Source organism: Hibiscus syriacus, unplaced genomic scaffold (genome assembly GCF_006381635.1).
Source record: "Hibiscus syriacus cultivar Baekdansim isolate YM2019G1 unplaced genomic scaffold, ASM638163v2 tig00110991_pilon, whole genome shotgun sequence".
NCBI lineage: Eukaryota > Viridiplantae > Streptophyta > Magnoliopsida > Malvales > Malvaceae > Hibiscus > Hibiscus syriacus.
This window is the reverse complement of record NW_024062944.1, coordinates 1,971-74,059: the sequence shown is the minus strand read 5'-3', so window position 1 is coordinate 74,059 and position 72,089 is coordinate 1,971. Positions and strand designations below refer to the sequence as shown.

General features: G+C 35.4%; 1 protein-coding gene, 1 long non-coding RNA gene and 1 pseudogene across 2 annotated transcripts; 2 read left to right on the top strand and 1 right to left on the bottom strand.

Annotated features, from left to right (window-relative positions):
- The first annotated feature begins 25,231 nt into the window (after positions 1-25,231).
- LOC120149216 lies at positions 25,232-28,076 on the top strand (annotated as a pseudogene).
- A 19,397-nt stretch (positions 28,077-47,473) lies between these two features.
- Positions 47,474-61,276, top strand: LOC120149218. The gene is made up of 3 exons (XR_005518459.1): positions 47,474-47,628; positions 47,715-48,095; positions 61,093-61,276. It is a non-coding gene; the product is annotated as an uncharacterized LOC120149218 (long non-coding RNA).
- Positions 61,277-62,197: 921 nt separating this feature from the next.
- LOC120149217 (cytokinin dehydrogenase 5-like) lies at positions 62,198-66,110 on the bottom strand. Its single transcript, XM_039162082.1, has 5 exons — positions 65,282-66,110; positions 64,800-64,927; positions 64,296-64,565; positions 63,741-64,006; positions 62,198-62,844 (listed from the first exon to the last, which is right to left on the bottom strand). The coding sequence occupies exons 1-5, from the start codon at positions 65,850-65,852 to the stop codon at positions 62,505-62,507; spliced, it is 1,575 nt and encodes a 524-aa protein (XP_039018013.1). The 5' UTR covers positions 65,853-66,110; the 3' UTR covers positions 62,198-62,504.
- Positions 66,111-72,089: the final 5,979 nt, after the last annotated feature.

Genomic DNA, 72,089 nt, shown 5'->3' with positions numbered 1-72,089 from the left:
GGTGTCATGACGCTCCAATCTCTTCACTTCCTAGTGGTGCTGTGAACAGTTCCTAGTGGTGCTTCGAGAGGGTTCACTAACAAACGATGAGTGTTGTTTTAGATGACGGGAATTTCTTGTTGTGGAAGCAACAAGTGCTGTTAACGGTGAGAAGTCATCGTCTTGAGAAGCTGTATTTGGCTTGATTGCTTCTCACCTGCGACGGTGGTGCTGGATGATGGCACAATTGCTGAGAATGAAGATCATGAGGTCTTTGTGGCCCAAGACATGCCTTGGCCTCGTGGTTGTTATCTACAGTTAGTCATTCCTTACTGCCGTCTTGTAGGGACAGAAACGGCTGCGCAGGTGTGGAGTACAGTAAACAAGATCTTTACGTGCAAATCGGCGACGACGGTAATGAACTTGCACTATCAGCTTAAGACAGTTCGTCAAGGTGACTTAGGGATGCGCCTATATCTCAAATCAAAGAGATATGTGATGCATTAGCCTCGTGTGGTAGCCCGGTGTCCGTTCTTGAGCATATTGCCACGATCTTGAACGGTCTATCAGCAGAATATAGGTCGGTTGTAACCGTGCTATCGACAGTCGTGATGTTTTAACGCTGGAAGGGTAGTCTCGCTGCTCATTGATGCGGAGACCCAGCAAAAGAATTTCAATCGCTTTGACAGTGTAGCCGTTGCTGTTAATGTTGCACAAGTAAAGAATGTTGAAGGAGATAGGTCGATCGATACACTCGACAAGATCAAGGTAAGGCAGACAGACATACAATCTATAATAATCAGGCTGGCTGTGGTCGAGGCCGTGCCAAGGTGCAGTGCCAGCTGTGTGGGAAAACGATCATCTTGTCAATCGGTGCTGGTATAGGTTTGATAAATCTTTTCTGGTGTAGATGAGCCGAATGTGAGAAGCTCGTACAAGGAGCGAGTACCTATAGCTAATGTGTGTCAATACAGCTCCAGTGTTTGTCCATGTACGAGCAAACCGAGTGTAAATGCAGCAAGCTTAGAGAGTCAAGATCGACTCTGATCACTTCCGAGTGTAGCTGCAACAAGCTCTTCTCCTGCTTCGTGGTTTGTAGACTCATGAGCTACTCATCACTTACCTCTGATGATGCTGAAATTACAAGTGGTTCTGACTACACATGCGCTGGTAAGTTGGTTGTAGGGAATGGTACTGGTCTGTCAATAGCTAAGATTGGTCGAACCTCTGTTCATACTGCATCTAGATCTTTAATTCTAAGTGATTTACTGCATGTACCCTCTATAACTAAGAAGTTGATATCGGTTTCCAAGCTTGCTAGGGACAATAAAGTGTTTTAGGAGTTTCATGCTGATCATTGTGTGGTTCGAGATGAAACTTCTGGTGGTGTGCTGCTGCGTGGAAAAAAAGTTGGTGGTCTGTACGAGTTTGGAAATTGGTTGATTGATCATCGAGCTGCTGAAGTGAATTTGGCTCATAAATATAGTAATAGTAGTTATGTACTATGGCATGATCGTTTAGGTCATCCATCCTATAAGGTGTTGCTACAAGTTTGTAAACGTTGTAATGTTTCGTTACCAAATGGTATGAATAAAGAATTGCTTCCTACATGTGTTCCTTGTCATATGGTTAAAAGCCATAGGCTTCCCTTTAGCATGTCTGAAACACAGTATAAATGTCAATTTCAACTAGTCTTTACTGATCTATGGGGACCGAGGCACATTGTTTCGAATGAGTACATATACTACGCATCGTTTATAGACGCGTATTCAAGGCACACATGGGTGTATTTGCTGAAAGGGAAATGGCAGACAGTCCGAGCGTTTGAGTTGTTCCAGCAGCTAGTACGTACACAGTTTGGTAAGGAGGTTCAGGTTGTGCAGAGTGACTGGGGAGGCGAGTTTCGTTCTCTCTAAGCTATTCTTGCTAGATGTGGGATTTAACACGGGTGACATGTCCACATACGTCCCAACAAAATGGCGTTGGGAAAGAAAGCACAGACACGTGTTTGAGATGGCATTGACACTTCTCGCTCGAGCCTCTCTACCATTGAAGTTCTGGTCGTTTGCAGTGGTAACAGTAGCCCATTTAATTAACAGGCTGCCAACCAAGGTCCTTCAAGGGCATACTCCCTTTGAGAAGTTGTTTGGGAAACCCCCGACATATGATCACCTAAGGGTGTTTGGTTGTAAGTGTTTTCCTCACCTACGAGTGTTTCAGCCGTACAAGCTTGCTTATAGGTTACAACCATATATTTTCTTAGGTTATAGTGTAAATCATCGTGGCTATCATTATTTAGCACCTGATGGTCGAATTTATATGTCTCATCATGTAATCTTCGATGAACAGGTGTTTCCGTTTGCTGAACATGTGGATAAGAAAGAAGTGGCAGTTTCGTCAAACTCGGGTACTGGGATGCCATTGATGATGATTCCTGGAGCGCAACGTGTATGTGGTGTTTCTTCGCAGGTGCATACAGGTCGTGATCAGGCTACTCGACGAGAAACTGAGCATGCACCGGTATGTAATGGGGTGGTACCTGAAGATTCTGAGGTTAGAGCTTCCAGCAGCAGTGTAGGTCAGTCAATTGAATGTGTCAGCACTGGTGCAGGAGAGACTATTGAAAATGTCGAGCCAAAACAGGCAGAGCAGTCTGGTGAGTTGCTGGTGGGTGAGCCAGTTTAGGTTGGTCAGTCAGGGCAGTGTGAAGATGATGGCACAACATGTTCATTAGTTAATAACAGGCATCCAATGGTCACCCGCAGTAAACGGGGTATTTTTAAACCAAAAGCGTTTGCTACTCAAATTGGAGACAACGCGCGTGAGCTAGGCACGGTTGATCAGGCTCTTCGAGAACCAAAGTGGAAAGAGGCTGTGCTTCCTGAGTACAATGCGCTGGTTAGGAATGATACGTGGGTGCTCGAACCACTACCAGAAGGACGAGCATCAGTTGGATGCAAGTGGCTATTCAAGGTTAAGTACAATGCTGATGGTTCTGTGCTAAGACACAAAGCTCGGTTGATTGCTCGAGGGTATTTACAGGTGCCGGGTCATGACTTCAATGACACATTCAGCCCGGTGGTGAAGGCTACCACAGTTAATGTTGTGTTATCACTGGCAGTGACTCGGGGATGGAGTTTGAGGCAGGTGGACGTTAATAACGCCTTTCTTAATGGCGAACTTGGTGACGAAGTCTACATAGTACAACCACAAGGCTTTGAACAAGTAGCTAATGATGGCACTCGGTTGGCTTGTAGGCTGAAAAAGGCGTTGTATGAGTTGCGCCAAGCACCACGCATGTGGTATGACAAGCTATGCCAGTTTTTTTTAGAGTTGGGCTTTTATGGCACAGCAACTGATGCGTCGCTGTTTGTGAAATGGGTTGCTGGAATTCACACGCTGGTTATGGTGTATATAGACGATATCATCATTACGGTTAGTTGAGTAGTGCTATTGATGAAGTTATAAGGTTGCTGGTAAGAAGTTCTCTTTGAAGGACTTGGGTGATCTTGGTTATTTCATTGGTATTGAAGTCAGTAGATCGGCTGATCAATTGGTGTTAAGTCAGCGTAAGTTGTTTGTGAATTATTGAAGCAAGTAGATATGTTAATGCTAAGTCAGCACCTACGCCAATGGTGGTTGCACCCAAGTTGACGTGTGATGCGGGGAAGGTACTTCAAGATGCGACATGTATCGGAGCGTTGTTGGCTCCCTGTTGTATCTGAGTCATACAAGGCCAGATATAGCGTTCAGCGTTAATCACGTAGCCCAATATATGCATCGACCTTGTGATGGTCATTGGCTTGCGGTTAAAAGGATTTTGCGATATTTGAGTGGGACGATCGACTATGGCTTGGTGTTTAGATTGACTTATGTATCTGAGGCGTGCTGCTTGACTGCGTTTGCTTATGCTGATTGGGCCAACAACGTTGATGACGTAGGTCGGTCTCTGGCTCATGTGTGTTTCTCGGCTGTAATTTGGTTTCTTGGAGTGCTAGGAGACAGAAAAACTGTGGTTCGCTCGACAACAAAGGCTGAGTATCGTAGCATTGCTGACACAGTGGCCGAAGTAGTCTGGGTTAGATAGTTGTTGTCTGATATGGGTGAAGAGGTTGCTCAGTTCCTTGGTGTGGAGTGACAATACGAGTGTTGTTGTCATGAGTGCTAATCCGGTATTTCATGCTAGATCGAAGATATAAAGCTGGATATACACTTTGAGCGTGAGAAAGTGGCCTGTGGAGCGGTTCAAGTAAACTATGTGCCTGCAGAGCACCAGGCTGCTGATGGGTGACGAAACCCTTGGCAAAGTCTGCACATACAGTTTCGACAGCAAGTGTAGATGACAGAGAAGGAGAGAACTGAGAAGGACGAGGAGAATGTTGAAGTATAAGTGTGTGTTCATGTGCATGGTTAGTAGCTGTGCATGCGTGAGCTATATGAGTTGGTTAGAGGGTTAGTTGTGTCTGTTATAGGTTGGTTATGAGGTTGTTAACTAAGTTGGTTAAGGCTTTATACAAGCTGTTAAAGACTGTTATACAAGTGCTCTTGTATATAAGCGTACTGTACTTCGTTAATGAATGATAAGTCTTAGTACTCTCTTCAACTCTTTGATAAGTTCTTGTGTGAACTTCAACATAAGAAGAAATCAATGAATTTTTTCCTTAACTATAAAGCCTTGGGTAGACGTCAAGAATAGAAATTACCATGAATTGGAAAATATTGGAAAAAAAAGCGGCTTGAAATGGTGCAGTCAAATGTTACTGTTATGTCCGCCTGTTATCGGCTTTCGTCATCGCAATTCTATCTTGTTTTCCTGGGAAAGAAAGGGCCAGGTTTCTGAGTTCTACTTAGGGGGTCGGAATCCGATGAGAAAATTTGCCAAAAGAGAAGTAAAAGTACAGGTTTGCAGAACAAAGTTGTGGCTTGGGCTTCGGCCAGTAGTAAATCAATTCCAGTCCGACATTTGTCAGTGTTGAAAATAGCCCATCATATTGAATTCTATTGATTTGCATTGTATGAATATAATGATGGAAAATTTTGACCGAAAATATTGTGTATGAACGATTAGGATTTTAAAATTGAAAAAAGAATTTGGTTATTAATTTTTTAAATATAAAGATTAAATCTTATTTTTTTATAAAAACATTATTTTATTAAAAAATAATAAATATTCAAAATTATAATGAAAGTTTACGACTATAACCGCAAACTAAACACCTAGTAATAACATTTCATTCTAATCATTAACATAACAAATTAGTCACTTAAGATCACATAATAATTATACAAGGAAAGTATTAAAAATATAATAAAAATTTTAAGAAAATATATACAAAAATATATTTGACAACGTCAGCGAACGAATTATAAAAGAAATTAAGTTATTGAAAGACAATTGAGAAACTGTAAATCAGAGTCGAGTGATATGAGAAAACTATCCAATAACATAAATCATGTATCCAAATCTAATTAGAGGGTCCAAAACAGAGAAAATTAACATGATAACAAATAAATAACATCTTGATCATTTGAGAAGTGGGGGAAAAAATGAAAGATTGAGTAGACAAAGGCAAATGTGTATAAGAAGTACTATTCAAAATAGGAAAAACCTACTCTTGAAATGTGACATCTCGATTAATAAAGAAATAATGAGTCTTAAGATTAAACAACAAATATCTTTTTTTTGTGTAGCAAAATAAAAAAAAAAGTAGATATGACTCGTGAAGCAAGCTCATCTCTATTATTGGACTTGGTTGTATAACACAAGCACCCAAAAACACGTAAATGAGACAGGTTAGGAGATTTATCATACAAAAGCTCAAAAGGAGTCTTCCAATTCAAAACAGTCGTGGGCATTTGATTAATCAGATAATAAGAAGTGGAAACACACTCACCCCATAATTTGACATGGACATCAAAATGAAAATGTACAACACAATCAACCTCAAGAATGTGTCCGTGTTTACGCTCAACCACATCATTTTGTTGTGGGGTATGAACACATGAACTCTGATGAACTATACCCAAAGAAGAAAAGAAAGAAGAACATTGAGTACTTAAAAATTCACCTCTATTATCATTTCTAATAGTTTGGATATTAGTAGAAAACTAAGTTTTGACAAAGGCAAGAAATTGTTTCAAATAAATGATTGTTTCATCCTTATGCTTTAATAAAAAAAATCCAACTCATTCTTGTAAAAACCGTCAACAATGGTAAAAAAATGATGACCACTATGGGTCGAGATTCTATAAGGTCCCCACAAATCAAGATGCAAGATGCAAGATAATCTGCTTGGCAGGAGGAGAAACATGACAAGCACGAACAGTAAAAGAATTAAATGTCAAATCATTCAAATAATCAAGCTTACTTAACTTAGGAAGAGAGACATACCCCAACCTAGCATGCCAAAGAACTTATTATTGACTAAAAAAACACCATAAATATAAGTATTAGAAAAAGTATTAGCAAGCAAAGGCTTCTCCATAGACTCAACTTTAGATACATGCATACATTTGTCATTAAAAAAACGAAAACAAAAAATTGGATGAAGAACCTGTACCAACAGACTGAAAGTAATACAACCCTTAGATTCCCTACCAATCGCCTTCGTTCTCCCAATACAAAGATCCTGAAAAACATAAAAGTCAGGATAAAAAGAAACAGAATAATGTAATTCTCGGGTAATTTTGGAAACCAACATCAAATTATGGTTAAAATGAGGGACAAACAACACATTCTGAAACACGTGTAGAAGACAAACGATATGTACCAAGAAATGAGAACATAATTCTACTGCAAAATTTCACACTCACAAGAAGCAAAAGGCACCAGTGTGTCATACTCATCCCACAACATCTTCAAACGAGTATAATAACCTAAGACAATGGACTCACATAGACTAAGCGTTGCTATTTCTCAATGTAAGGAATAGATTCGTAAATCGTTGACCTTATCAAATCGCTCCCTCAGATCTTTCCACACGACCTGTGTACTAGAAGCAAACACGATGCCCGTCGAAAGCTCTTTACTCATCATGTTCAAGATCCACGAAAGAACCACAACATTACATCTATCCCACTATGAGGAAAATAAAGCATCATAATCTTCGTGAGTGCCAATGCCATTGTAATACACCAAATTTTGGTTAGTGACCAAAATGTAAGTTTTGAAAGTTTAGTGTCCAAAGTATAAAATTGGGAAAAGTCCAGTGACCTAAATGGTAATTTTCCAAAAAATAATTTTTATCCCATGGGTAGATAGTTTAATTTTGATAGTGGGGTTTTATTGAAATCATATTCTTGATCTGGAATTTATGTTGAAAACTAGAAAGTGTTAAAGTCCAGTAAGAAATCGGTAAACCGGATCAAATAGAAATTTCGGGAAAAATTGAAGAGTGATAAATTAGGCTTAAAAATATTATTCCCACATGTTAAAATGATGGAAAATAATATGGACAATTGGATTTGAGAACTTATTTCCATGTTTAATTTAGACCATTGGATCAAAGTGGCAAGATTGCAGTTTTTGGAAAGTTGCTTGGTAAAATTGGAAAAGGGTGAAATAATTTGTTCATCTTTGACTTTTGGAAGATGATAAGGTTGATGTGGCTTGGTTTGATGGTAATTATGAAGTTTCATTAAGGGTAAATTGGTCTTTTCCCAATTAAATGAATATTAAATTCATTATGCTTAAATAAGGATAAATTAACATGAAATTAATCTTAGAAATTTCATGAAACTTAGCCTAAAACCAGCCATCAATCCTTGAGCCTCCTCCTAAAGTAAGAAAAAATTTCTTTTCAATTTTTGAGTAATTTCCTTTGGCTTTTGGATCGTGCCGTGAAATAGAAAGTTATTCTAAACAAAAAATGTTATCATTTGGTACCAATATTGCATGATAATATTTCATGTGTTGAAAGATCTCAACTTTTAGGGTTTGTGTTCACATTAGGGTTTATGAAATTGATGAAGGATTTTGATGATTAAAATCACTTGTACATAGTTATATAAGCTCATGTTGAATTCAACCAAACACTAACTTTAGAGGAAAGAATTGTTTTGATGAAATTTGATTAGGGCTTTGATTTTAGAGGTCTTGAAGCGTCGAATTGAGGTTGATTTCATGTTTGAATCTAGTGAAAATCTTAAAACCCTAAACTACATACCATTCAACCTTGAGGAAATAAGTTGGGGAAAATTGTAAAAAAATTCCCATCGCTTAGAAATGATATTTGGAAGGTTCTACGATCCTTAAATTTTTTTTAGACCAATTTATAATTTTCAAAAGTTGAGGGACTTATTCAGCAATTTTTAAAAGTTATGGTCTGAATGTGTAATTATTCAATAGATGATGTAAATTGCTGGAAATTACTGTTTGAGGGTTGAAATTGAAGTTAGAATGTAAAATTTAGCTATTTTGGAAAGTTGGAAAAGTTTAAGTACAAAATGACAAATATTGGAAAAATCGGTGACTTAAGTGGTAAATATGGCATTGTTGAGGTATTAGGTTGGAAATTAAATGCTAGAAATTTATTGGGTTTATTTGGGTTTGAATTGAAGAATTTATGACAAGGGCCAATTATGAATAAAAAGAAAAAATTAAGATGAATTTTAAAAGAATTCGAAAATAATAATACTTTTGAGTATTATGATTTTGTAAAAATGTTAGAAAGGATACTAACATTATATATTATATTTGTATGTGTGATTATGAATGTTTGTTTAGATCGTGATCAAATTTGTGATACAAGTAAATCAAAGGGCAAGGAAAAAGTTTAAGGATAATCAGACTTTGTTAGTAAGGCACAATAGTGAGACATACCATGTGAGTCCATTTATTATGTACTTATATGATATGAGAACGATTAGAAATGAGTCAACCTCGAATGTTTTTATAAAATCATGTTTTACCATATTTTGAAATATTTTCATAAGGTTTATGAAAACGTTTATGGTGATTTTAGGGAATGAACTGCCCTAAAATAGATGGATGAACTTTTATATTATTTTAATATCTATCGATGTTTCAGAATAAATTTTTATTCTACGAATTTAATTTAAAGGCCTATTGTATGTGCATTGAGAGTCATAGGTGCATTTGACATACTTGGAGTATGAAGGTTATCGATCAATTTTGTTTATGCATATGTTGCATTTTCGTATCAGTACCTTTGAGTACTTTCGACACTATGTGTGCATTCATGGTGTTCATAATGAGTTTGTGAGTTACCATTTCAATATATAGTGTCGATGTTACTATAGTACCTATACCTTCTTTTAGCACTTATATGCAACTCATGTAACTTGCATTCTCATTTGGCATACATGGGGCTATGAATGAGTACTTTTGAATATATTAATTGATAGGTATGTTGGGTATACTAAATATTGTTTCGCAAGTTATTTGACGAAAACTTGGCTTATCAAGTATGTTTTTATGTGTTTATGTATTTTATACGATAAATCATATTTTGATCTTATAATGGTTTACTCATGATTTTAAAATACCTTATTTATATTATTATGCCTCACTAAGTGAATACTTAGCATGTGATGGTTTCACGCGTAGGTAATAGCGTACAAGTGAAGTAAGAAATGCAATTGACATCGTAAATCAAAGGTCGTCTCATCAGTAACTGTATGACATCTTTAGATGTTTACTTTAGATATTACTAGTTGGCATGCATTAGTTATATGATGATCTCTGGTATGTATTTGACATATGAGTTGTAGTATTATATTATGTTCGAACTTAAAGATTATTTTACATACTAGTAACTAATGAATGTTTATAATATTATTATATTAAATTGTTTTATTTAAAGAAACAAAATTTTACAGGTTTCAAGTACGGAAATGTTTTAAAAGTCATGTGTCATCTATGACTCGTGTACGAGGACATATATGGAGAATAGGTGTTACAGCCATCTACCATCTCTAATTTGTTTTTGGATAACAAAACAATCTTCATCGAGCGCTCCAAACGCTATAATTTTCCAATTCAACGAGTTGGTGTGAGACAAGCATTGTCCTCGGAGTATCTGAAGGATGTAGATACAACAGGTGATTGAAATCCAAAGCCTCCATTTCAAAGATTCCAAAAAGAAACTGAGACAAAACAGAGAAAAACAAAGAAGAAAATCCTAGAGGAAAAGTCGATTATGCAAAACAACTCCTAACCACCACTAAAAACGTGAGAACAAGCTAGGGAAAAAAACAATCCTACGGAACACAAAAGACCAAAAAAAAAAAACTACCTAGTTGCTAATACCATGTTGGGTGAAAACATAGAAAGTACACTGAAAGAATTCACTTTATTATATGTGTAAACTATCAATGATAAATCCTTTATATACAAATATAAAATAATGACTACTAAACTAACTTACTAACAACCATAACTAACTCCTAATTGTACATAGATCAACATCCAAATCTAATTAGAGGGTCTAAATCAGAGAAAATCAACAAGATAACAAATAAATGACATATTGATCAGTTATGACGATGTTAAATCTAATCTTAGAAAAAGATAAAAGAATAAGCCAAACAATTGAAAACGTACTAAAAGGTAGACGAAGATATGTCATTAAGACATAATTATTAAAAACTAAAATACAAAAAAATCAAATATATAATATAAAAAATAAAGAAAAATGAAAAAAATATTGATAATGATTATCAACTCCAAAATTAATATTGTTGTCTATCTATTAAAGATAAAAAAATAAACTACGTTTGGGATTTCAAATTAAAAAATTAAACAATCCAAAAAAATAAATCTTAAACTTTTAAACACAATGATTGATAACATAATTTAATTTATTAAAATTTCATAAATGCATAGACCAACTATATATCAACAATATATATTTTTAACTATCATTCTTGTGAACAAATTTGAAGTTATTCATTTTTTTTGACTGTCAAGAAATTGGTTATTTCTTTCAACTAATATCAACAATTGACAAATACTGGTTGACAAGTAAGGTAAAACGATAGCAATAACGATTGCGGTAGCGGATCTATTATTGACGCGTGAGGTACACAACTACTAGAAAAGTAATCAGAAAAAAGAGAAAGAAAGGAAAAAAAAAAAGGAACAAATATACGAGAATTACTAAAACACATAACAATAGAGAAAACGAAGGTTAAAATCTCCTTAGGAGCTAATATGCTATCCATTTTGAAATATGGAGTAGGGATGACAGGCGGGTACAATTTCGTGGATTTCGCACCACATCCGCTTCAATTGAAGCAGAGATGGATAAAAGTTTAATGGGCAATGGTAGTGGGCGGGTGTGGATGTAAAATGTAACACCCTAATCCAATCCAATCCGACCCGATGATCCATGGATTATGATGCTACACAGGACCACCAAAATGGTCAACCCGAAAATTTCTTTTCAAAACATTTATAAACATAAAAATCATTCATCATAATATCAACAGAAATCGAAATACAAGTTTACAAAATATGATACTCTCAAATTACGTACAAAATACATCCATTGAGTTTAAACCAAAATAAAGTTATGACTCGAATAATACAAGGTCCATATAAAATACATGTCCTCTAAATATACTCAATACATAATCTGCAAATTGTCTGGTCTAGAATGTACTGATGTGATAGGCTCCTCAATGATCCCTTATTGACCTGCACACGGAAACACATTCCATACGTTGAGCTCACAAGCTCGGTTCCACGAAAATAACTATCCATTACTACATGCATCCATTACATGAACATGTCGGTGCGTATAGTCATAAACATGCATTGTAAATAGACAAACATGAGATAGGCTCGGTAATGTGGTCGTAAAAATTTACGTGCATCTCAGACAATGTATGGACATATCTAGAATGTGATAGCTTCGGGGTAAGAACCAAAATTTACGTGCATCAGAACTTAGAGCCCTTAGTCTAGCTCGAATACTCGAGAGGTAAGGGTGAGGTCCAAAATTTTACGAGCATCGAAAGCTCATTTCCCAAACCCATTCGAGCATAGGGGTACAATCCATAATTTTACGTGCACTAATTAAAACTTAGGAAGATGAGTTATTAGCTCATTTTGGAACTTAGGAAGATGTTAGAAATGATCCTACAACTCAAAAATCTCCCAAAAATAGATTAAAACCCCAAGTTTCCTAAGCCTCACTTAAACCCATTTTTATGGAGACTAAGCCAAATCTTGCAAGAATGAGTTTGAATGAAAGCTTAAGAGATGTAGATTGTGAATCTTACCTTAGAATTCACAAAGGATGCTTAGATTTTTTTAGAGTTCTCAACTTTTGCTTGTTCTTGAAGAGGAAGGAATGCAAAAAGTAGAGAGGAAAAAGACAAACATTTGGAGACAAAGAGGTGAAATATTTTAGACGTGAGATCATGTTTCATTAATGGTTTTTAGCTTTGATTCAAAAAAATGGGTTAATTACTCACCTAGTCCCTCATCATTTGATTCATGATTAAAATCATCAATTTTTAAGCTTGTTGGCAATCTCAAGCACAAATCAATTCCATTTGGGTGCAAGATTTTATATACTAAGGGAAACTTATTCTAAAGCCCATTCGAATAAACCCGAAACTCCTAACCCGTATTTCATGGCGTTACATAAAAATTTATACCCGTCGTGGGTAGTGGGTAGGTGATTGGTTTAAGATCTTACCCACTCATCATCCGCCTGCCCACTAATTACCCACCATATAAATTTTGGACCATTATGAATCTAGGTATAATTTCAAATACTATTCTATAAATCTTAAGATTTTATAGGACATGACTAATAATTTGACCAAATGTTAGGATATAAACTGAATTAATCATTGGTTTATTTTAGGCTTATATAAAAAATAAACACTTAAAATATATCATCTTTTTCATTTAAGTAAATAAATATTTTTTTAATCAAAATAAGTATTAAAAGTTATCTTTTTTGTCAAAATAGGTACTAAAAGTAATTTTTGGTCAAAATAGCATAAAGTATTCAATTTTTTTCATTCAAGTACCTAAAATATTCTTTAATTAATGCCACGTGTTAACTTTTTTAGAACTTAGATGAAAGCTTTGAATAGTTTAGGTACCTATTTTGACATAAAATACTTTAGTTATCTATTTTGATTAAAAAGATAACTTTAGATATTTATTTTGATCAATAATGCTTTAGGCTCTTAATTAAAAAATAGAGTATATTTTAGAAAAGTCTAAGAAACAATAATCTAATTTAAGATTAAAAAATAGTAAAAATAGACGCAACCGAAAACATGTTAAAAATATAATATTTTAAGTTGGACGCATACTAGAACGTTATATTTTTCTCAAATATTTTATGTTAACATTATAGTTTCAATTGAAAATATTATAAAAGAAATAAAGTTTTAAGTTACATCTAACCTAAAATATTATATTTTTTTATCATATTTTCGATTACTCCTATTTCCGTAATTTTTAACCTTAAGTTATTGTACTGCAAAACTGTCGAAATACTTTATAGTAGTTGAACAAAAAATAATATATAGTAAAAAATATAAATAATTTTCACCTTTTAAAAGTTGAGCCGAAAAATTGAAAGAATCTCATGGTTCATGCTCTTAAATGACACACTAACAATTATTCACCAACCAAATATATTAAATAATATTTGTCAAATATATATAAAGGAAGTTTCTAAAAATATATTTAAAAAAGACTAACAAATATTATATCAAAAGAGTTCGTTAGGCAATTGCCGCCAGCGTATAGGAGAATACGCGTGGTAGTGACGTGTGAGTTTGTCTCTCTAACCAACTGCAAAATACAGCTAACTCTTCACCCAACTCCCCACAACAATTTTAGTCCATCGAATCACATTCTCAATTTGTTTACGTTTTGTTTGTTTTTTAGTTTAATAATGAAAGAACCCGAACCATATAATTCAAAAAATTTGATAGCTTTAAAAGAAGGTTTATGATCAAGGGCGGGTAATAGGTCTACCAACTGGTAGTTAACTTTAGAACTCTCTTAAGCAATGAACACCCCACCTTATCTTTTTCATTTTTTGAACGAAACAACTTTCCAAATTCTTTACAAAATAATAAAAATCCCAGCTTTGCCTTCTGTCCGTTTTCTTCTTTATTACACGTGAGATATTCGGGATTGACAAAATTAGGGAACTGTGTTTTCATAATAGTCTTCTTCCTTATTGTCATCATCATAATCGTTTCTTGGAATAAAATATTGAAGTTGTCATCAATGTTTTTTTATGTTTATTTGTATGAGAAAATCGCCTCAGTGACCAAAAAAAAGTTATAATATACGATTTTAACCAACTTTTTTTGGATTTGCCAAAATGACCAACAAAATCGCAACGCGAAATAAAAATCGCAACGCGATCCCCAGAATCGCAAATCAGTTTCCAGAATCGCAACGCGATTCTTGAAAATCGCGATGCGATAGTACAAATTCGCATTGCGATTTTCCATAATCGCAACGCGAATATGAAAATCGCAACGCGAACACATAAATCGCAACGCGTATCCGTAAATCGCAACGTGTATCCGTAAATCGCAACGCGTATGGGTAAATCGCAATGCGTATCCGTATATCGCAACGCGTATCCGTAAATCGCAACGCGTATCCGTAAACCGCAACGTGTATCCGTAAATCGCAACGCGTATCCGTAAATCGCAATGCGTATCCGTAAATCGCAACGCGTATCCGTAAATCGCAACGATAATCCGTAAATCGCAACGCGTATCCGTAAATCGCAACGATAATCCGTAAATCGCAACGAGAATCTGTAAATCGCAACGATAATCCGTAAATCGCAACGAGAATCTGTAAATCACAACACTGAAATTTTGGGTATATAACACTGAAATCATAAACTAAATCCCTAAATCGCAACTCATTCCATCTCCATCTATCACTCTCTCCGGCGACATCCGTTCCTATATCCAACGACATCCTTCCCCATCCGGCAACAGGTCTTAGTTTCGCATCTCGTTGTTTAGTTACAACCATGAAATCATCTAATGTTGATCATGTTTGGATAGATTTGTGTTTTGGAGGGTCATGGGATAATGTTAATGGTGTTTTACAATATATGCCTTTACCCATAAATCTTCAACTAAAATTGTCTTTACAAAAGTTAACTTATGAAACTCTAATGCTACGTGTTTCAAATAAATTGAATTTAGAGCCCCTAAGTGGATTTAGGCTATCTATCAGAGAAATGGTAAAGTTTATTTGTTAACCGACAATGAAGATGTTGAACGATTCATTGCTTACATTAGTGTTTCACAAGATGATGTTACATTGTATGTTGTTGAACCTAGAAGTAGTATTGTTGGGTCAGTAGCGGGTAGTAATCAACTAAGTTTTTCTCAAAACCCACAACCTTTCTCTAATCCAAATCCCAATCAACTTTCAGCACCAAATTCCGGTTTTCGTATTGACCAGTTAGACGATGATGAGCCAACAGAAAAAAATTGTGAGTACTAGTCAGTATTCGAAATTTGGTCTTGGTCAATATCCGGACTTTGATATTGGTCAATACACGGATTTTGATGATGTTTCAGAAGAAGAAACAGACCATGCGTGTAATGATATTGATATTGGTCAATACCCGAATTTTGATGATGAAACAGCCGTTGCCGAAGAATGTAATGTTGATGATAATGAGGAGGAAGTTACGACTGTGAATGAACATGTTGAACATCCATTCTGTAATTCATATAATCCTGAAGAAGAAAAAGAAGAAGAAAAAGTCCCCGAAGAAAAGAAAATGCCACGGGCGTATAACTGGAATATGCCAGAATTACTTCAGATACCGGAAGAAGAGTTGATAAAGAAAGCAGTTGATTGTTACACAAAAGTTATTCGTATCAAGAAAGATGATTGTTTTGATACAAAGGAAGACTTGAAGATAGCTTTATATACGAAATGTGTGGAAGATGGCTATCAACTAAAAGTTAACAAATCAAGCAAAGATCGTTTCGAAACAAGGTGTATGATTGACAAAAACTGTACGTGGCGTATGATTGCAAAGAGAATAAAAGATTGCAAAATGTTTCAAGTTAGGACTTTTATTGATAAACATACATGTTCAAGAACCCAAGTTTTTCCTCACCATAGACAGGCAAACAAAAAGGTGTTGGGTGGTTTTCTGGCTGAGTTAATGTTTTTGAATGGCAGGGTATATCGGGGACATGAAATTATGACTGACATGAATGCTCGGTTCAAGATTAGTATATCATATTCTCAAGCTTGGAGAGCCAAATGTTATGCCTTGGAATTGTTGAGGGGGTCGCCAGAAGCATCGTTTGCCCAACTGCCGGCTTATTGTCACAATTTAAAGCTGAAAAATCCTGGGTCGGTAACTCATATCAAAACAGATAGAGATGGACGCTTTGAGTTGCTGTTTATCGCCATTGGTGCTACGGTTAGTAAATCAATATAATTTTGTTGACTCATTTTTGTTAGTTACATGCATTTCACATTTAAATGATTATATTTCTTGTGTATTATTTTGTAGATTCGTTCGTTTATTACTTGCATGCGCCCAGTTATTATAGTTGACGGAGCACATTTGAAAGGTCGATACCTTGGAGTAAACTTATTAGCAGTAGCCATGGATGCTAACAATGGGATATTGCCAATAGCTTACGGGGTTGGCAAATCTGAAACCTCTGATTCATGGACATGGTTTATGGGGCATCTTAGGGATTGCATAGGTCCTATTAGCAATCTGACAATCATATCCGATAGGGCAAACTCAATTGACAACGCTGTTAGAAGGTGTTTCCCAGATGCTTTTCATGGACTTTGTGGTGTTCATTTGTATAGAAATCTAAAATCAAGGTCTGCTGGTATAAAAAAGCACAAATGGACATACTGGAAGGCTGTAAAAGCTTATCGGGAAGTGGATTTCAATAAGCATATAAATTGTTTAAGACGTGTTTTGCCTCAGTGTGCTCAAACACTAGAAGATGTCGGGTTTGAAAGATGGTCAAGAGTACATCAACTTGGAGCAAGATATGGTTTCATGACGTCTAATAGTGCAGAATCAATCAACGCTCTAAGTCGTCATTCCCGGAAATTACCCATTACTATGTTAATGGAGTTTTTTCGAGCCTCTATTCAACAGTGGTACTACAAGAAAAGAAACCATGCAGGTATTATTTCTTTGAATTCGTAACTTATCATATTTATATATTTTACTAAGTATTGTTTATTTAAATTTACAGGAACATTGGAACATCGTGTTACACCATGGACTGAAAAAAAGATAACGAAACGTGTTGTGAAGTCAACGTCATGGAGAGTTGAACCATGTTCAAACACTTTGTTTCAAGTACTGGATAATAACTTAAATGGGCTAGTCGATCTAAATGCAAAGACGTGTAGTTGTATGAAATGGCAAACATCTGGTTATCCGTGTGGCCATGTTATAAAAGTTGCTCTTCATTTAAACCAAGATGATTCAAGCGCATACGCTATGGATTGCTACACTACAGAAGTTTATCGACAGACTTATGCCGAGATTGTCTACCCTATTCCACATCCTTCTGAGTGGGACATACCAGATGACTTACAAACAGTTTTGCCACCAGCCATGGACAGAAGGCTACCTGGCCGACCAAAAAGTCACGATCGTATACCGTCTAAGGGTGAAGAGAAGAAGAGATCGACATGTAGTCGGTGCAAGGAAAGTGGTCATACAAGGTTGACATGTGGATCACCAGTGCCATCAAAATCATCTTTTCCTCTACCAAAATATGGATCCTCATCAAAATCCAAAGCTCATATGGTGTGAACTTTGTATTATGTAAACGTTGTTATTCAGTTGTATTATGTAAACGTTTTAACATTTAACATTTTATGTGTATTATGTAAACGTTGCCATCAAAAGCTCATATGCAAACGTTGTATTATGTGGATTTTATGTGTGAACTTTTAACATTTTCAGTTGAATTAATGACTCAGGCCAACCATTTTGACTTAACCAACTCTTGTTATTCAGTTGTTATCACTATTAGGCATGCATTTGACTATCGCAACACGGAAAATACAATCGCAACGCGAAATGAAAATCCCAACATGAAAATCGCAATGCGGAAATGAAAATCGCAACGAGAGAATCGCAATGCGAAATGAAAATCGCAATGCGAAATGAAAATCGCAACGAGAGAATCGCAATGCGAAATGAAAATCGCAATGCGAAATGAAAATCGCAACGAGAGAATCGCAATGCGAAATGAAAATCGCAATGCGAAATTAAAATCGCAATACGAAATGAAAATCGCAATGCGAAATGAAAATCGCAATGCGAAATGAAAATCGCAACGAAAGAATCGCAATGCGAAATGAAAATCGCAATGCGAAATGAAAATCGCAACGAGATAATCGCAATGCGAAATTATAAACGCATTGCGATTTTCATTTCCGCATTGCGATTTTCATTTCGCATTGCGATTCTCTCGTTGCGATTTTCATTTCGCATTGCGATTTTCATTTCGCATTGCGATAGTCATTTTTGCCTTCAACATAATGCAGATTGAAATCAACAAAATCAACCATTACATTTCAATCAATTAAACAAGCACAAATAAGAATTATGTTCGCATCAATTACACAAATCAACTTTTACAAATCATCTTTTACAAATCAATTAAACAATCAAAAATTGAATCAACTTTTACAAATCAATTAAACAATCAAAAAACAATCAATTAAACTATTGAATCAACTTTTGCAGCTCGACATCATTTTCACGCAGTTCACTTCTGAGATTAACCTGCAGAAACCAAACATTTGTTCAAACAACACTTTCTACGCAAATTATTGAATTCTAATTACTTAACCAAACATTTTCATTTATAAGTATATAAACTTACCAATTGTTTATGGACATTTTTATAACGCGGATGCAGGTAGGCAGCGTCTCGTATATATCGATTTAGCCATATAATGCCGAAACCACAAGCCTACTGCAGCTTTATCTCTATCGGTGGGAGGTAGATACTTGATGCTTCCCGTCGTCAAACGCTCCAACGCCAAGCATACGAGAGGACCACAATCTCCTCTGGCTCCGCTCGTTTGTTGTGGCGCGGTCTCGTCTCTAATAACTGTAATATTGAGCTTCTTTGGCTTCTTGTTTCCAGAACGAGTCCAATAATTGATCGCATCCAAGAATTTAGCCAAATGAGAGCTCCATCCCTTAATAACATCTCTTAAATCAGCCAATGATATGTAATTTATCATGCTGTCATACACTATTGTCTTAAGGGATGGGAGCTGAAGCTCGACGAGAATCCAATGTTTACGTTCCAAAACAGGGATAAACACCTGCAATCATAAGTAATAATTCATTCATTTGCGCACTTATTTCATAAAACCTTTAAACTCAATCTAAAATAAATACTAACCTTATCGACCTCCCACCATGCAGGATAAAGTTTAGCTTGTCCATTGCCCAAATCAAATGATTCATCTCGTGCATTCTTCAAGTGAACGGCGTGAAAAGACGTCGGCATTATTGTATATCGTATATTTTTATTTTTCTTAAGTTTTCTTATTATTAGAAGACGTGTCACCCACGCATCGATATGCTGTTTTACAAAAAAAGACATATATTAGTGACTTACATAAATTTAAAAAAAAATTAATCAAATTGAAATATAAGAAAAATATAAGACTTACCCCCCCATCGAAATAGCCATTGTCTTCGACCCCTAATAATACGCCCCACCAAGGCCGTTCAAGCAACAAAAAGATATCATCGGTGAGCTTGCATATGTCAGTGAAACACCCCTTGCTCCGCTCATGTAGATAAAAATCAACTGCGGTCTTAGCCCAAAGGGTGTTATCCAAAATTGTGTCCGGTAGTTGTTCCCTCTCCTCTTCAGATACCGGTATGGTACTGGCCGGTAACTCATACGAGAGCCAACTCTCATCCATCATGTCCGGAACCGGTGGGGGTTTCTCAATACTTCGATATATTACCCCATGTGAATCGGGCTCTGGAATGGTGGGAGGGACCTCTTCAACGATGACAGTTGCCTCTTGAACGGTGGGAGGGGACTCTCGAGGAATGATATGGGGGGCCTCTTCAACGATAGGAGTGGACTCTTGAGGGATGACAGGCGAGTCGGGCTTCTTCTTGCGGTGTCTTCGCACTATTGGGGTGTACGGAGACTTAATAGCACGTGCACGCTGTCTGATGCGTGAACTCCGTCGTGCAAGCATAACCCGACGTAAAGCATCCACTCTATCGGGCCGCTAAATAATTAAATACAAAAATCAGTAAATAAACAGACATGATATTTAAACAGTGAAAACAAAGACAAATATGTTTCAAACTTGCATTGTATTCACCCAAGTCATTATTCTATCATAGTTCACAAAATGCATCAGATAACAAAGAAAAATATGTTTCAAACTAATACCCTGAAGTTAGTATTTGTCTTTGATTTGTCTATTGGTTGAAGTAATGCAATCCATTCAAGTTTCAATTTGCAGAAGAAGAAATAGTTTACTTTCGCAACACGAAACTTAAAATCGCAACGCGAAACCAAAATCGCAACGCGAAATGAAAATCGCAACGACAGAATCGCAATGCGAAATGAAATCGCAACGAAAGAATCGCAACGCGAAATGAAAATCGCAATGCGATTTTGGTTTCGCGTTGCGATCTTATCGTAGCGATTTTGGTTTCGCGTTGCGATTCTGTCGTTGCGATTTTCATTTCGCGTTGCGATTTTGATTTCGCGTTGCGATTTTAAGTTTCGTGTTGCGAAAGTAAACTATTTCTTCTTCTGCAAATTGAAACTTGAATGGATAAATTTACTTTCAACCAAAAGACAAAACAAAGACAAATACTATTTCACAGTGTTAAAGAATACACAGTTTAGCAGAATTGGCAGCAACCGAACAAATTTACTTTCAACCAAAAGACAAAACAAAGACAAATACTATTTCACAGTGTTAAAGAATACACAGTTTAGCAGAATTGGCAGCAACCGAACAAATTTACTTTCAACCAAAAGACAAAACAAAGACAATATATTTCACAGTGTTAAAGAATACACAGTTTAGCAGAATTGGCAGCAACCGAACAAATTTACTTTCAACCAAAAGACAAAACAAAGACAAATACTATTTCACAGTGTTAAAGAATACACAGTTTAGCAGAATTGGCAGCAACCGAATAAATTTACTAAGCAATCTAAGTGAAATGGCTAATCTAAGTGAAATTACGAGTAAATTTATCATTAAGTTAAATATGGAAAATCTTAAACTTACCTCGTTGCGTAGAGTATGAACCTCATTCTGCAACGATACTATCATCTCACGTAGAGCGGCAACCTCACCACGTAAAGTTGACACCTCCACACGCCATGCACCATCGTTATCGCGTAGAGTACCGATCTCCTCACGCAAGGCATTGACCTCATCACGTAACTCCCTTGACTCATCCCGTTGAGGTGGAGGTGGAGAACAGGGAGATAGGAGTCGTGGCATCTTTGCCGGTCGCCTATCATGAGGTGATGGTGGAGAAGAGGCTCGATGATGTGACGGGATAGGTGATGGCTCTCGTTCTAGAGGTGTATAGTCGTCACGATCGGGTGATGGCTCTAGGTGAGGTGATGGCTCTCGAATTGGAGGAAGTGGATGCTGCTCATCATCCGTGCCATCAAAAAAACTCTGACTAGCTTGCCACCAATCAGTGGCAAGCTCTTCCTCCGTGGGTGACAGTCTTTGTAATGGAATGTTGGCCTCCTAAAATATAAAAACTCAAACAAAGTTAAACGTCTACTATTAATAACTTGTTTATATATTATATGAAAGTATTTGTGTTAACTTACATTATTTATTGTGGCATATGGTATTAAGTCTTCCCAATCCAACAGAGTTTTCCTCTTCCAGGAAATAGCCCTGGGAATATCATTTGACGTTTTTATTGCATATGTACGCATGCTGGGGAAAGCCTCGAATATCCAAATCTACAAACAATATAATAACAAAATTAGTAATTGTTAAATAATTAATTATAATTTTAGAAACATTATATAGAAATTCTTACCTTAAAGGCCCAAACAAAGCCTGACAAAGTGTATTTGGACCCATCGCCCCGCAAACTTTTGCGGTCATCAAAGGCAGACGACAACTTAGTCCAGGTAGCTTTCCATATATACGAACCCCACGGAAACAGATTCCATGCATTCAGGTCCTCTACCAATATTATTAGCTCCCGATGAATAGGTTGTCTGGCCTCTCTGCCTAAAAAGCCGGCATACACAAGTAGTAGAAGGCATACTCGGACAACATCGACGTCTTCCATCCGAGTGAAACCAGCTTTCTTATTAATAATTTCTTCAGGTCGTCGACATGTAGGTTCGGCTTCTCCATTGACTCATCCGGAAAAACCCGGGATAACCATGATGGGCGGGCGATATGACGAGTGTACCGGCCTACATCATCGTGTCCGAATCGTAGACCAGTGATTAAGCAGAACTCCTTCCGCCCAAAGCAAGTATACGCTGGTGGAAAATGAAACCATATCTCTTCCTCACCACGTTGTATACTGTCGGGTAGATTTGATGTCATGGTCTGAAGCCACAAATGGGTCAAATTAGCATCTCCACCCGGATGCTGTACTCTCAGCCATGGCCCGAAGCAGGTTTCCTCAAACAATTGTCTTTGAGCAGGTGAAAGCTTCTTTGCAATTGTAGTGGCCAGGCTGACTTTATTTCTCAAGGTCAATTGAGCCGAAAAAAATTTCTACAAAAACAATAAACATACCAAGTTAGATATACCAAAAACTACACTGTGAAGATATACCAAAAACAATAAACATAAAAAGTAGTAGTTTATTCTTGAAACTAAAATTTGCAACACTGTTTTGTCTTTTGGTTGAAATGAAAATCGCAACGAGAGAATCGCAACGCGAGATGACAATCGCAACGAGAGAATCGCAACGCGAAATGAAAATCGCAACGAGAGAATCGCAACGCGAAATGAAAATCGCAATGCGATTTTGGTTTCGCGTTGCGATTCTCTCGTTGCGATTTCCATTTCGCGTTGCGATTCTCTCGTTGCGACAGTCATTCTCTCGTTGCGATTTTCATTTATCTCGTTGCGACTCTTCTGCAAATTGAAACTTGAATGGATTGCATTACTTCAACCAAAAGACAGAACAAAGACAAAGACAAATACTAACTTGAAAATCGCAACGAGAGAATAGCAACGCGAAATGAAAATCGCAACGACAGAATCGTAACGCGAAATGAAATCTAAGTGAAATGGTTAATCTATTATTGAAATGACCAGTAAACTTATCATCAGTTTCAATATGAGAAACCTACAATAATGCAAACATTTCAAAATAAAAATAATTAAAAAAACTAACCCTCGGAGGTTGATTTTCCATTTCTGAATATTGTGAGGGATTTCTGACCGTGAATGGTTGTGAGGGATTTCGCCGGAGATGGGGACGGAAATCTTCGGAGATGGGGACGGATTTCTTCGCCGTAGAGAGTGAGAGATGGAGATGGGACTGAGTTGTGATTTTAGGTTTTAGGTTATGAGTTGCGATTACGGGATTTTGTCTTAATATTCTTTTTGTAATTTGAAAATAAAATACGCGTAGCGATTATAATGGCGCTTTAAATATCGCGTTGCGATTTACGGATACGCGTTGCGATTTTATGTATTATCGTTGCGATTTACGGATACGCGTTGCGATATACGGATACGCATTGCGATTTACCCATACGCGTTGCGATTTACGGATACACGTTGCGATTTACGGATACGCGTTGCGATTTATGTGTTCGCGTTGCGATTTTCATATTCGCGTTGCGATTTTGGAAAATCGCAATGCGAATTTGTACTATCGCATCGCGATTTTCAAGAATCGCGTTGCGATTTTGGAAACTGATTTGCGATTCTGGAAACTGATTTGCGATTCTGGGGATCGCGTTGCGATTTTTATTTCGCGTTGCGATTTTGTTGGTCATTTTGGCAAATCCAAAAAAAGTTGGTTAAAATCGTATATTATAACTTTTTTTTGGTCACTGAGACGATTTTCTCTATTTGTATTGGGTGTGGGGTTGGGGGATTATTTAATAATATTTCTTGGGTTGGTGTCAAATGATAAGGAAGGCTGGTTACGTTTGGGATTATCTCTTGGGATCGTGTTTTGTCTCATTGTTTCCAAGCTTCTTTCTTTTTGCTCCTCCCTTGAGGCACAACTTTTCTGTGGGGGGTTTCCAGGTATTTCACTTTTAACCTTCTTTCTATCTTTTTCTCCATAATTTATTCTTCCCCATTTTCTTCTTCCTTTGCTTTATTCCCTAAGATTTGTAATGGATGAGTTTATAGATGACTGTTGTACGTTGAAAGAAGTTTTTTTATCTTTAGAGTATGATCTTTAGTCCCCTTGGTACATGTTGATGCTGAAAAGGAGGTAACTTCAAAGTTTCTGCTTTAGGGGTTTCTATGGTTCTTCTGGGTATTTAGATTATTTTCTTTATTATGGCTTTTGTTAAGTTTGTTCTTTAGTGTTTGACTGTGATGTTTCTGTTTTGAGTACCAGTGGGTACTGAGTGATGATAGTGATAGACTGATAATTGATGATGGGAAGAGATGGGATAGAGAATGAAATTGAAAAGCCAAAACGAAAAAGTTATAAGGTTATACCTTTTTTGCCCTTTAAAACAAGGATTCACTGCTCTTAAATGATTATGGTTCACCTTTTGTTATCCATGAATATCTGCTTCTTGTTCCTGTGAAGAAATATGAATTTAGCCCTGCTTATGATTTTGCTGTTTCTCTAATGGAATTGATGCAAGAAAATAGTAGTATGCAAAAATAAATTTAATTAGGGGATGGTCTTCTTCTTAAAAAGATTTAAGTATGAAGCTTAAATTTATATGCTGTTTGGTGTACGTCCTTGTTGGTTTTAATGAAGGGTATTTATATTTAACCTCAGTATTTTTCTTAGCTTTTCGTTATGTTTAATCTCTAAAACGCTTTAGAATGCTAGCATTTGACCTTGTTGCTGCATTTCCATGCTATGGAACCTTAACTTCGTTGGCAGAATTTAAATTATCTAAGAACATGTCTTTGGATTTGTTGATGAAATTGGACTTTGAAAGAACTCTGATGCATGTTATTGTGTTATTTGTTTGTTCAGGATCTGTTAGCTGATCACTGTTTTATTAGGAGGTGCCTATTTTTAGCAATCATTTAATTTGTGGAGACCGGTAATGCTTTATCATTCCTTTGTTGCTGAACATAAGGAAGCTAATTAGGGCGACTTATTATCTGAGTTTTAGATATCGAAAGGACAATTTATCAACTACTTGCAGTGGGGACCAAAATCTAATCACTTACCTTGGATCATCTTCCCACCCTCTCAACAACGTATCCAAACTAAGCCTCTTTTATGGGGGAATTCTCGGAGATGCCGTCTGGGACTTCGTTGTTGATACAGAACTGTGTTCAAATTCCTACTATGGATGGTAGAAATGAAATGTCATTCATTCCATCCTCAAGTGATGCATTACGGTCGGTTTATGGGCAGTTAAACGTTACAACGAGCAGTTCAATATGCAACCCTGTTGCAGGGAATCAGAGTACTCAATCTCAGGGACTGTCTCTCAGTCTTATCTCGCAGATGCCATCCGATGTTTATTTACCTTCATTGCCATATCCAGACCAGGCTTGTTCTTCGTTCTTTAGTGGTCATCTTCCAATTTCAGGGAACACGAGAATTTCTTGTGCTGGTGAAGAAAGCAAAACTAGGAAGGGGTTGAAAACTTCTGATGACCTGCAATGCGGCTATCTTGGAGACAACAATGTTGAGTTTGGAACAAATGCTTTTCCTAACCTTCAGGGCTCAATAAATCATAAACAGCTGTATTCTGATATATATCAATTTCAGCCAGGCTTTGGAAGTTCTATTTTGAACTCCAAATATCTCAAGGTGGCTCAAGAGTTGCTTAACGAAGTGGTTAATGTACAACAAGCTTTGAAACATCCTCATTTGGATATGAATGTGAGCTCTCAATCAAAATCATCCAATAGGACGCCATCCAAACCTAGCGGTTCATTTAACACGCCTTCTGAGCTATCACCCGCAGAACGACAAGATTTGCAGAACAAGAAGGCAAAGCTCTTGTCCATGCTGTATAAGGTGAGCACGAGCTTCCACTTTTGTGCTTGTTCGAATTCACTTTCACTTTTCTTGGTGACTGCCGTTGTCACAATTTTGAAACTATCTTATAAGCTTATTAATTGAGTTGTTTTGAAGATAGTTTATAATCATGCTCTTGTTCTTGTTATAGGTTGATAGTAGATACAAGAAATATTACCATCAAATGAAAATTGTAGCGTCTTCTTTTGATGTAGTAGCTTACTGTGGGGCAGCTAAACCATACAATGCACTTGCCCTACAGACGATTTCTCGCCACTTCCGCAATTTGCGTGATGCAATCAGTGGCCAAATTCAATTGACCCAGAAAAACCTTGGAGAGAATGATAATTCATCCAACAATCAAGGAGGAGCAATACTACGTCTACGCTATGTGGATCATCAGCTCAGACAACAAAGGGCACTTCAGCAACTTGATGTGGTGCGAAATGCTTGGAGGGCTCAAAGAGGGCTTCCTGAAGGCTCTGTTTCGCTCCTGCGTGCTTGGCTTTTTGAACATTTTCTCCATCCGTATGTGCTTGGGTCCTTATTTTCATGTACTATTGCTAAAAATTTCAGTTCATTAACCTTTGCTGAATTTGGCTTTGACCAGGTACCCTAAGGATTCGGAGAAAATCATGCTTGCAAAACAGACAGGTCTAACCAGAAACCAGGTACAGAGATGAAAAATGCAACAATCCGACCTGTAAATTATTATTAGTCAAATTTGCTTCTTGTATCGTTAACATATATGGTTAGGTTTGGCATCTACTTTTGGACTAACTTACTGCTAAAAATGAAGAAGTACATATTAGTTAGCAGCTCAATTAGTTGCGGTGTTGAATATTTTGTTCATTTATTCATTTTTTTCTTTCCATTTGTATGGATATATGCTGATGGTTGGTTTGGAGCAGGTCGCAAACTGGTTCATCAATGCGCGGGTGCGACTTTGGAAGCCAATGATTGAGGAGATGTACAAAGAAGAGTTCAGTGAAATGGACTCAAATTTTAGATCTTCCATAGAAAATGCAACCAAAGCAACGGGTGAAAATTCTTCAGCATCCGAGGATAGGGGAGAAGAATTGCAAGAGCATTACATCCAAAGATGCTCATACCAGTAATGTTCAACCAGGACAAGTTCAACACTTGAAACCTGATCATACAACTGATGTAGAGCTGAATATTCCTATATCAAGATCAATGTTCCAAAGTACGGCTATAGGAAATATGGGTCCATCTACCGGGATGAAATTAAAGGTTAACCATGTGAGTAACATGGAGAGTAATAACTTTTATCCAGATACAAAAATCTCACCTGGCCAGCATGGCCATGGTACCCTTATGGCTGGTGATACCATGTATGACCTAACGGAATTGAGTGGTTTCGTGGCGTGCAATCCAGTATCACTTGCTCTTGGTTTACAGAACCATGAAAATAATGTATTTCCCATGTCGGGGGAGACCGATATGAGAGGTAACCACAGGGTGGCTTCTTCAGTGGGGCCAGATACAGTGGACTTCCATTTCATGGAATCAGGAAACCAGCAGGACATATTTGGGAATCCCCTTATATTGCATGATTTTGTAGTTTGATGAAGAATCTACACCTCAAGCTTTGTGGGTGTGGACACCTAATTGTTAGGATACAGGTCAGGCAATACGATGACAAACCGGAAACAGAGAAAGCAACTCTTGAGATGTTACTTTGGGGTGGATTCTTGTGTGCCTTCCATGTTCGAGTAGATGAGAAAGACTATGCATTGGCATGATAGAATATAGATATGGGTATATGAAATACCCATTTGTAACATACAAATATATTGTTTTAGTAGGTATATACATTCTGTAAAAGATATGACGAGGAAAACTGATATATAGCTTAGCTTTTGTATTCTGATGAATAAAGATTCTTGTACAAAAGTAATCTCAAGTGTGATGTTGATGCATGCTATTTTGGAAATTTATTTTGTACAAGTTATTGGTAAATAAATACCGAATCCAATTTCGTCATATCTGCCGAGAATTGTTAATTGGTCATCGATGTCTGGATATAACATCTGAGCACTGGTCTGATTATATTGGCTGAATCAGTTGCCAGTCTTTTTCATCTTTCTCCGACACCCCCTTCCAACATTGTGATTTTCACTGTCCTTTCAACATCTCCATGCATCACTTACAACAGCTAGCAGCGAAAAGAGCTACACATTCCCAGATGTTCTCTAGACTCACGAGCATACAATCTTAACACTGAGAGTGTGAAAAAGATGGCCCACTTTTCCTCCTTTTAGCAGAATTATTACAGCAATACAAAGCAGCAGCAGCTCAAGAATTTAAAATACTGAAAGCTCTTACACTGTTTTTGAGCCTCCCAAAGAAACGCAACTGCAGGTAATAAAGCTGAAGGATTGAGGCTTTTGATTGTTGTTTTATAGTCAGGGAAGGAGTTGGGGACCATTCTTTCCCTGTCATCTTCTTCATTTCTTTTCGCCTAATTATCTTTGCCTTTTTTGTGTATCTAGCACTTTGTTTTTTCCTCTAAAGCTTGAGCATCTTACCCCATGTTACTACTATCAACAAAGGTATATTTGCACTGTTCCACCTACAGATGGATGTTTTGTTGATTGCTTATTAATGCTAGTTGATGTGCTTTAGGACTGCTTCTATTTTAAATTTATTTGTTATTTGTGTGTTACTCAAGTTTAGAGAAAGTTATTCATGAGTAGTTTCTTAAATTTAGGAACATGTTAGTGGGTTGTTGATTTCATTGTATTTAAATTTTGAATGATTGCTGAATAAAAAAAACGTCCAATGTCCTTATCTATTGAGTTTTCTTTTCTTTAAAATACCAACAATTGGCAACATAGCTTTTTTTTTTCTTGAGGACATGTGTTAGTTTTTTCTATAGCATGAAAGGTGAAAGTAATTTTTCTTTGATTGCGCCGCCTACATTTGATGGAGATAATTATTCAGTTTGGACAATACTCATGGGGATTTACCTGGAGGATGTAGATCTTTGGGAGGATGTAGATCTTTGGGAAGCTGTGGAAGAAGACTGAGATTCCTGCATTGCCGACCAACCCCATCATGGCACAAATCAAAGCATAAAAAGAAAAGAAAGCAAGAAAAGCAAAGGCAAAAGCATGCTTATTTGCTATAGCATCACCGACTATTTTCGCCATAATTATGTCTCTAAAAGCAGTAAAGGAGATATCAGATTATCTCAAGGCTGAATACAAGGGAGATGAAAAAATTCGCGGGATGCAAATGTTGAATCTTGTACGTGAATTTGAGCTACAGAAGATGGAGACCGAGACAGTCAAGAAATATTCTGACAAGCTCGTTAGCATAACCAATAAGGTCAAACTGCTAGGTTCGTCTCTAGCAGATTCAAGGATTGTGCAAAAAATCCTTGTAACAATACCTAAGAGATTTGAGGCCACCATCACCACCTTATAGAACACGAAAGATATGTCAAAGATTACTTTGGCAGAACTCTTAAGTGCTTTGCAAGCATAAGAGAAAAGGTGTGTAATGAGGGAAGAAGGACGACCCATTGAAGGTACTCTACCAGTTAAGCATCAAGATAATGGAAAGAACCGGAGGCCAAAGAACAAAAAGTTCCAAGCTGCGAGTGGGGAAAATTCTGCATTTGGGAACAAAAACAAAGCTTGAAATATAAAACCAGGAGTAAAGGACTATCCTCTATGTCAACACTGTGGAAAGAAATGTCCCCCACCTTTCAAGTGTTGGAGAAGACCATATTCAAAGTGTAGCAAGTGTTACCAGATGGGACATGAAGTTGTTATTTGCAAGTATAAAAATCAACAACAAGATGAAACAAAAGTGGTAGATCAAGAAGAGGATGATCAACTTTTTGTTGCAACTTGTTTCACTAGTCACGAGACGAGTGAAAGTTGGCTCATTGATAATGTCTACACTTATCATATGACTCATGGCAAAGAGTTATTCAAAGAATTGAAGAGTATCTAATCCAAGAAGGTCAAAATTGGGAATGGTGAACACATTGTTGTCAAAGGAAAAGGGATCGTAGCCATTACAAGTTGTTCAGGTACCAAGTTTATTTCTGATGTCCTTTACGTACTTGATACTGATCAAAATATACTTAGTGTTGCTCAATTAGTAGAAACTGAGGTTTATTTTCAGTCAATTTTCTTGTTAATTTACTAGTTGTTTGTTCGTGTTTTCTACTGAATTGGGTGCTTTTACATGTTTTTGTGCAGGACGATAGTTTCTTAAAAATGTGTTAAAAATGGCAAAAAACTGTACTTTTTGTTATGGAATCAAGACTGGAACAATGAGCATGAAATCGGGCATGAAATGCTGATGTGGCAGTGAGTCAACAACTTTTAGAAGGTATAGTTAACATCCAATCAACAAACTTCTAGAAGACATGCGAACGGTTGAGCAATTCAAATTCAAGAAATTAGATTTATCTTTTAGAATTAAATTCAAACATTTTTAGGATTTATCTTTTATAATTTATTTTCAGCATTTCTAGGGCTTTAGAGGCTAGAAATACCCATCTAGGATAAGCTATTTTCATCATTCAATATCTCGAATCATCAGAATTCTTTTGTTCTTCGAATCATCAAAATTCTTTTGTTATTCGAATCATCAGAATTCTTTTGTTCTTTCTTTCTTTTTAGTTTTATTAAATTTCTTCTTTTACTTTCCCTGTTATTTTTGTTTTAAAGTTTTTATTTTTAAAATGCTAAGTATGACATTTGTCATGCTTAGTTAAATTTTCTTTTTAGCCGCGAGTAAAAGCGATGGCTCAATTCTGATTTTTTTTTCTCATTCTCTGTGCTTATTTTTATAAAATCAAAACAATTTTTCAATACTAAAGATTGACTTCGGTCTTGATTATTGTCACGATTATATATGTGGGAGGAAGGATCGACTCAAAGCACATTCGACTTCTTAGGAACACAATTTAACAAGATTGCCTTGTTAAGTAGGAATTGAGATCGGGGAAGCGATTATTGAAATATCATGTCCAAGTTGGTTGCAAATGTGCTTGGATCTTGATCATTATCAAGATTGCCTTGGTTTGATTAATTTCTAAAACTGAAATCGAAGATTGAGTTGGGTATTCGGTGTACAAATTAATCATGTGGATTGCCTATGCTTGACGCGGTAACCGAAGTAAATCCTGAAGGATAAATCTGTTTCGATGATCTGCAAAATTTGAGTCAAAACTATTACCCAAGGCTACCTAAATCAACTGAATTGTCATATTTTATTTTCTTTAATTTACCTTTCTTCATTTTCTTTAATTATTTTTCTTCTTTAATTTCTTTACAATTTTTCTTTCAATTTTATTTTTAACTCTCAAACCATCAAATCCCCTATCTTATTTACTTTCCACGCAAATCACGCCTAGGCCATAATCAAAGACAAAGAAATTCATCAATCTCCTTAGTCCTTGTGAGATCGACCCTACTTCTCCTATACTATTCAATTTGATTCCCTTTATTTATTTTTATTTTTATTTTTATTCGATAAGGAAGGAAATTATTTGACGTGAAAAATGACGCACGTCAAATTGGCGCCATTGCTGGGGACTAACGGAAATAACAAATTTTTTCTTTGAGTTTCTTTGATTTATGACTAGGAAGAATCCGGTAGAACTACTTGATTTTGATCCAAAAATCGAAGTGAGAGCCCGAATAATCCACGTACAAACGCTTCTAGAGAAAATAAAGAGACAAGAACTCAGTTCAGATCCAAATATAGAATTCGAATATGAAGATGCAAATTTGGAGACCAATAATGAAGATTCGATTTCGATGACAGAAAAATAAACGATCCGAGAGCTAGCCGCAGCTCCTGCTAATTAGAAGCCACTCTGCATTACGTTCCCACAAGGCGGAACGCTATTTCAATTAAAGTCTGGTTTCATTCATTTACTTTCTATTTTTCGCGGTCTTCCAAATGAAAATCCTCATTAGCACTTTACAAAATTCTATATGGTTTGTTCAAGTATGAAACCACAGAGAGTTATCGAAGATTAAATTAATAGTATTTCCTTTTTCCTTAGCTGAATCGGCTAAGGAATGATTATTTTATTTGCCTCCTAACTCGGTTAATTCTTGGACTGGTATGAGCCATATTTTTCTTTATAGGTATTTCCCAGTGGAAAAAGCAAGCGAGCTAAGGATAAGCATTCTTTCAATCAGGGAAAAGCCCGAAGAAAGTCTTTACGACTATTGGGAAAGGTTCAAAAAACTTTGTGCAAGTTGCCCGCAACATGGATTGAGTAAACAAACCTTATTGCAATATTTCTATGAGGGATTATCCCCATTAGAAATAAAGATGATCAACGCTGCAAGTGGAAGAGCCTTAGTAAATATGACGTCGACTACTACAAGGGAGTTAATTTCCACAATGGCAACAAATTCAAAGTAATTTTCGAGTAAATCCATCCGACGAGTTCATGAGATAAGTACATTTTCTTTAGAAAATAAGTTAGATACATTAACTGAAGTTGTGGGTTCATTGGTTGCAGGAAAATATGGAATGACCAAAGCTAGTGGGATATGCACGATGTTAGATCATCCAACGGATTACTGCCCGATGCTTCAAGAAAACGCCCAAGTTAATGTCGTAGGAAGCTTCTCAGGACCTCCTCAAAGTTCATACAATCCGTATGGAAATACATATAATTCGGGCTGGCGAGACCATCCGAACTTGAGCTATGCGCAAAACTCGAGCCCAAATTATCAACCAAAGTCTTTCCAACAACGAGTGCAAAGGATAACACTAGAGGTGATAATGGAAAGAATGTTGATTTCCCAAAGAGAATTAATCGATTCCCAGAAGGAATTCCAAGGAAAACCGAAGTGCATTTATAAGAACTGTATAAGTAAGTAGGCTGACTAACCCAGAATATGAGAAAATTACAGTCACTAGTAAATATACCCTCTCAAGCAGACCTGAATCCACGCACAAATGTGAGTTCCATCACTCTCCGAAATGGAATTGAGATCAATCTCGAAGTCCTAGAGGAGGAGGAGGATGCACATATTGACAATGAGGAAGAAACGCCAAATCCCAAAATTTTAGGTAAATTATTTACACCTATTTCTTTTTCTCTACCTTTTAAAATCATTCTACTTCTTCTTCTCCATCATATGAAACCACACCTCCCTTCCATTCGAGACTGGTAACACGCGACAAGAAAACCGAAGAGAAGGAAATTTTTAAATTTTTCTGAAAGGTTGAAGCAAATATACCTCTACTCGAGGTAATTCGACAAGTTCCGAGATATGCGCAATATTTGAAGGAACTTTGCACCTCCAAAAGGAAGCCAACTGGACCGGTAAGTTTAAGCGCAAACGTTTCTGCGGTTATAATGAGAAAATTCCACTAAAAATGGAGGACCAAGGTATGTTCGCCATACCTTGTGAAGTTGGTAATTTTCCGATTAAGCGAGCAATGTGTGATTTAGGAGCCTCGATTAATGTTATGTCATGTATTGTTTATAAATTGATTATTAACGAGCCTTTGCAGGAAACAAGAGTTACGCGTGAACTCGCAAATGGGTATGTTATTTATCACGAAAGAGTCCTGGAAAATGTTTTGGTAAAGGTAAAAATTTAATTTTTCCAGCTGATTTCTTTGTTGTAAACATGGATGATAATCGCATGAGTAATGGTTTCGAAATTCTTCTCGAAAGACCCTTTTTGAGCACGACGAATGCAAAAAGTGGCGTTCTATACGGCATTGTCATAATGGAATTCGATGGTGAGATCGTTACTTTTGACGTTTTTAAAGCGATGAAATTTCCTGATAGAGTATGTAGTATTGAATCTACTATTGGAAAATTTTCAAAAACTAATGTTGTTGATTCATGCGAGAAAGCAGAAAATGTCAACGATGGGTCCGAAATACCAAAGGTGAAAATTAAACAATTATGGGAATATTTGAAGATTTTGATTTCGGATACGAATCCGAGATTAAAAGAAGTACAACTCAAAAGTTTATGACATCCTTCAGAGTTATAAGGATAAATTGGAAAATTTTGATCGAAGGTTTTCTCGGAAAAAAATAACCAAATGGAGGAAATGAATGAAATGGAAAAAAACATCACTCTTAAAACTTGTGATCTAAACTGAGCAGGTCGTTGAACTAATATCGTTAAAAATAGCGCTAATGGGAAGGAACCCATATTTCGCTTTCTTTTAATTTAATTTGTTTCGATTTTAGTTTCACTTTATTTTCTATTTTAATTATTTTATGTTTCTTGTTTTTTTTTCTTAATTTTGTAGGTACCCCATTGTCCAGTGTTGAATTTAAAATTATTCGTCGAAAGTGATTTAAGTTAACAGTTGAAGAATCGACTCGAATCAAGTATGGTGCGCACGCCTAAAGCAAATAAATTTCAAAGGAAAATAGAGCAGGAGAATACACTAATTTTGAGAGCAAATCGGGCAGCTTGGGTGCAAATTGCATCCAAAATGAAACTCACTATTTCATTAGGGCACAAGTTAGCAAGGTAAGTCGGGCTGGTGCACGTTAGCAAAATCCAAAATTTGGTCCCCTCTTCATTGTCACCTACACCACCAAATCTCCCCCCAAATTCCAAATACTTTGTTTTGTTTGTTTTCAGTCGAAATTTTCACCCTATAACTATCCACCTTTATTAAAATTTTATTTTATCCTTTGACCAAAATTAAATTATTATTTCCTATCATAACTTATCCCCTCCCTTTTCAAGTAAACCCAACAGAACCAAAACTCTTTCATATTCTCCAAACGCATGACGACCATCCACTATTACCACCACCACTTTTGCTTTGCTCCGATTACGTGTCACCGCCGTCATTGCTCCAATCATCACTCCGCTCCCCGTGCTCGACAAAGAGTCGTGCACCACTATTCCAAGAATTTGAACAGCCGTCGAAGCCACTCCCACATTTGATTGTCGTTCGTTCTTGAATGGAAAATGTTAGTTTCTTCACTATTTTCCATTAATCTTTTTGCTTTCACTATGGTTCGTACAATGAATCAAAGCAGAAACCTGCCTCGATCGCCCGTCACTCTCAGAAGAGGTTGCTAACGCTTTATCGCGCCACCCGTAGTGGAGGTCCCTAGTGGTTCGAACTCCCAACCGGCTCACTCATCGTCGCCCCATGCCCTTGCTGCCCAACGAGGAGGACGTCGTGGTTCAAGTGACCAAAACTGATTTGTGATAGATGTCACAGACCATGCATTTTTAACCTCTTTGTGTGTGATTCCGCAGGAATTTGACACCAATATGGCCTATGAGATGTTTACTAATTTGGCGAGAGTATAATTCAACTCTTGGACAACGAAGACGTGGCACATTCATGACCCGACTCTCTGATATATTCAACAATTTTTGGTATACAATTACTCGGGACGTAACGACACTATATCTTGCCTGAGTAAGGTTGAATTTTTCTTTTTTTGGTGAATGCAAAATGGGATAAAGGTAAATTTAGGATATTGGTTTACACACACATTCGACAAGGTTGTGCGAACCAATCAACCCCTACATTACGCATCTTGCTCAATGATTTTTTTAAATTTGATGATGCTAATTTGACTTACGCATTTCCTATGGATGCTTTGGATGCTAGGTGCTTGGATTCCATGAGACTTCTCGCTGGAACACCCGCTGCACTACATATCGTGCCTCTCAATAGCATCACACCGCACCATGAGTGCGCATTTTTAGGAGGATCGACCCACTACCGGTACAAGCGACGCACGCTCAACCCTACGAATGGGAAGAAATACATGTCGTTTAAAGACGCCTCGCCTCTACTGAATCCAACCTCGCTGAGATTTTCTCCTATTTAGGGATGGGTATGGATCGGGTTGGGTCGGGTTTTTGGTCCACCCGACCCGAGAACAAGAGAGCCTCCACCCGAGACCCGACCCGACCAAAACAAGGTTTCACCCGACTCGACCCGACCCAAATATATGACATAGAAACCCGACCCGACCCGACCCGAAATAATAATAAAAATTATTTTTATTCAATAAAAATAGTGACTTAATTGAAAGAAATTATATATAGAGGGGTATTATTGTAATTATCCCTAAATATATAGGGTAAAATTAAATATTTTTTCGAGTCGAATTTTTTTCACCCTGAACCCGACCCGATCCGAACACAACATAAAAAAAATCCGACCCGACCCGAACTTAAATTTTTTTTAAAAAATCCAACCCCATCGGGTAGGGTCGAAACCCGACATGTCGGATTTAAATGCCCATCCCTACTCCTATTTTCGTCAGGGATCGTCTCGACGGGACCGTAGACGTGGTCGTAATTAATCGGGGAGTACTCTTTTCCCTCACTTTTGCACTTTAATTTTAATTATCGTTTTGGGACAAAATGAAATAAGTGAGGGGGTAGTTGAATTTTTCCTTACTTATTTGTGCTTGAAATTGATTTTTTTAAAAGTTGATATGCTTGAAATTGGTTGCCTAATTCCTTGACTTGTTTATTAGGTTGATTGATTTTCTGATGAATTGCTAATTTTGCTTTGAGTTGATGATTAGTTGCATGATGGTTCGTTGGCTTAGTTAATTGATTTTCGAAATTTTTGTTGCTTTCATAAGCTTGATTAATTAAGTGATGCATGTACTTAATTTAATTGAGCCAATTTGGTGAGACTTGAGACTATAATGAGCATGATATTTTGATTTCTTTCCTGGCTCTTTGTTTCTTTGAGTGTGCCATGCATTTTAATGCATGCTAGAACTTTTCATTTAATATTTTTCGAGACTACATGCATGTGGATTTAATATATTTGGATGATAGAGACATTAGGATTAACCAACTTCTTCTTCCAAATTAAAAAGGCTACCCTTTAATTACCTTTTAGTGAACCCAATTTGAGCCTAAACCTTTATTTTTTTTGACCCAAATTCAATCAAAATTAACCTTATTCTTTTCTTTTCTTTTCTTTTACCCCTCTTTTTTTCACCCTTTATCGAAACTTTGGGAATTTTTTTCGCCACTTAAATCACAATTCTTATTCACAAAAAAATAGCAGCCAAAACAGTCAAAATTAGCTATTAAAATTTTTTGTTTGAACCAGAAAAAAATAGTTTACTGTTCGCTGTTCGAACAGAAAGAAAAATTAGCTCCTCCTTATTCGAACAGTAAGAAAAAAAAAAAATAACCCTTGATTCGAATATATTATCCTTTGGTTATTTCGTTTTCTTCCTTGTACTTCATTTTGGTTTGTGGCTTAATACTTATTTTTCAATATTTTTTGTTTCGGCAGAAGTTAACCCTTTCTTTCGACCTATTTCCTTACCCCCAAACCTTAGCCAAGTTACAACCCGAATAAAAGACTTTTTGACTTTTGCATTGAATTCATTCTTAAGTAGTGGAGATTAGATTAATTTACATGCTTATGGTTGTGCTTTAACTTTGCTTTGGCTTGAGCGTTTCTTGTCCTTAAACACTTAGAGTGAATGAGAGAAACCTTTGTGAGGTAATCAAGTTGTGCATCATGACATTAACTTGCTAATTGGAATGTCTAATCTTGATTATTTGTTAGCTTAGTCACTAACTTGAAATGCTTTCTAATTTTTAATTCTTTGCTTTATTGTGATTTGTTGGAGCAATTGGATTGTGAAATGAGTTAGGGAATGACAACCTCTATTCTATGCATGTTAATTGAGAAATACTTGAGGACAAGTATTAGATAAGTGAGTGGGAATTTGACTGAGGTTTATTGTAACATCCTCAATACCGGGTTAGTGACCAAATTGTAAAGTTTCAGAAATTAGTGATTAAAGTAGGATAATTGAATAGTTCAATGATTTATTGGAAATATGATGAAGGTTATTTAGTGATTATTAAATGAATTAAAGGGTAAAATGGTAAATTGACAAGTAAGATTTTTATATTCATTTTATAAGAAAAGAACCACGTGGGAAATAAGAGAATTATCCAGAGTTTTCTTTCTTCTTCTTCCTCCTCCCGTATCTCCAAGCTCAAAGGTGAGTTTCTTTGTTTATGGATTAATTGTTGATTTTAAGGTTGGGTTTTGATTATTAGATGATAACTAAGCTTAAGGAAAGCTTAAGATATCTTAAAATCAAAGTATGATGGAGTTAGGAGGGATTAAAGATTTGAGGTTCTTGGGTAAAATCTTGAAATAGAGTTCATAACTAGAGTTGGAAGTTAAATTTGACTTGTAAGGGTCTAATTAAGAAGTTAGAAGCCATAGAATTGGAATTAAAACATATTGCAAAGTATGTTTAATTCTTGAGTTACATATGAGGAATAGAATTTTGAAGTTAAAGATGGTTTATATGGATATAAATTGGTTTAAGCATATGTATATGAGTTGAGAACATGAAAGAGGATGAAATATGAAGCATTTGAGTTGATTTGAGTAGATTTTCGGGCTTAAAAATGAATTCTGGGCTATGTGCATCGATACACATTCAAGGTGCACCGATGCATCAAGGGTAAATTTCCAGAAATTGTTCAGAGTGTATCGATGCACAAGAAGTGCATCGATGCACCTATTAAAAATGGAAACATCGAATGCAATTAATGCATCGATGCATAGGAGTGCATCGATGCACATGTTTAGGGATGCATCGATACACTGTAGAATGCATCGATGCACTTCAATAGAAATAGAATTATACCTCTCTTTTGGTCTAAGACATGATAGATTAGTATATATCAATTGGATACTAATATGTATCAATGTATGATTATATATATATCGAGCACGAACAAGTCCCGGAACGATTATCAAGTCAAGATTCGATCGAAAGAAATGAAATCATAAAAGTGGATTGGAACTTAGTGAGGCTCAGGTGAGTGCATTTTAGTGATGTATGATGAATGGAAACAAGACTCGCGATAAGTCTATTTCTTATGTTAGAATGCATGAATATATGATTATATGTATATAAATGACATGAATTGTATGTATGCGTGATTATATGTGTTAACATGCTTTTGAATGTAATGATATGATAAGTATGCGCTATGTGATGTATATATATGAACATATGTGAAAGTGAACTATGTGACTACATGAGAAAGATATGAGCCATATGACATGATATATGTGAACATGAGAAAACAAAATATAAGATATGAACTATGTGATCCTACGAGAATATGAAAAGAAGCTATGAGCTTATATGACATGTGATATGAAAGTATATATGTGAAATGACATAAATGATGATGCCCATGTTATGTGTCATGAGAGCTAGGGTATAGTTGGCATGCCAAGAGTCGAGGGTCTACGCGGTCCTTCGGGACATATATGTATTCTTTGGAACATGTGTGAGGTCTTTTGAGACACATACTTGATCCTTGGCATATGTATATGATTCTTAAGGAATGATATGTGGTCCTTAGGGACAACCTTATATGGCACTTCGGTGCATTTCTACGCGGCACTACGGTGCAATTCTACGTGACACTTCGGTGCATTTATACGAGCTGTGGTGACAACATTAGTGCACAACCTCTATAGACTCATATATCTATAGTTCTCAGAAATGTACATGGGCTAGACAAAGATATAACAATAAATATATTATATGTGATTTGTATGTTTTTGTGCTATGAATGATATTATATGATTTATATGATGATATGTGGATTATATGATTAAATAAGGCAAATGTTGGTTAAAATGCTAGGTATAAGAGGATACGTATTAAGTGATATAAACGATAATAAGATTGATAATGAAATAAGACTAATGATGGAAATGATGAGTGAGAAATATATGTGAGTATATGCTTTTATACGTAATGATATATATTGCATATGTGTTATAGGGATTTGTAACATGAATAAGGGTATGAGTGATAGTAGTATTTGTTTATGCGTGATTACAAGCTATAGTTTATATTTTGGTTTATTGCCTCACTAAGTCATCGACTTAGCGTGTGATTGTTTCACACGTAGGTTACCGAAGTGAGAAGAGTAAAGAGCAATGTGGAGCAAGACAGGTCAGTTCTCCTTACCAAAGGCCAGATCAGAAGAAAGGTGAATAATATGTATTTTAATATATAAAGTTCTAGTTGGCATGTATTCAAAATAATACATTGTATAAGCTCTGAATAGTTCGGTAAAGGTTTTGAATAAGTTATAAGTAATAATAAATTTTAAATTACTCACTATTTTATACAAGTAAAGGTTTTTGAAAAGTCAATGTAACACTTCGGACTCGGATCCGAGTCGGATACGGGTTGGGGTGTTACATTTATTTTGTGAAACTTTTCTTGTTTAATTGCTAGCTGTTTGTTCATGTTTTCTACTAAATTTGGTGTTTTTACATGTTTTTTTGTGAAAGGACGGTAGTTTCTGGAAAATGTGCTAAAAAGGGCCAAAATATGCATTTTTTGTTCTGAAATCAAGACTGAAACAGTGGGCGTGAAATTGGACATGAAATGTTGTCGTGGCAGTTAGTCAGTAGCTTCTAGAAGGTTCAGTTAGCAAGCTTCTAGAAGACATGCAGATGGTTGAGCAATTCAAATTCAAGAAATTAGATTTATCTTTTAGAATTAAATTCAAACATTTTTAGGATTTATCTTTTATAATTTATTTGATTTGTTTTATGCATTTCTAGGGTTTTAGAAGGCTAGAAATACCCATCTCGGGTAAGCCATTTTCATCATTCAATATCTCGAATCATCAAAATTATCTTGTTCTTTCTTTCTTTTTAGTTTTATTAAATTTATTCTTTTATTTTCCTTGTTATTTTTCTTTCAAAGTTTTTATTTTTAAAATACTAAGTATGACTTTTGTCATGCTTAGCTAATTTTCATTTTTAGCTGCGGGTGAAAGCGATGACTTAATTCTGATGAGAGAATTGAATAACACTTTAATAACTTTAGAATTTTCTCTCATTCTCTATGCTTATTTTTATAAAATATTTTTTTTTTCAAAACTAAAGATTGACTTCTGTCTTGATTATTGTCGTGATTATATATGTGGGAGGAATGATCAGCTCAAAGCACATTCGACTTCCTAGGAAAACAATTTAACAAGATTGCATTGTTAAGTGGGAATTGAGATCGGGGAAGTGATTATTGAAATATCTTGTCCGAGTTGGTTGCAAATGTGCTTGTATCTTGATCATTATCAAGATTGCCTTGATTTGATTAATTTTCAAAACCGAAATCGAAGATTGAGTTGGGTATTCGGTATACAACTTAGTGGCGTGGATTTCTCATGCTTGACGTGGTAATCGACGTAAATCCTGAAGGGTAAATCTATTTTGATGATTCGAAGAATTTGAGTTAGAACTATTACCCAAGGCTTCCTAAATCAACTGATTTTTCAGATTTTATTTTCTTTAATTTACCTTTCTTTATTTTATTTAATTACTTTTGTTATTTAATTTCTTTGCAATCTTTCTTTCAATTTTATTTTTAATTCTCAAACCATCAAATCCCCCATCTTGTTTACTTTCCAAGCAAATCACGCCTAGGTCATAATCAAAGATGAAGAAATTCATCAGTCTCCTTAGTCCTTACAAGATTAACCCTACCTCTCCTATACTATTCAATTTAATTTCCTTTATTTTTTTTATTTTTATTTGAGAATAAAGAAAATTATTTGACATAAAAAAAGATGCAAGTCAGTAGAGAAGGAATTCAAAGAGAAATTCATGGAGAAGATATGTGTGATAGAGGATGCTACAGGTAAAAAATGTTTGAAGTTAAGATGACAGGGAGAAGTTTTTCCCTCAATTCGATGCAGGGGAGCAATCGACTTTTCTAGCAAAAGAAAGCCTCACAATGTTGTGGCATAAAAGGCTAGGACACTATCATCATCAAGGGTTATTGAAGATGAAGTGCAAAAGCATGGCAATGGATCTTCTAGAACTTGATGATTACATATTGACATGTAAGGATTATCAGTTTGGAAAGCAAAACAATAAGTCATTTCCAAAGTCTGCATGGAGAGCCACTTGTAAGTTGCAGTTGATTCACACAAATATTTATGGGCCTCAAAGAACTCCTTTGTTAGCAGGTAATCAATATTATGCTGCTTTTATTAATGATTTCACAAGAATGTGTTAGATTTTTTGTAACACCCTCAGACCAGTACCCGACCCGAATACAAGTCTGAGGTATCACATTGACTTTTCAAACTTTGACTCTCGACAAAATTCAAAGAAAATTTAAAACTTTCATTAAAGTAAAAGCGGTTTATTTACATAAATTGACCACAGTAACCAAAATCGATCAGAGCATATTTAGCTAAATCAATTAGTGCATGCCAACAATATTCAAAATAACCAAACACATTTAAATCATCTATTTTCTGATCTGAAATTTTGTAAGGGAGATGCTGACTTGTCTTGCTCTTCTTCGCTTCTATTCTCGCTTCTGTAACCTACGTGTGAAACAATCACACGCTAAGTTTATGACTTAGTGAGGCATAAACACACCGACTATAGCATATCATAACTAATTCCTATTATGCACATTTCATGTAATCATGATAAACCATAAAATGCATCCAAACAAAGCTATATACACCATCATCATATAATTCTCATTATGCATATTGTTTCACAAAGAAATACCCATATCATCATATAATTCTGGTAACATATTTCTTAACACAAAACATATAAAGCGTATGTAATAAATTTCTCATTATCTCTTTAATAGCCTTATTTTCTTCTTTATCTTTTAGTCATATGTTCTTGTACATATTCTTCTTAACCAAGCTATATACACATCACCATCATATCACATATATCATTTCACCATAAAGATTACAAACAAAGCACATAATATCATACAAGGTTCTTTTATATCATCTTCTTTATTAGCCCATGTACACATGTGAGAACTATAGATATGTGAGTCTATAGAGGCTGTGCACTAATGTTGTCACCACAGCTCGTATAAATGCACCGAAGTGCCACGTAGAATTGCACCTAAGTGCCGCGTAGAAATGCACTGAAGTGCCATATAAGATGTCCCTAAGGTCCACGTAGAAAATTCCTTTAGATCCATATACATATTCCAAGGACCAATTATGTGTCTCAAAAGACCTCATACATGTTCCAAAGGATACATATATGTCCCGAAAGACCGCGTAGACCCTCGACTCTTGGTATGCCAACTATAACCCTAGCTCTCATGACACATATCATGGGCATTATCTTTTATATCCTTTTTCATATTCATGTAAACATATCACATATTCATATAAACTCGTAGCTTCATTTACATATACATGTAATCACGTAGTTCATGTAAATTCTCATATCATATCATTTCATATTCATATATCTCATAGCATATAACACTTCTCATGTGTTCCTATAAACATGTCATACATATCAAGCATGTTTACACAACTCATTTCTATATAACTTACATGAATCTATATTTTTTTCATATACCCATATAATCATATAATATAATATTTCATATAACCTCATGTATCACATCACATAGATACATACTCAAGTACTCATAGCTACATATCACTTAAATTATTCATATTTACATAATTCATGGTCATATAACTTCTATCACCAAGTCACTTATCTTATCTCCTATTCTCATATGTTTATATTTATCATATAACACATAAGATTTATTGCATATTTATATCGCATTCCTACATCACTAATTCATAATATAATTTATATCGTATCATCTATCTTATTCTTTATTTCTTAGTATGCACTTACATTACATAACCTATATTATACTTATAAACATATATATATTACTTCTATTATTTATTTTATATACAAATTAATCTATTTACTTAATTCAATTCCATATAACTCCTATAATCTTCTCATATCACTCCATAGCTTTTATCATACAACTAATGTATCATAATTTTATTTAAGCATATGAATCTTTCCCATCTATCTTATCCTATATGTTCATATTATCACTTAATTGATCATACTACTATGTACTTGCCCAACTCACCTTCTTATTATTTATGTAACCTTTTCCTTTGCTTACTTAGTTCATATCATTTCTCATAAACTCACTTTTACCATATTCTCATATTATTACTTAAGTTATCTCATATCATGTATTCACGTAGTTATATTTCATTTCTATATATATATCAAAGTTCTTATCTTTTATATTCATATAATTTATTAGCATCTAATATTGTTTATATCATCATAACATAGCATATATTCATGTCAACCATATAATACATATATACAATAACATGTCAACACATATAATTCATACACACATATACTTCTATTTATGAATTCATGCATTTTACTATTGGAAATAGACTTGTCGCAAGTCTTATTTCCATTTAACATCATAAACTACTAATATGCACTCACCTTGACCTCACTAAGTTCCAATCCACTTTTATGATTTCCTTTCTTCCGATCGAATCTTAACTTGATAATCGTTCCAGAACTTGTTCGTGCTCGATATATACACAATCATGTATTTATACAATCAATATCCAATTGATATACTATAATCTATCACTTCTTAGACTAAGAGAAAAGCTAATTTCATCTTTTAATGAAGGCATGCATCGATGCACACAACCCAGAATTTACATTTTAAGCACGAAATCCACTCTCTTTAAGCTTAACTCTTCATCTTTCACCTCCTTTAATATTCCTAACTTTCATATACATACTTAAACTCATTTCTACTCCATAATCACTTCTTTAAACTCAAAATTCTATCTTCCATATGAAATCCAAGAATCATACTAAATTTTCTACTTATTCTAAATTCAATTCCATCACTTCATATCCTTTAATTAAGTTGATGACAAGTCAAATTTGATCTCAAATTCAACTTATCAATTCTTTTCTAGAAATTCATCTAAAACCTTCTTCTCTTTAATTTCTTCTATATCTTTCATCTTGTTGTTTTAGAACAAATTAAGCATTCCTTAAGCTTAATTATCATCTAATGATCATAACACAACCTTAAAATCAATAATTAATCAACAAACAAAGAAACTCACCTTTGAGTCAAGCCTTCACGTATAAGAAGAAGAAGAGAAGAGAACTCTGGAACCTTTTCTCTCTTCCCACGTGATTTCCTTATCTTATAAGGAAAATAAAAATCTTCCTTGTCAAATGACCCTTTTGCCCTTCAATTCATCTTATAATTACTAAAAAATTTATGATTTATTTCCAAATAAATCATTGAACTAATCCATGGTTCTACTCTAGTCACCAAATTCTAAAACTTTACAATTTAATCACTAACCCGGTATTGAGGATGTTATATTTTGTTCTTAAAATTCAAGTCAGAAGTTGTTGGAGCATTCTGGAAATTTAAAAGAATGGTGGAAAATCAAAGTGGCAATCACATTCAAATATTAAGGTCTGATAATGACAAGGAGTATACGTCAGCAAATTTCAATGCATTTTGTAAAGAAGCTGGCATTGAGCATCAGTTGACAGCTCCTTATTTGCCGTAGCAAAATGGAGTTAGTGAAAGGCGAAACAAGTACATTTTAGAAATGACTAGATGTATGAAAAGAATTTACCCAAGAAGTTCAGGACAGAGGCAGCTCATATCGTGATTTTTCTGCGGAATAGATTGACCACAAAAGAAGTCAATGACCAAACACCTTATAAGGCTTGGTTTGGTCATAAACCTTATAAAGAGAAAACACCTTATGATAATATGAGTATTTCAAGCTATATTTTCAGTTTTGGACCTGATTTTTTATTGAACTCGAAGAAGCAAGAAATTATGACCCAACCCCTTGCTAAAGCAAATTTATTGTTGCAACATCCACTGTTAATCAAGCTTTGTGGTTGAGAAAATTATTAAGTGATCTCAATCTTGAACAGAAAGAGAGCAATAAGGTCTTTGTTGATAGTCAAGTTGCCATAGCAATTTCTCACAACCCAATATTTCATAGGAAGATAAAGCATTTCAACATTAAACTTTTCTTTTTGAGATAAGTGCAAAAAGAAGGTGATGTTATATTGGTTCATTGCAAAACAGATGAGCAACTTGCAGATATCTTCACCAAACCACTGCTAGTAAGCAAATTTGAAGTTTTGAGAATAAGACTTGGTGTTTGCAGCTCCTAAAGTAATGAGGAGTGTTAGTTTATGTGCTTTAGGACTACTTCTACTTTTAGATTTATTTGTTATTTGTGTGTTGTTTAAGTTCATGAGAAAGTTATTCATGGATAGTTGCTTAAATTTAGAAACATGTTGTTAGTGGGTTGTTGATTTCATTATATTTAAATTATGAATGATTGCTGAATAAAAAATATCGTCCAGTTTCCTTCATCTATTGATTTTTCTTTTCTTTAAAAATACCAACAATTAATGACAACCGAGTTCTACAATCCTAATCAGCTCTACAATTAATTTCAAATGGCTCATTAATTTACTGATTCGGTGGTCTTTCAGCGATCTTAGGTGCAATTGTACAAAGCTCAGTACATATTATTCATTTCAATTGTGTAAGCCATTACTTCAGGCTCCATGTTTAATGCTCAGCAACTTATTCGCTTTGTAATGCTTGTCGCAAGGTGGAATGGTAATTTGTCTTCGGTTTTCCTCTATGTATGCATGGCTCAGTAATTTTAGTCGACACGGTGACTCGCTCATACAGTACATCCACTTAAATAAAGGGTCATAGTTTCTTTTTGGTTTAAATATGTCAGAGGTCCTTAAATTATCTCAGAATTTTAAAACCTTTAACTTCCATTACAGAAAGTAATGTTTCCCGGGATCCAACACCAAATCCAACTTCTAGCAAGTAGCATGTACACCATTTCATTGTCTCAGATTCTATTACTAGTCAAAACCAATTCGTAGGCAAACAATTTGATGCTTATGGCTCTACTTTGATAGGCAACCACAACATATTTCCTCAGTCCCTTGGATTGTTTCCCAGCATTCAATCTCTTGGGGAAAGAATGTCAAAATTAATGGACCTTCTTCCATATCCATTGTCACTGAGGAATCCGAGTTTAGCCAGACCAGACACCTGAAGATCTTCTTGAAGCGGCAAACCAGTCGAACTCGAACCACCCAACTCAAAGGCTCTCACTATCATTCGTTCTCGCATGCTTGGTTCATCCTTGAATTCTAATTTTGCAAGTTCCAGTTACTTGCTCTTCAGGCCAGAAGATGCAAGCTGTGACTACTCTTTCACAAGTTATGCACTTGCTGCTTCATCTTCCAACGCATTACACCGACTACATAGGGTCAGATCTTTTGCCCGTGCTATATCAAATTCAAGATATCCAAGGCCAATTCAGTCCCTTATGGATGAACTAGTTAATGTTGGCTGCAAAAATATTGAGGAAAACCATGTTGGGAAGTTATCTTTAGGTGATATAGCAGGTGGCTCAAGACTTTCCTCTGAACTAAAAGCAGAATTCTGCAGCAACGAGATAGTATTGCCTGAAAAACATGAGCTTCAAATCAGACTTTCAAAGCTAATTGGATTACTGGAGGAGGTTTATCATGATCCTTGTAACTTTGTCTTGTTAGTTATGTTTGAACTTGGTTCATACTTCTAACTTCATTATTGGTTCATTTCCAGGTTGAGGTAGGATACGAAAAATACCACCAGCAAATGGAAGAAGTAGTTTCATTATTTGAATCACTTGCTGGTATAGGAGCAGCATGGTCTTATACGGCTTTGGCACTTCAAGCAATGTCCAAAACATTTTGGCAATCTAAGAGACGCCATAATATCTCAAATAAATGCCATTAGAAGAAAACTATCGCGTTATTTACCCAGAATCAACCGCGGATTATCGCAATTTAGCATGTTCGATCAAGATTCTACACAGAACGGACTGTCTCTTCAACAGCTTAGGATGACCCCAAGCCAAAGGCAATCTTGGAGGCCTATTAGAGGATTGCCAGAAACCTCCGTAGCAGTCCTTCGGTATTGGCTATTCGAACACTTCCTTCACCCGTAAGCTTGTTTAAGTGATTAAGTCCCATCCAAATGTATGTGACACATTAATTCTTACCATTTGTTGAAGAGAAAATAACTTCAGTGACCGAAAATGTCTTATAATATACGATTTTAACCAACTTTTTTTGGATTTGCGAAAATAACCAACAAATTCGCAACGCGATCTCAAATTCGTAACACGAACTCCAATTTCGCAACATAATTTCCAAATTCGCAACTCAGTTTTGAAATTCGCAACTCAGTTTTGAAATTCGCAACGCAATTTTCTAAATTCGCAATGTGGTTTTCAAATTCGCAACGCGGTTTTCAAATTCGCAACACGGTTTTCAAATTCGCAACACAAACTCCAATTTCGCAACGCAGTTTCCAAATTCGCAACTCGATTTCTGAATTCGTAACGCGAATTTCTTTTTCGCAACTCGATTTCTGAATTCGCAACACGAATTTTTTTTAGCAACGCGATTTTTAAATTCGCAACACAAGTTTCATTTTCACAACAAGATTTTCTAATTCGCAACACGAATTTTGTTTTCGCAACTCAATTTCCGAATTCGCAACATGAATTTTAATTTCGCAACAACTTTTATTTTCGCAAAACAAATAGTATATAAACTACGCAGCAGTAGCAACTCATAACCTAAATCCCTAAATCGCAATTCATTCCATCTCCATCTCTCACTCTCTCCTGCGACATCCGTTCCTATATCTAACAACATCCTTCCCCATCTCTAATTTGTTTTACATAATTTTATTTCTATATAATTTTTCAATGATTTCTCTCCTAAATTATCAACTATCAACTTAATAAAGGTATGTTTTTCTCTAAGTAGTGATGATATCTAGTTTATAGCTGTTTGTTTAGTAAATTAATTTACAATTTGTAGAATGAAATCATCTAATGTTAATCATGTTTGGATAGATTTGTGTTATGGAGGGTCATGGGAGAATGTTAATGGTGTTTTACAATATATGCCTTTACCCATGAATCTTCAACTAAAACTGTCATTAAAAAATTTAACTTATGAAACTCTAATGTTACGTGTTTCAAAGAAATTTAATTTAGAGCTTCTAAGTGGATTTAAGTTATCTTATCAGAGAAAATGTAAAGTTTATTTGTTAACCGACAATGAAGATGTTGAACGATTCATTGCTTACATTAGTGTTTCGTAAGATGATGTTACATTGTATGTTGTTGAACCTAGAAGTAGTGAAGTTGGGTCAGTAACGTGTAGTAATCAATTAAGTTATTCAGCCCCAGATTATGGTGCTCACAATGTACAACGTTGTTATCAACCTCAAAATTTCATGGTTCCACCACAATTTCATCACCAAGAAAATTTTGTTTCACCACATTTCCAATACCAAACACAATCTCAAAACCCACAGCCTTTCCCTAATCCAAATCCCAATCAACTTTCAGCACCAAATTTCGGTTTTCGTATTGACCAGTTACACGATGATGAGCCAACAGAAAAAAATGTGAGTACTAGTCAATATTCGAAATTTGATCTTGGTCAATACCTGGACTTTGATCTTGGTCAATACTCGATTTTGATGATGTTTCAGAAGAAGAAATAGACCCTGCGTGTAATGATTTTGATATTGGTCAATTCCCGAATTTTGATGATGAAACAGTCGCTGCCGAGGAAGATGTTGATAATAATGAGAAGAAGTTACGGCTGTGAATGAACATGTTGAACATCCATTCTATAATTCATATAACCTAAAGAAGAATAAGAAGAAGTCCCGAAGAAAAGAAAAAGAACAAAATGCCACGGGAGTATAACTGGAATATGCCAGAATTACTTCAGATACCGGAAGAAGAGTTGGTAAAGATAGCAGTTGATTGTTACACAAAAGTTATTCGTATCAAGAAATATGATTGTTTTGATACAAAGGAAGACTTGAAGATAGCTTTGTATACGAAATGTGTGGAAGATGGCTATCAACTAAAAGTTAACAAATCAAGCAAAGATCGTTTCGAAACAAAGTGTAGGATTGACAAAAATTGTATATGGCGTATGATTGCAAAGAGGATAAAATATTGCGAAATGTTTCAAGTTAGGACTTTTATTGATAAACATACATGTTCAAGAACCCAAGTTTTTCCTCACCATAGACAGACAAACAAAAAGGTGTTGGGTGGTTTTCTGGCTAAGTTAATGTTTTTGAATGGCAGGGTATATCGGGGATATGAAATTATGATTGACATGAATGTTCGGTTCAAGATTAGTATCTCATATTCTCAAGCTTGGAGAGCCAAATGTTATGCCTTGGAATTGTTGAGGGGGTCGCCGGAAGCATCGTTTTCCCAACTGCCGGCTTATTGTCACAATTTAAAGCTGAACAATTCTGGGTCGGTAACTCATATCAAAACAGATAAGATGGACGTTTTGAGTTGTGTTTATCGCCATTGGTGCTACGGTTAGTAAATCAATATAATTTTGTTGACTCATTTTTGTTAGTTACATGTATTTCACATTTAAATGATTATATTTATTGTGTATATTATTTTGTAGATTCGTTCGTTTATTACTTGCATGCGTCCAATTATTATAGTTGACGGAGCACATTTGAAAGGTCGATACCTTGGAGTAAACTTATTAGCAGTAGCCATGGATGCTAACAATGGGATACTGCCAATAACTTACGGGGTTGGCAAATCTGAAACCTCTGATTCATGGACATGGTTTATGGGGCATCTTAGGGATTGCATAGGTCCTATTAGCAATATGACAATCATATCCGATAGGGAAAAATCAATTGACAACGCTATTAGAAGGTGTTTCCCAGATGTTTTTTATGGACTTTGTGGTGTTCATTGTACAGATCTAAAATCAAGGTCTGCTGGTATAAAAACTCACAAATGGACATACTGGAAGGCTGTAAAAGCTTATCGGGAAGTGGATTTTAATAAGCATATAAATTGTTTAAGACTTGTTTTGCCTCAATGTGCTCAAACACTAGAAGATGTCGGGTTTGAAAGATGGTCAATAGTACATGGAGCAAGATATGGTTTCATGACGTCTAATAGTGTAGAATCAATCAACGCTCTAAGTCGTCATTCCTGAAAATTACCCATTACTATGTTAATGGAGTTTTTTCGAGCCTCTATTCAACAGTGGTACTACAAGAAAAAAAATCATGCATGTATTATTTCTTTAAATTCGTAACTTATCATATTTAATAGATTTTACTAAGAATTATTTATTTAAATTTATAGGAACATTGGAACGTTGTGTTACACCCTGGACTGAAAAAAAGATAACGAAACGTGTTGTGAAGTCAACGTCATGGAGAGTTGAACCATGTTCAAACATTGGATAATGACTTAAATGGCTTGTCGATCTAAATGCAAAGACGTGTAGTTATATGAAATGGAAACATCTGGTTATCCGTATGGCCATGTTATAAAAGTTGCTCTTCATCTAAACCAAGATGATTCAAGCGCATACGCTATGGATTGCTACACTGCAAAAGTATATTGACAGACTTATGTCGAGATTGTCTACCCTATTCCACATCCTTCTGAGTGAGAGATACCAGATTACTTACAAACAGTTTTGCCACCAGTCATAGACAGAAGGATACCTGGCCGACCAAAAAATCACGATCGTATACCGTCTAAGGGTGAAGAGAAGAAGATATCGACATGTAGTCGGTGCAAGGAAAGATGTCATATAAGGTTGACCTATGGATCACCAGTGCCATCACAATCACATTTTCCTCTACCAAAATATGGATCCTCATCAAAATCTAAAGCTCATATGGTGCTAAGCAAAAGGAAATCAAAAATCACAATCAAAATCAAAATCAAAATCCAATCACAACCGCCTTCATCTTTTGGAACTATTAACTTAGGTGATTTTAAAATGTAAATGTTGTATTATATGTATTTTATGTGTGAAAGGCATGCATTAGTAACTTGAGTTTGAACATTGTATGATCTGTTCAGTTGTTATCACTCATCAGATTTTGTCTGTTATCTTTTTGAAGGTGTTTGCCTTAAATTGAAACTAGAAAAAAGATGGTTATTATGAACTTCTCCGATTCACAACTCAAATTCGTAACTCAATAAAATTCGCAACGCGAAAATAAAATTCGCAACACGAAAATCGCAACGCGAATTTGATTTTCGCGTTGCGAATTTGATTTTATTAAAGGTAGTGTGCCTTCAACAGGTCTTTTTTGCCTTCAACATAATGCAGATTGAAATTAAACAAAAAAACAATTTTTATTTACACTTTACAGCACATTGATACATCAATTTTCCCCAGACAGTACATCTAAATGTTCCTAACAATAGGGAGCTTACATACATTGGTCAGAAATTATAACATCTGGAATGATTAACCTGCAGAAACGTTATGGCCATGAGATTTTCTACACATCCAAAACCAACAAATATGAGCTGAAATTATTGAATTATAGGTACTTAACCAAACATTTTCAAACTACTTTTGATCAATATTTCATCTAAAATATAGAGTAACATGTTAACAACTCTTACTCAAACTTACCAATAAAAAATGGTTGTTTATTCACACTTTCACACCCGGATGCAAGTAGGTAACGTCTCGATATATCTCTCTAACCATATAATACCGAAACCACAACCCTACTGCACCTCTATCTTATCTGTCGGAGGTAAAAATTGTTTACCTCCTCTCGTCATACGTTCCAAGCACATGCATACAAGAGGACCACAATCCCTCTGGCTCCCGACGTTTATTGTGGCATTGTCTTATCTCTCATCATTGTAACTTTTAACTTATTTGGCTTCTTGTTTCCTGGATTAGTCCAATAAGCAATCACGTTCAAGTATTTAGCCAAAAGATCACTTCATCCCCTATAAATAATATCTTTCAAATCAGACAATGGTATGTAATTCAGCATGCTGTCATATATATGTCTTCAGGGATAGGAGCTGAAGCTCGACGGGATTTCAATGACGATGTTCCATAACAGGGATAAACACCTGGAATATAATATATTAATAATTCAACTGCGCACATCAAATAAATTTTATGAACACCTTTAAAAATGCAAAAAAAAATACTAACCTTATCGACCTCCCACCACGCAGGATAAAGGATAGCTTTGCCATTACCCAAAGCATATGAAGCGTCTCTCTGATCCTGCAAGTGAGCTGCGTGAAAAGACGAAGGCATAATAGTTCATCGCGTCTTTTTGATTTTCTTTAATTTCCGTAGAACCAGAAGACGTGACACTCATGCATCAATATGTTGTTTTATAAAAAAACATATATTAGTGAATTTAACAAATTTTAACAAAAAATAATGAAAATCAATATAAAAAGAATATAATACTTACCCCCCATTCGAAATAGTCATTATCTTCAACCCCTAATAAAACACTCCACCAAGACCGCTCAAGAAACAAATGTGTATTTGATTTTGCATATGTCAGTGTAGCACCCCTGGCTCCGCTCATGTAGATAAAAATCAACTGCGGTCTTAGCCCAAACGGTATTATCCATAATTATGTCTGATAGTGTGCATATCTCGTGGTGAGGAATGGTACTAGCCGGTAGTTGATACGAAAGCCAACTTGATCTATCATTCCGGGCACAAGAGGGGGTTTACCAATATATCGACATAGTATGCCATGTGGATCTTGAACGGTGGGAGGTGGATCCTAAACGATGGGAGGGGCCTCTTGAACGATGGAAGGGGCCTCTTGAACAATGACAGGTGAATCCTAAACAATGGGAGGTGGATCTTGAACAATGGTAGATGGATCGGGCTTCTTCTTACGTAGTCTTGTAACTATTGGGGTAAAAGAGATGTAATGGCATGTCCACGACGTCTGATGCATGAACCCCGCCGTACAAGAAAAACCCGACGTAAAGCACCAACCTTATCGGGCTGCTAAAAATAAATTAATACATAAATTAGTAAATAAATAAATAATGCGAAAAAGGTTATTTAGATTTTTAGTATAGTATTTCTTATAAAATTAAACAAATTTACCTCATTGTGTAGAGTATGAACCTCATTCTGCAACGATGAAACAATCTTACGCAGAGCAGCTACCTCATCACGTAAAGCATACCTCACCACGTAAAGCACCATTTCATCACGTAACACAGCTACCTCACCACGTAAAGACGCTACCTCATCACGTCATGCACCATTGTCGTCACGTAAAGAACCGACCTCATCACGTAAAGCACTGACCTCATCACGTAACTCCTAACTTATCCTGTGGAGGTGAGAACGGGGAGATAAATATCGTGGCATCTTTTCCGGTCGCCTATCATGAGGTGATGGTGGAGAAGAGGCTCGATGTTGTGATGGAATAGGTGATGGCTCTCGGTGTTGAGGTGTAGAATCAGCTCGATCAGGTGACGGCTCTCGATCAGGTGATGGATCTCGGTGTCGAAGTGGGGGTGCTCATCATCCGTCCCATAAAAAATGCCTACTAACTTGCCACCAATCAGTGGTAAGCTCAGCCTCTGTGAGTGTCAATTTCTGTAAGGGATAGTTTGCCTCCTAACAATATAAAAACCCAAACAAAGTCAAACGTTACTAGTAATAACTTGTTTATATATGGTAGTATTTGTGTTAACTTACATCATTCATCTTCGTATATGGTAGTAAATCTTCCCAATCTAACAGTCGGATCCTCCTCCAAGTAATAGCTCTAGAATATCATTTGAATTCTTCATGGCATCATGCATGTTGGGAAATGCCTTAAATATCCAAATCTACAAACAATATAATACACAAACACTAATTTTAGTAATTATTAAATAATTAATTTTGGAAACATTATATAGAAATTCTTACCTTAAAGGCCCAAATAAAGCCTGCCAAAGTGTATTTGGAACCATGCCCACGCAAACTACGATGGTCCTCAAAGGCATACGACAATTTTTTCCAGGTAGATTTCCATAGATATGACCCCATGGAAACATGTTCCATGCATCTAGGTCCTCTACCAATAATATTAAATCCTGAGAAATAGGTTGTCTGCCCTCTTTGGCTAAAAAGTCGGCATACAAAAGTAACAAAAGGCATACTCAGACAACATCAAGGTCATTCATCCAAGTAAAACCATCTTTAAGAAGTAATCTTCTCAAATCATCGATGTGTAAAGTGGCATTCACCTTTGCCAGCTTAGGAAAAAAACCCGAAATAGCCATGATGGGCGGGCTATATGACTAGTATACGGACCTAATTCATCGTGTCGTCCGAAACGTAGACCAGTGACTAAGCAAAACTCCTCCTGCCCAAAACGAGTATAGGCCGGTGGAAAATAAAATCATATCTCCTCATCATCACGTTGTATCCCCTTGGGTAGATCGTTAGTCATGGTCTGAAGAAACAATTGAGTCAACATAGAATCTCCACCTGGATGTTGTACTTTCAGCCATAGCCCAAAACAAGTATTCTCAAACAAATTTCTTTGGACAGGTGTAAGTGTTGACGCAATTGTAATGGCTAGGCTTAATTTATTCCTTAAAGTTAATGCAGCCGAAAAAAATTCCTAACAAAAACAATAAACATACCAAGTTAGATATTATACTAATAATATACCAAAAACTACAAATTATACATAATAAACAGACATGATATTAAACGGGGAAAATATAGCCAAATATGTTTCAAACTAGCCCGGTATTCACCCAAGTCATTATTCTATCATAGTTCACAAAATGCATCAAATAGCATTCCAGAAGTAAGTATAAACAATATTAAAAGGACAACATATAGGTTTAGTGCAGGTTCAAGGACAACATTCTCGAAGAGTAGTTGTTTATTCTTGAAACTTAAATTCGCAACACTGTGAAGTTAGTATTTGTCTTTGTTTTTTGGTTGAAGTAATGCAATTCATTCAATTTCAATTTGCAGAAGAAGATTAGTTTATTCTTGAAACTTAAATTCGCAACATGAAAATCGCAACTCGGAAATGAAATTCGCAACGCGAAAACTAAAATTGTGTTGCGAATTTCATTTTCGTGTTGCGATTTTCGTGTTGTGAATTTCATTTTCGTGTTGCGAATTTAAGTTTCAAAAACTACTCTTCTTCTGCAAATTGAAACTTGAATGAATTGCATTACTTCAACCAAAAGACAAATACTAACTTCACAGGGTTAAAGACTAAACAGTTTAGCAGTATTGGCAACAACCGAATGAATTTACTAAGCAATCTAAGTGAAATGGTTAATCTATATTGTTGATTTAATCGTCGATGGAATCGGCCAAGAGAGGGTGAATTGGCAATTAAAATTTTGGTGGAAGCTTTTGCAGAAAATTGAAAGTAATTGCACAACGATTTAGAGTGGTTCGACTTTCTCAACCAAAGTCTACGTCCACTACCTTAGCTATCCACACTAAGGATTTTCCAACAAATTCACTAATTTGTTCTTTCTTTTGAGGCCAAAGAGATAACCTTACAACTCCCTCAAGAATATACCCCAATTCTTGAGAACACTCTTTCTCAAAGATAATATTACAAATTTGCAAACTTAATGAAAAACCTCACAAGGTAAATGTGTTTGCACAATTCTAGAAAAAGAAAAGAACACTCAAGAATGAATACAATTGAGTACAAGTAGTGTTCTTGAAAGCAAAATGAATATTGAATGAAAAATAGGCTTGAAATTCTCAAATTTGAGATTTGATGCTTTCTCTTTGATTCTCTCTTAATTCTTGATTCTTGTTGTTGATCTATGGCTTCTAAGCTTGTTTAAATACTCCTTGAATAAGTTCTGAACGTTATGGATCATTAATGAAGCAATTAGAGCCATTTAAGTGTGAAAACAATTAATAAAATTAGTGGGAGCGTCTGGTGCATCGATGCATAGGGTTGGTGCATCGGTACACTATGTGTAAAATTCAAATATTTTGACCGTTGGATCCTTAGTGTATCGGTACACTGATAGTGCATCGATGCATAAATATGCTCGATGTTTTGAAAAAGCCTGGGTGCATCGATGCATGGCTTGTGCATCGGTGTATAAAATCAATTCTATGTTTAATTAAAACAAGGGTGCATCGATGCATTGATTCATGCATTGGTACATTTACCTGAAAAATTGATTTTAGGCTCCTTTTTTGTTCAAATACTTTGTGAAAATTGTTTCAAAAATATTTTAAGATTAAAACACAATTTTACACTTTAGTAAGGATTGAAATTGATCTTTGAAAGACTTGGAGTAATATTTTGATATTCGAGTAATTAAATCGAATATACTTAGAAAATCATTTGTAAAATCTTAAAATTCATTTATACTTAATTTGTTATATAGAAACATCAAAATGTTTTCAAAAATCTCCCCTTTTTATATAACAAAACATTTGAGTAATTTTAAGATTTTCTTTTAACATAATTTTTGTAAATAATTTTGAAAAATTTAATTTACTTCCCCTTACTATATTCTCCCCCTTTTTGTTAAATCAAAAAGACTCTAAAACGTTTTTAAACAAGATTTTTAAAAAAATAAGCCAATTGTTCTTTACAAAATTAAAGCTTAAGCTGCTAAGATCAGAAACAAAGGATAGATTAACCTTTAGTTTTCATATACAATATTCATAAACATGTAATGGATAATTGGTCATATATGTCTAATGATGCAAAAATAAGTATTAATATCAAAAAGAAAATTCAAACCAAACATATATATATTAAGATCTAATATCCAAAGCAACCAAAATATAAATTCAAACATCCAACAATCAAAGTAAAACAATCCAAAAGCATTCAAAAAAGTTTTAACAAGTAAAGTTCTTAGTTGATCCAAAAAAAACAAAGCAAGGTCTACTCGTCCATAGAAGGATCGGGAGAGAAGGAAATCGTGCTTGCATCTCAAGAGTAAGAGCATCCATACATGCAAGCATCTCCCTTTGAAACTCCATTTGTTGAGCTTCCAAAGTGTCTAAGCAATGATTCAACGCTTCGTTGTTTGCAGTTAAATGGATTCGATGGAAGCAAACCGTAGATCAAATGTCTCCAAAAACAAACGGAAATATAGAGGCACTTGATCCTCTTGTTGTGCCGGTGCATTGTCGGGATCGTCAATATCTTGAAATAGCCCTTGAAGCTCGGGATCATCGTCTGCAGCCAGTGCCAGTGGAGGTGGAGTACGAGAGGAGTAGGAGTAAGAGGTGCTCGTGAAGAACTCACTCCCGGAGTTTGCTTAGAGGGTCGATAAACCCATTGACCAATTTTCTCATCCTATTTCCAATCAACTTTCTTCAAGGAGGTGAGATTGATTTGGTTTTGAAGATGAATGGGATTGTCAAGAGAGACATTAAGACCGAGTTTGATAAAAAGATTACTAAGTAGACACCCATAAACTAAAGTTTCAGCATGTTTAGAAGGGACAACATTTATGGTATTTACTAGTTCACTAAAAATGATTTATGGCAAATTGATTTTCCTGTTATGTTGGATACAATGTATCCACCATAAATCCCTAATACGAAGAGTGAGTACCTACCTCCGGATGGTCTAAACCACCAAGAGATCATCAAATGGAGAAATCGATCGTGATGAGATCGTAGAGTACTAACACTAGCATTAGGAATATAGGGATATGCCACAGTTTCTTTCTCATTATATAAACCATTGTCATCTAGCCCAAATTGCTTAGCGATAGACCAGAGTCAATATGAATATATTGTCCTAAAAGGTAGGATCTAATTCCTATAGTCCCATATTGAGTCTGGTTTTGAATACATACCGCATTATAGTAGAAAATGCAGACTAACTGGTGATAGAAGATTGATTTTAGGTGAAACAATTTATCAAACTTCTAGGATTTGAGAGTTGGAAGGTATTCGAAGTTGATATCTATCATGGCTTGAACAAAGGAATACGTTCTTCCTGCATTTTATAAGATTGGAAAGAATTCATGTGCCTATGGTAGAGTTATTCTCTATGACGTTCAGGCATATTAAAACAGAACTTATAATGGTCATATTGGGATTGTTTGGATTTGAAGGTTGAGGAGGAATGGGAGGTCGATTTGAACGACTCGATGAAGAGAACCTAGGTCGTTTTGGATTAGACATGGTTTAAGGAATGTAATATAATCAATCCCAAAACTCAATTGAGTCTACAATAATTCAAGGTTCTCTAAACCGAGTTCTAATGGGCAAAGTTTTTGAAAAAGTAGTTAGAAAACAATGTTTGAAAATTATAAAATGTATAGTTTTTCATGAAAGCAACATAATTGAATCAAAAACATCAAATTTAAAATTAAATTAGGATTTTTAATTTTTTTTATTTCGAAAATACAAAAGCTCATTGAAAATTTGTGAGAATTTGATGAAATTAGTTGTAAAAACTAGTTTAGAAACATCATATAAGCAATGTCCGATATTTTTTCAACCTAGAACTAATCTAAACTAGTTCTAAAATCAAAATTTAATAAAATAGGAGTTTTTAGAAAATACCTTGAAAAATCTCGGATTTATGAGAATGAGAAGTTGTTTTGCACGAATTAATGATAGTAGCAGGTTTGGGAGTTGAAATGTGAATGAAATCTGACTAATTTTCGTTGATTTGAAACAAAAGAGAGATTTAGGGCAGAGAGGAGGCGAACGGCGGCAATGGAGTGTTTTAAGGGTTTTGAGAAAAATAAGAAGAAAAGGATTTTTATTCAAAAACCCGACGGATGCATCGATGCATGACCTTGTGCATCGATGCACATTTAAGGCATGCATCGGTGCATCTTCATGATGTATCGATGCACATTCAAAGGGATGCATCGATGCACTATTCGGTATATCGATGCATTATGTACAAAAATGTCAAAAATCCGTTTTAAACACTCAATATGTTAAATTAATTAGCTCTAGTGGTATTGACAACTCATATATTGAGAATAATCATGTTCAATCAATCAAATTTATCCTTAAACATTATTTGAACATATAATTAACTTTCACTAAGAATCATAAACTCCCCCTAACTAAAAACAAAGAATGCAATAAAAAAATATTATTATTATAAGCATTTTTCATTTATTCTTAAAAGTGCTAAACTAATTTAAACACTAAGTGAAGATAGGTCAGTTAAACCTAATTCTCTTCTAAGTGTCCAAAATCTTTCTTTGTCTAAAGGTTTTGTAAAGATATCGCTAATTGGTGCAAAGTATCAACAAATTCTAGAATTATATCTTCCTTAGCGACATGGTCTCTAATGAAGTGATGTCTAATTTCAATGTGCTTAGTTCTAGAGTGTTGGATGGGATTTTTAGTGAGACAAATAGCACTAGTGTTGTCACACTTGATAGGAATTACACCTACTTCAATTCCATAATCAAAAAGTTGTTGTTTCATCCATAAAACTTGTGCACAACAACTACCGGCCGCTGAAATGTATTCCGCTTCAGTGGTAGATAATGCACCACAATTTTGTTTCTTTGAAAACCAAGAAATCAACATATTTCCAAGGAATTGGCAAGTACCCGAGGTGCTTTTCCTATCTATTTTGCATCCTCCATAATCCGCATCAGAGAAGGCATGTAAGCTAAAACTAGAGTCTCTAGATACCAAAGTCCTAAACTAGGAGTGTCCTTAAGGTATCTAAAGATCCTCTTAACGGCTAATAAATGTGATTCTTTAGGACATGATTGAAATCTAGCACATAAGAAACACTAAACATAATGTCTGGTCTACTTGCGGTTAAATAAAACAAAGAGCCAATCATTGACCTATATAATTTAACATCCACACATTTACCTCTTTCATCTATGTCAAGCTTTGTTGATGAACTCATTGGAGTGTCATGAGGTTTCCATTTTCCAGTCCAAACTTCTTGAGCATATCTTTGACGTACTTCGTGTTGCGAATTTGAAAACTGAGTTGCGAATTTGGAAAATGTATTGCGAAATTGGAGTTTGTGTTAAGAATTTGTTGGTTATTTTCGCAAATCCAAAAAAAGTTGGTTAAAATCGTATATTATAAGGCATTTTCGGTCACTGAAGTTATTTTCTTCTTTGTTGAATGGTGTTCAACAGTTATCCAACAGACCAGGAGGAGCTAATGTTGACAACACAAATAGACCTAACAAAGAACCAAGAATGATTCCTTATAATAATATTTAACTTATCCCTGAATTATCTATTTGCATGAATTCAGTTGGAGTTTATTTTGTGTCAAATTCTGGGTTTGATCATTGTGAATTCAGGTGTAACACTGGTTTATAAATGCTCGAGTTCGACTATGGAAGTCTATGATAGAAGAAATGTACGAAGAGGTCTTTGCAAAGTCTCCATAAGACTCGTCCATCATTAGCTTGCATCTCCATGGAAAGGGAAGGTGTTACATATCAAACTGAGGATTGAAGCCGTGGGAAATTACATATCAAACTTATCAGGTTCAGTTTTCTTTTCGGATTTTTATTTGAAACTAATTAGACTCGAATAAGTTTCTGAAGCTTAACACAATTTTTTTCTTCAAATTCGAAGAAAATGTGTTGCACGAGATACGCATTTCTTTTGATTATTTAAGAGATATTCAATTTTATCGAGTGGAGTGTCATTCAGGAATTTAAATTATGGTTGTGGCCGCCTTTTTATTGTGTTGTGTTTATCATGGTTATAGATATAACGAATGTTATTATAATAATTGTGGATATCAATAATGAATTTTTTCTAAATGAGTTGATTTTTTATAATAAAAAAAGAAACTGATTTTTTTCAAAAAAATAAAATAATGGAATAGTGGTTTGTTATTACCACGATTGTCGTTATCTGTTAAATTACAACCGCAATCTAATGTTATTGATGTAACTATGCTTTCACACAATTATTTTCTGCGATAGCAGTATCGGCCGTCGCTGCGACCGCGATACCGCTATTTGAATTTGCAAAAGTGTGTATGATAAGATACACTTTTATCGTATATAAAACACTCTTTCAATAAAAGTATATTATTTTCATAAATAATTGAAAATAAATATAATTTCTCTAAATAATTTAGAAAATGATGCTATCCATATAAAAAAAAAGCAAAACAAAACATGGGAGTAGCCCGAAACAAAGATTTTGCATATATAGTACTAATCTGTAGTCTATATCATCTGAAAACTGCATCTTTTTACAGATCTAGTTCTTCATTATTTGTAGGGTAAAAACAGCAAATTTCCAATCCACGCAGGGCGGAACAGGAACCCGCTAAGCTAACAAGTTTCCGACAAGATCCAGAAGGCAAATCTGTTGGGGATGTCGAGATTTTATCATCAAATCACGAGAACAATAACATCACATGTGCCCCTTAGGCCCCTCCCCTCCGTCAAAACAAAAATTCCCTCTAATCTTTGATATATGGCCTTTGTATGTACATGAAGAACCAGAGTATTGCTAAGTCAGTAAGCTAAATAATGTCTGTTTCTAAGCTTTGTTTTGTCGTCGTACGTCAGTGGTGGTCATCACCACGAAACCGTATTCGAAGAGGTGAGGAAAGTGGGCGTGAAAATTTGTTGGCCCGATGCCAAAATGTGCCTCGGGTCGTATTTCATTTTCATTTTATGGAACCTATCCCACTTACTGCCCAAGTGCTCTCTCCACTCCTCTTGTGTAGCGTAATGAGGTAAATACTGCTTCGCCTTGATCCCATCATCGTCACAGAATCTCAAAATCTGATGGTTCTGATTGCTCAGGTACTCCAAACTCTGGCTCTCCTCACCGTTATCCAAGGCCGATCTTAGAAACGCCACCAGGTAAAACACTTCCTCATCCGGAGTCACAGCAGAGCTCCGATCGTTCCATCTGCAAACCATATCACATAACAACATATCAGCTAACATTCACAGTAATTACAGTATAAATTATCAATTTAGAATTTTTCTTAAGATTGTGAAACTATTTTGTAACGCGACATGGATAGTTGCCATCAATGGGACCTAAGCAGAAGATCTCCTGACAAGCAGAATCTTCCCACTTGGATAATATTACCGTAGACTTGTTGGGTTGTAAAAAGCAGTCAACAAGAGAGCTAAAAGTGGTTATCAATCCGAGCAGGCCGCTAAAAGAGATGGACAAATATCATTGGTTGGAATCGTGAATGACATGGTGAGCCGAGTGTTGCCCCCACGTTGTTTTCTGTTTTTGATGCACTGCTACGTGTCATCATCTTGTGCCAGGACACCATGGATCCATTTACTTACAGCACTACTTGATAATTTTTTTCACCACCTGTCTCTCTCCATCTTCCTATTCCACTTATTGTACACAAAAGACACCAATGGTAAAATTGGCTCCTTAACATCGACAATCTTTTTGTCTTCAACACAATCTGTTTTGTTTTTTTTTTCTTCCCCTACGCAGGGAAACTCCGAGAGTAGTGTATTGCCGACACTTTAACATTCTTTTTAACATCGTTGTTTTAAACATATATGTAGGACTTTGTATATACATGGAACACATCAATAAACAATAGCATGCATACATGATGTAGAACAATTCATTGCCAGCATGCATCACATGTAAAAATCATGTTAGAAATACAAAAGGGTGAGACCAACATGTCTGATGATGGGCATGCCGCATATGGATGTTAAATATATGCGTATTTAATGCATGGCAATGGTTTTGGGGGAGTAAAGACGACATAAGCAAAATGATCGTAACAATGAAGAAATGAATTGTGGGAGGCTAAAGCTTACTTGTTTTTGTTCATTGGGTAGATGAGAATAGGCCCACTGGTCCTTTTATTCCCCAAAATGCCCTTGAAGACCCCTCTATTGAAATCGTCAATCTTTGATTTTGGGACAAAAAGGTTCAGCCATGGGTGTGGAACCTCCCACAAACCCTTGGACCGGAGCTTCAACTCGGACTTGTGAACCCGGTCCAAGAAATCCACATACGGCAAATCGGTTGTGAACACTGATGTGGGTATAAAATTTAGTTTCTTCAACAAAGCCTCTACCTCCTGCATTTTAAAATTTAAATCAAATTGCTGTCAGTTTATTAGAATATACGCAACAAAAGGAATACATAAATAGTTAAATAAAAAATGCTACTACTACCAAACCAATCAGATGCTTTTGTCAGTATAAGTTCGATTCTAATAAATTCTTTTAATCAACTCCGGGAATAGAGATTAATTAAATGGGAATAATTTGGTGAGTGGACCATGATTTTGTTTTTTTTCCCTAATTAAGAAAATAAATATAATATAAAATACAATTAATAAAATGATGGTGGAAGGTGATATATACCTGATCAACAGAACCAGCAGTAGATTCATAATAGTTCTTGGTGACTTCCAAGCAATACAAAACGCCACCGTTGTTAGATCCAAGGGAGGAGATTTTGACAGGGTTCCGAGGGGAGAAGAACGAAGACCTCCAGTTGTTGATGAGGCCCTCGTCTACAATGACGAAACCTTCAACGTAGTCGAACTTTTGGCTGCCATTCAATGATATCAGATATTCTTGATCCCTTGTAAATGCAGAAAAATTGGAATACAATACCCTTATCCACCTCATCTACAGTTGCCATTGAAAACTCAAGTTAGAGGCAGAAGAAAAAAATTAGTACTAGAAATTATGAAACATGACATACTATAGGTTTTTACGACGTGTGTTTGGAAAGCTACAAAGCATGTTCTTTTATTTTTCTCTCGTCTCATCTAGGACTGGTACTACTACTTCCATGATCCCATTTTTTAAACCAGTGAATGTTCATAAGAAAGAGACTAATTAGACTGGGAAAATATTTACCCTTTGCGGAGCTGGTTCGAGAGAGATTCTAGCTCGTATGATAATTCCAAACTGTCCTAAACCGCCAAGAACAGCATGAAACAGCTCTGAGTTTTGTTCTTCTGAGCATGTCATCAGCTCACCTTTCCCTGTTTACCACAAGTACATATGGGTCAAATACAGTTCAAATAATAACTTATTAAAATAGTAACCCTCTCCACCTAACGCAGCAAAACTATCTGAACAGTCAACAATATTATTTGATGACTAAAACACTAATTTTAAGTCCTTAAGTAATACGAAACCAACATGCGAAGACTTGGAAAAATACTATAACAGAAGATATTTTGACCTAGAAAATCGTAATGATTATAATATATAACTTTTTTTTGTGAACGCATGGTATAACTTTTTTTAAACAGATGTTTTTTCTTTAAAAAAAAGATTTTTTTAACAAAAACTTGGATAAAAACAGCATGCAAAGTTAAAAAAAGGTATAGAACCTGTAACAACGTCAAGTTCGTGGACATTGCTAATTTGTGGACCATGGTTAAAAGCTTGGCCGCTAATTCCAGCATTTGACAAAGTCCCTCCAACGGAAAGGTACAAATAATCGGTCCATGATTTTGGTGCCAATCCATACTCTAAGGTACTCCTCAATACATCTATCCAAAGCTCCCCGCCCCACACGTCGACGTACATGTCTCCAGCCCGAACCCTCGGCCGAGGTCCAACCCCATTCCCACTCATCTGAACAACGACCCCGTTCGGGTTCTGAGCCTGCCCGTTTATCGAATGCCCGTGTCCCCTAGCCGACACCGTGAACCCCTGGTCCGACCCGTAGGCTGCTTTGACCAGGCGAGCCACGTCCAGAGCGGAAGATGGATGCAAGACCGCGAGCGGCTTGACTCGGGTCAGCAACCCAAAGTCTTTAGAAGCCGAATCAACGTCGGCGGGGTCAACGCTGAGTTGACAGTCGAAACCCAGGTGGAGGATTTCTTTGGGTTTGAGGGTCAATCCCACAGTGACAATCAATCTACAAATAGCAAAGGCTAAAAGAAGCTTAGTTGCCATGGCAAAGAACAATGCTTCTTGTTTCTGCCCCAAGAATTGTTGTTTTTTTCTTTTCCTTTGAATATATAGAGAGAGTGGAAAGGAAAAACAAAGGTGGTGATTAAAAAGGGAGTATAATATGGGAGGAAAACAATGAAAAGAAGGAACAAAATCTTTGGTGGCAGCGTTAATGTAAGCTGAGGATAACACTTTAAAGATTTAGTTTCAGCTATCAATACAACATGCACAGATTCCTCTACTACTTTTCCTTTTCTTTTTTTCTTTCTTTCTTTCTTTCTGGTGTCGAGTATATGAGATACAGGTTCGAAATTTATAGGCAAAAGGGTGGAAGAGTCTTGTGCCCATTTGGAAAGACACGTGGCTATCACGTGCGAGGAGGGGGAGACACGTGTGGTTAAAGACACTGAAACCCTCCCATTACATACGGCCTCTTGGAAGGGAAGGCAATGGATGTGGGTCCAGTTTGGATACGGAGGATCTACGTGGGGTCCCTGGCTGCGGATGGTTCACGTGGGTGCTGCTGCTCTGCCCTAGTTACCTCCTCCTCTTTGGGATTTATTTAAGTCAAATTTAAATTAACTCCGTATTATTGGAATTAATTTGGGCCACTAGTAAATACTGTACTTTTGGAAGAAAATAAATTTCAAATGGACCATTCTTGATTCAAAATATTCTAACAAACAGACATCTAAAATATTCATCCAAACCTCAAACTAATTAATCCTGGTAGTCTAATTAAGCTCATCATAAAGATTGATATACCCAAATTTCCATGCAATCTACGTTGTTGTTGGTGCTGTTGCATTTGTGCAGGTGCAGCGAATATGGGGTGAGTTGATCAAAAGATTTGGAAGAGAGAAATGCCTCAAAATTCACGACGAAAGTTACCCTTTTTCCCCCATGGATTATACTACAACTTCTTTTGCATGGAGGAAACATGTGGGGATTACAATGTCCCCTAGAATACAATTAAGTCGTTTGACGTAACCTGTTTACCTCGATTGCTATCGTGCCTTTTTTTATATTCTAGTGTCAGTGTGAACTGTTGAACTCGAAAGTCGAGATGAAGGGTTCTTTTCTTGGATGATTCGTTGCGATTTCCGATTGGGCTTCCAACGTTTTGGATTTCAACCAATTTTCCCTAGATTGCTATCGTGTTGTTTGGTCAAATCAATGTTTTAAATTAGTGTGGGGGAAAATATTACTATATATTATTTTTACCTATTGGTTGGTTTTGGATTTAAGCCAAATTAATGTTTTGAAATTTCTAAATCATTTTGGACCCGACGTCATTTCGACTTAAATTTGTCTTCCCGTCTTCATTTCACCCGGTAACACGACTTAAATTTCCAGCTTTCCATGCCTACGCTTACGGGATTTATATTTGTTTTTAACATCTTTTCACACTTTGGCTTAACCAAAAATCCATCACACAATCATTATGATGAGAAGAAAATTTCTTTGTTGTTTTTCACTTCACATGAATGAATTGATGTTTCACAGTGATTCATGTCTAGGCAAGCAGATAGCATGACCCATGTTCCTTATCCTTGCTCCAAACCCAACTGTATTCATTTTGTGCCTTTTTCATGCCATCAGCGACACTCTCCAAGCAAAAAGATTTTTATGCGGACAAGTTGCATGTCTTTTAACGTATTAGACATTTTCAACATCAAATTATTTTTTTAATTTTTGTATGACTCATGCAAGTTCCAAATCTAATTGAATGTAGGGATTTTACAAATTGATTTGTTTGTTTAGCCCTAGTAGCTATGGTATTATTACCCTTCGGTGTAGGCATATGAAATTTGAATAAAAAGTAAAAGTGAGGGTTCAAAGTTCAAAATCCAAAATCTTTAATTCATTTAGGAAGGAAGATTCTATTGGTGTAAATGGCATGTACTGTTAAGGACAAAAAAGGGTTGTTGTCAAGCTCTTTTTATCTAGTGGGCAGCAGCCTCAATTCCATATTTTGTTTTCCTTAAAAGAGGATACTGTAGCTACGCCACACATCTCGATGTTGCTCTCCCATCCTTCCTTGTATGCACAAAAATGATACTCCCCTCATACCATATCCCCCCCCCCCATTTTAATTTTTAACCCTTTGAGGCAAATCAATAAAATAAACCAACCTCTGAGTTTCCAAGTCTGCAATAAATGCACCATCTTTTTACACAAAAACCACTTTAAGTCATCCCCATAATTTTCTTTTTTTTATTGATTTGTGTTTCTTATTTTATTAGTGAAAGCACCAAACTTAAAAATATTTTATATTAGTTACAGGGGCATGCCAAAGTTCATTTACCAAACCATGAAAAAGTCATCCCAAAATGAGATTAGACCTAACAACCAATGACACGTTCATATTTGATGTAACAAGTTGAGTTCCTCAGGAGTGATTCATCTTTTCTTAATTAAACAGAGAATCATAGTCAATAAAAGAACAATCATTGATTAGTGTCTAGACAAATAGATAAAATATATCATGATGAAGAGTAGGGATGGAGCCAGGATTCTAACTTAAGGGAGCAAAATATAATTAATCATAGAAAATGAGGACAAAGTATAACTAATCATAGAAAATTGGGGAGCGAAATCAAAATAAACTAAAATGTAGAGCCCTAACTTAACATTTTCCTATTTAGTTTTTAATGATAAAAAAATTGGGGGCAGTGCCCCGAGAATAAGGTGGCTCCGTCCCAGAGAAGGAGGATAATTGAGGACAACCATCGACCAATGCATTTGCACAAGAGAAAGTGAGCCATGAAAAATGAGGAACACAATATGAGGATGTTAAATGTTCCAACCCATTTTTCAATTTTGATTGGGAGTATTTATAGTATCTCTTAGTGCGTGTGACAGTCCAAGAATTATCATAGCTATTCGTAGGTCGATAAGCTAATTAGATCTGATAGTCAAACTTTAGATTTTGTTATGGTGCATCATGTTGATTTGTTTGAGGGATTGTCTATCTAAAGTGTTGTATATAAGCTGCAGTTGACTAGAAACTTGTATTCACATAATGTAGGTTAATCGGAGGCTTTGGGGTTTTTTTAGACCATCTCTCCACAATTATAGCAATATTCCTCGTAATTAAATCAATGTCGAGCTAGATTAGATCAATTAATTTGATTTTTTTAAAACCACTTTAATTAAAAATTAATTTTAATTTTAAATTATTTAAGTACGAATAAATTGATCGTGTATTAATTTCTAAACCAATTTGTGATAACTCCCAAAAACTTTTGTTATATTTTATCAGCCTCTGCTCTCCGTTATGGAGATATTGATAAATCGAGTAAGAAACCATCAACTTGTGGGTAGCTAACATTAATATATAAAAGTGGTTATGCATCGCTAAAACTCAACGTTTCATTAATTCCTTTCAAGTAGTATTAATATTAATGACATCTTATTATATATATGTTGTTGTCATTTTATGATCACAATAAATTATTTATATATGTGGTTGGCCTTAGATTTTACGACCGTTTTTGCCTTGGATTTTATTGGTTTCATGTGTGTGAATAAGGGCTCTCTTCTTCAAACAAAATTAATTATTTCGGCATAAACAACACAATTAATTATTTGTGTCAGTTTTGTAGGTACAAACTGCTGGAGGAATACTTGGTGTTTTGAGAATGTTATGCCACTAATTTCTTATTTTTATATTTATGGGTATTTCAATTTATGTTTTTAACAAATATCAAAATTATGTACGAATTTTAATTTTTTATGATTATATACATTATTGTACTTTTAATAAAATATTTTAAATTAATGTCTACTACTATATTTTTTATAATTTATTTTTATACACAGTCAAATCAACATTTTTTTAATGTTTATACTATAATATCATTTATTACAAATTTAATTTTTATATGATATAAATAATTGGTATATAAAAATAATATAATATATCATAAATTTATTTTAAAAAAACGAGTTGTGCTGAACTCGTATTTTAAATGACGGAGTGCAAGTTTACATTTTAAATATTTTTATTCGAGTTTTTTTTTCAAATTTCGGGTGAAATTTCGAGTTTGGACGTGTAAATCGACCCTCAATTATGTTGCAAACTCAATCAATAGTCAACATTAAAACAAATTTATATTTTGAATATACAATTAAATCAGAATAAAAACTATGTGTCTATAAATTAAAATGAATTAGAATTCATGTATTATATTATATAGTTAATGAATATGTTTAATAAAAAAATATGTTATTGTTTCTAGATGTCACAGATTCGAGCACCAACAACTGCAACAAGATGATTGAGTATTTATTGTAAAACGATTAAATATAAAATATATATATTATTTTATAATCACCTTAAATTAATAATTTTTTTATTTTATTTTTTTATCCTTTTCTGTGTTGGGCTCAACCAACATTGTCTAATATTATAATTGCAGTATGCCAAAATCATTTGGAATTTCTGCATGAAATGGCCCACCAATGAACTGGAAAGGAGTATTTAGGGGGATTCTTGCTGCTGGCTTGCACCGTTCAGTAAACTGTAATTTTTTTAGTTCTGCAACTGCTAGCAGCCAACACACGTGCAATTAATGTATTTCTGTGATTTTTCTTTGTAATTATGTTTCATTTTTCTTTGGTTGGTGACCATTCAAATAAAGGAAGAATCCATTTTTTTTGGCGACGAAAGCATGAACATAATTATCATGCCATTCTATGTAATGATGCCGACCGGGAAAAAATGTTTATATATTTAATAAAACGAATCTATCAAGTGTACATAAATCCATAGCCATCTATTTGGTGTCTCCCTCTTCACGTTACTTCCATTTATTTATTATTTCTAGATTTCGGATTCTCTCTTAGTATCCCCATTTTAATTTGATTAATTTTAATAAACGTTGGTTATGGGATTAGAAAAAAAATAAAGAACCATTTGCCATAATAAACACGTCTCACCCAACAATTAATAATGATGATTAAGGCAGAGGTTAGGGCAATTCCCATTAAGGCATATATACCGCAATTTTGTCTCATTGTCGGTTTCTTTTTCTTGTTTACACACTGCATACGATTCCCCCTTTAATTTCATCATTTATTTATATTACAAGCAAATGCATATGTGACATCGAAAAGTGAATGGAAATTACTAGAAGAGAAAGTTATCTTTGTATGTCCCATGGTTTTTTTTAGGGCGAAATGCAGTGGGCGATGAATACAATGGACCTACACAAGTGTGACTTTGCAGACAAATCAACTTTTTTTCTGTTTTTATGTTTAGATGAATATTTGATGAGGCTGCTTCTTTTTTATTCCTTGGATTATATTCTTTCACCTTTTCCTACAGTTTCTAAGGTAGGAATTAGGGATCCATTAGGCTTTAGAAAGAGGAAAGCAAAGTGCATGGAATATTACGAGGGGAAAAGTGGGAGAGAAGATCTTGCTTTTCTTCATTTTACAGCTCAATATCCAATTGTTTTCATTATCATTACCTTAACCATCATCATCCTGCACATTCTTCTTCTGGCTCAAGGTTGGTTTAAAACATTTAATAATATTCACCAATATTTTAATATATGGTAAATATGTGGGGGTGGGACAAGAAAGTAGATGGTGGAAACTTGTGAGGACAATATCTATAACTCAAATGACAGAATTAGCTCCATCGTTAATTCAAATTATTACTTTGACTTTTTTAGTGTTTTAATCTTTTCTACAAATATCAGGGTTAATTTTATCATTATGCCTTTTTTTTCTATTTTGAGCAAACGGTTGTCGTGCAAGAATGACTATAAGCATGATGTACCGAGGTGAATACTGATTGCATCCTAGAAAATTTTAAATTTATCTTTATATAATTTAAATAGTTTTTAAATTTCGCAATCCATCAATAACTTTACACTCTTGAATTTCTAATATAAATTCCTTCACATCCTTGACCGTGACCAGAGGAGACCGATATTTTGTATAAATTCTTATTAATCCAAATCATAGTACAATTTGGAAATTTCTTCAACAGATGTATATAGTACATAAAATCACGTGAGACCACATGGTTGTTGTCTCTTTGTCCTAGAAAGGTTATCCTAAGACAATAACTAGAGTTAAATTAAACCTTTAATCCCCTAAACAAGTCTTAAACACCCCCACACTATGAATCCATATGGAAAACATCAAATAGACAGCCTAATAAGCCGTCAAAATGAACATGTAATATTTAGGTCAAAGTCGTTGTAACATAAGCCAAAAAAAATC

What these genes read in the sequence shown, in the direction of transcription:
- LOC120149217 (XM_039162082.1), bottom strand. Translation starts at nt 65,852, where the DNA reads ATGGCAACTAAGCTTCTTTTAGCCTTTGCTATTTGTAGATTGATTGTC. An exon ending in CGAACTTGACGTTGTTACAG is followed by an intron (nt 64,928 to 65,281) that starts GTTCTATACCTT and finishes TGTGGTAAACAG; the next exon opens with GGAAAGGTGAGCTGATGACA. An exon ending in CTGCTGGTTCTGTTGATCAG is followed by an intron (nt 64,007 to 64,295) that starts GTATATATCACC and finishes TTTAAAATGCAG; the next exon opens with GAGGTAGAGGCTTTGTTGAA.